Below are 72089 nucleotides of genomic sequence, written 5' to 3'. Positions count from 1 at the left end.
GATCCACTATCCTGGGTCTTCTTCACTTTATCCTCTATTTATTTAAGCCATTTCTTTGCTGACAAAATCATTTCTATCTTGAACTATATGCTCTAAAGCCACTCGAACAAAGGTCTATCTCCCTTCGGAAAGATTTTTTCTTCAATAGCTTCTTTTCCCTTCATCTGAATGATCATCTTCAGAAGGGAGACACAATCATCACACTTTGTCCTTCCTCTAGCTAGAGTATTGCTATTTGATAAGATTTTATCCTTCTCTATTTCCAACCTTAGGATAACATTTCCAATTTTTTCTATAATAGTGGTTCCTTCTGATTTGAGCTTCTCAATCCATTCCTTATCAATTTAGCCAAAATGCCTATCTTCCTAAGGTTTACTGATGAGGGTTTGAACCTCAGCAGCAGTTGGATTTTTTGGTTGCTAATACCCGAAAGATAGCTAGCAATGGAGTAACCAACTATCTAATAAAGCTATTCAATTCTTCTATCTTAGCCTTCATTCTAGTCTTTGACAATTTAAGACTTAATAATTGTCCCTCAATCACCTCATTGGTTGACTTCCACAAGCCAAATTTGGTGTCATGCATAGCCTCTCCAAGGTCCATTGAGTGTAGAGTAAAGTCATCTATAGTCATGTATTCAATCCTTCCTCCTTTATTGGGCTTGGCTATCTCCATTGTTAGGTACCCTATTTTTGGATCCTGCCCAAGTATAGACAAGGTTTTGTACTTCTTTAACTTGGTCAATGCAGATCCAAAACAAACTACAAGGGATACAATGTCTTTGGCAGAAGTGCATTCATCTTTCCTTTTCCTCTTTCTTTATAGAGTATCTTCCAACCATGAATTAGTACCTATCACTTTGGAGGCCATCCCAAGTGATTCTATACTAAACATCTTCTTCTTAGCTAGAGTTATTGTCACAGTAGTTGAAGAGAAGGGATTATTTGGCTCTCAAGAGATGAGCTTAGAAGAACTTTGGCCTTTATCTACTTCTAGAGTTTTCTTTATTGCCTCATTAGAATCAATAGACTCACTACTACTACTCTTTCCATCTCCTAAATCTACTATCTGTATTATAGAGCCACTTGGTTACAGAAGTGTGGCACTTGTTGGCAGAATGGGGCTATGATGAGGAGATGGAACAGGAGTAGCATGGGGAGAGGAAACTAGAGAAACATGAGGAGAAGGAATTGGTGTGACATGGGGTGATAGAACTAGGGCAGTAGCACTATCCTTTGGCTCCTCTGTCTTATTTTCTATGACACCAATTTGGGTTCCAATATCTTGTAGGGAGCCATAATGACAAGTCTTGGCCATGGGAATGTTCTTTTCTAGAGGTTGATCACCTCCTCATGAAGGCTGAGCTAGTCCTTGAGTGGTAGCTATTTTTTTGCTTGGTGTAGCACTCTGAGAGGAAGAAGGTGTTGTAGCTATTGGAGAGGCTTGAGTGGCTGCACCTTTATTCTGACTGCTCTTGATCATCCATTCAACCCACTTCCCAATTCTCTTGATGATCCAGGCCATCATAATATCTAAATCCTCCTCAGCATCTTCATAAGGCTATGAACTGATATAAATTCCCCTTAACTTAGTTAAATATGTAATACTATACATATTTTGTTCATCATCCTCCAATCCTTCTACATTGAAGTTGATACCATTTGTTTTAATTTTCTCCACTATGAGCTTAGCGAAAGCACAATCTCTACTTTCAAGTTCATCTTTATAGTATGCCCAATAGTCTTCGATAGTGGTAATGTGTTTGATCACACTTCTAATCTACAACACATCCCCTACATATCCATTTGGGTCGAACATAGTTCTCATGACCTCATATGCTTCCAATTTGTATTTCATCTCAAAAACCTTGAGCATATTCTTTTCATCAGAGTAGGACTTATAACTATAAGCTCCAAATCTCATAGGGAATTCATGCCCTTTCTTCTTCAAGCTTCCACCTAGCACATTCACCTTCACCACCTACCTCATGATCTCTATCAGTACAATCATGTCATTTGGGTACCTAGGTAGCTTCAAGGGGAATCCATCAAAAGCTACAAGACATAAATATGAGAAGGATGAGAACTAGTTAAAATAGTTTTCAAACTAACTAATAGTCACCATTGCCTCTAGGCTAAACCTCCTCTCTGGGCATCCTTTGAGTTCCTTGCAAATTCTCATTGTAAATTCATCATTAACCTTGACATATTCTGCATAATTATTTTGTAATTGCAAACACGGATAGAACTCATAACTTTTCACGTCATCAGGAAAATTCTCTATTCTTGGAAGGCCTAACCATAACTATAGAGAGGCTAGCATATAGATTAGAAAGGAAAACATATAAAAGTTGTTGTAAAACTTTGTGGCACTAAGAGCTCTGGATAGATGCTCACTTACCTCATGGGCCCAATCAATATACTATGTATTTGAATAGATAATTTGTGCCAGAAAGAAATAATGTTCAACAAAATTGAGAGTTTCTACCTCACCTTTCAATATATGTAGGAGAATGTTAGAATCTCAGGCTTGAGATTAATGCCAAATAGTGTTTTAGGAACCTTAATCTTGGCACCCTGTGGCTTTTGAAGCCAAGATCACATTATTTATTTTCTTCACAATATGTTCTTCAAGGAGAAATTAGAGATTTCTCCTCCTATAGTCAATTTGGAAAAATCCTCCCATTTTAGGACTCGAAGGCAATTCACCATAGTTGGCCTATCAATGGAGATTAGAACTATATGATTAAGCAGTATAATTTTTCTAGTATCTAGCTTGTAGTGATTTATGCATCCAATAATCAATTATGGAGCTTGGAATGCCACCGGGAACCTAGCTACCTCTACTAGCCCACTTCCTTGGAGCTTATAGGATGAATTGGCTCTAACCTTAGCATCCTTTGGAAATCTTGCATATCATAAAAGTGGAGTGAGGTATCTATGAAGTTCTGCAATGTGAACTTAATCCCATTAAACCCATCGAATCCTGTAAATTTGGAAGCCATTTTGTCCTTACCCATTTCTGAAGTGAATACTCCTTGATCAATATGAAAATTACTTGCTGAATGACTAGGATCATTCTTGTGAGCATGACTAGAGGATTGGTTCTTTTTCCTTTGACCTCAAGTCAATACTATGTAAGAAGTTCCATCAATAGTTGCGTAGCATTGAACTTTTGATTTAGAATATAACTCATATTCTAAAAATAAATTTCTAGAGTTGCCATTTCAGTATGAATATGATTTTGGACCAGGGGTTGCAGTGTTCAACTCATTGGTGGATAATAACTGCATCATATGGGCAATTTCCAAACAGCTCTCACGATCATGATCTGTTGTCAAATGAAAGACACATATATTTCCTTTCTTTGGTGTTGTTTCAATTTGCAGCCTGGGTTGTGAGCTTGTAAGTTGTGGATATTTTCCATCATTATTCCTTCCTAGAAAATTTTAGTAATTGTGCTGATAGGAAGTATTGAATCCAGGTAATTTCCTTTTTACTGCTATCAATTCATTTGACAATTTTTGAATCATTTCATCAAATGATGTGGTATTATTGGAACTTCCTTTAGTTTTAAGTTCTTGCTTCCATTTTCCCATAGAAATCATATCATCTTCAAATTCAATTGCCCTCTTTTGCGTGTCTACTAAATCTGTAGGATGTGCTCTTCTTAATTCATAATTGACATTTGAGGGCATCACGTTGATAAAGAAGGTTTTCAAATTACTGACTATAGATCTATCAACAGTTGGAATTTTTCTAATAATCTTATTAAACTTAGCAACAAAATCTCTCATACTCATGGTGGATTTCTTTTTAAAGGAAGTAAACTGTGTTAACAAGGCATGTTCATCTTTCACAGTTTTAAACCTTGTCTCAAATGTTGTTCTCATTGTATCGCAATCAGTAATTCAACCATCATCTAAATGATATAACTAGTCTGATGCACCTTCTATTAAGATTTCCACAAATAATCTTACATCAACATCTTCATGTCCAACTCCTAAGATGTGTGTAGCTACAAAGAAGTCTTTAATGTGTTCATCTAGAGTAACCTTCCCATCTCCTGGAAATTTTGAGAAATTCTTGCTTGAACTAGCTTGGAGTGGATGATAAGTTGTTAGTGTTAGTGATCCTATTGATGTAGCCCATCTAGCAGCCATAATTTTTCTAGCAATGTATGGCGGGAAATTAAGAACTGGGGGAGCAATAATTCCATGTAGGGCCAATACCTGATAGGTAGAATGTGAAGTACTAATGTCTAGATTCCTAATAGGGGAAGGTGGTCTACTTTGACTTTTCTTTTCATCTTTTCAATTTGGAACATCTAAGATGGGAAAACCAAGCTCTGTAAGTTTATCAAAAATAAGGTCTTGCCCGCCCTGTTCCTTGATACTTTTGAGGAATCTTGTCTGTTCTAGGGTGCTAAGTTAATTTTATCTTTGAGCTACTTGTCTTAATTGTCTTTATAATCTTTGGATGTCTGTCCTTTGAAAAATTCTTTCTAAAGCTTCAACTCCTCTTTCTTCATCTTCCAATACTTTTCTAGCATTCCTTTAATGTTCAACATTCCTCCTATGTCTCCAAACAAATGTATTAAGGGATGAAATTATGTCTTCTTGATCATCTTGAAAACCAAGGTTAGGTTGGAGCACTGGAATAATGTTTTCATGAGGTAGTACCATTTTTCCTCATGACATAGGCCTTTTTTAGTCAAGTGACTATTCATTTCCCTAGCAGAGTCACCAAAAATCTATTGGTAAAAAGATTTGTTCTTCTTTTATTATGACTCTTGAATGCCCAAATTAGGAACAATATCTAGTTACATATAGTTGAAAAGCCATTTATGAGTAGATTGGCTTTTCTCTAAATTGATAGTTACAACTACCTATGGCAGATTAGTAATGAATTGTGTTTTGTTTCTAAAACTAAGTGGGGGGTATGTTCTTAACCCAAGAATAGAAGCGGTAAACCAAGCCAGACCTAAAGAGAATCCAACTTAGGCAGAAGGAGTTCTGAAGAACTAATTATGTTTATGAACTCACAAATCTTATGAATTCATAAAGCTTAAAAGTATGTTTATTAATATTGAACTTAGTTAATTTTAATCTGAACTACAATTAGCTTAATAGGAAAAATGTTTTAAAGATCTCTCTTTGAACATATAGTGACACTATTTATCACATTTTGTTCATTGCTTTGAAATAGAGAAGCAAAAATGTATTCTTCCTTTGCTTCAATTAGACAAAAGAGAATGCATAAAACTACAACTAACAAAAATGGAACAGAAAATAATTGATATAGAGATACCATTAATTGTCTCTGCAACATCAAGTATTTCACACCAAAAACTTGTCGACCTTTTATTAATCTTTCAATCTCAGACATATACAATTTTAAGGTGATCATTACAATGGAAATTCAATCAGTTCATCTTCTCAAAAATGACAAATGCCAAGGCGCTAGTTTTTCATATTACAATAATTACTAAGAAAAAAAAAACAGAAAGGAGGCAAAATGTGAATCACTTCAACTTCTTCCCCTTTTTTTCTTTTTCTTTATAGGCCTTAGTGGCAACTATGATTGGAATGACTTTTTCATGCCTTGGCATGTGTATATTGGTGTATGTCAACAGCCATTTGGAATTATCTCTGGCCAACTCCTTCACAACATTCAATTGATTTGGTCACTCCTCCATGGCCACGTGTATGCATCCACTAAGTGTTGGAGTTTAGAAACCCTATTTTGACAACTAGAAGATACACCAGATAGACTATCCAAGAATTTGGAGAAGTTATCCTTCGTGACATTTATCTTGATGGGTGTTTTTCCTTGGCTTATAGTCTGTGAATCTGTATGTAGCCTCTTCATGAGTTTGAATCCTCTGTCTTAGGTCTTCTTTAGTTTATCCTTTGTTTCTTTAAGCCCTTTCTCTTTTGACGAGGTCATTTCTATCTTGAACTGAATGCTCTAAAGCCACTCAAATAGAGGTTCATCTCCCTTTGGCAAGATTTTTTCTTCAACAACTTCTTTCTCCTTCATCTGAATGATAATATCAAGAAGGGAGACACAATCATCGTACTTCATCCTTTTTCTAGCAAGAGTATTGCTATTTGATAAGATGTTATCCTTATCCATTTCCAACCTAAGGATAACATTGCCAATTTATCCTATAATAGTGGCTCCTTCTGATTTGAGCTTCTCAATCCATTCCTTAAGAATCTGGCCAAAATTCCTATCTTCCTTAAGTTGAGAGATGAGGGCCTGAACCTGAGTAGTAGTTGGATTTTTGGTTATTGATATCCTAGAGATAGCTAGCAATGGACTAATCAACTATCTAATCAACCTAATCAATTCTTCTATCTCAGCCTTCATTCTAGTCTTTGACAATTTAAGACTTTCTAATTGTCCCTGAATCACCTCGTTGGTTGGCTTCCACAAGCCAACTTTGGTGTCATGCCTAGCCTCTCCAAGGTCCACTGAGTGTAGAGTAAAGTCATCTGTAGTCATGTCTTCAATCCTTCCTCCTTTTTTGGGCTTGGTTATCTCCATTGTCAGGTGCCCTATTTCTGGATATCGCCCAAGTATAGACAAGGTTTTCTGCTTCTTTACCTTGGTTAATGTAGATCTAGAAGAAACTGCAAGGGATACAGTGTCTTTGGCAGAAGTTCTTTCATCTTTCCTTTTCCTCTTTCTTTCCAGAGTATCTTCAAACCAAGAATCAGTACCTATCACTTTGGAGGCCATCCCAAGTGATTTTATACTAAACATCTTGTTCTTAGCTAGAGTTATTGTCATTGTAGTTGAAGAGAAGGGATTCTTCAAATCTCAAGTGATGAGCTTAGAAGAACTCTGGACTTTATTTACTCTTAGAGTTTTCTTCATTTCCTCATCAGACTCAGTATACTCACTATTACTGCTCTTTCCATCTCCTAAATCTACTATCTATATTGTAGAGCCACTTGGTTGTTGAAGTGTATCACTTGCTAGTAGAATGATGCTATGATGAGGAGATGGAACTGGAGTAGCATGGGGAGAGGGAACTAGAGTAACATGAGGAGAAGGAATTAGTGTCACATGGGGCAATAGAACTAGGGTAGTGGCACTATCCTTTAGGTCCTTTGTCTTCTTTTCTTCGGTGCTAGTTTGGGTTCTAATGACTAGTAGGAAGCCATCATGATAAGTCTTGGCTATGGGAATGTTCTTGTCTAGAGGTTGATCACCTCCTCTCAAAGGCTGAGCTAGTCCTTGAGTGGTACTTATTGTTACGCCTTGTGTAGCACTCTGGGAGGAAGAAGGCATTGCAGCTATTGGAGAGGCTTGAAAGGCTGCACCTTTACTTAGGATCCTCTTGGTCATCCATTCAACCCACTTCCTAGTTCTCTTGATAATCTTGGCCATCATAATATCTCAATCCTCCTCAACATCTTCATAAGCCTCTGAACTAATAGGAATGCTCCTTATCTTAGATAAATATGTATTACTATACATATTTTTTCCATCATCCTCCAATCATTCTACATTGAAGTTGATACAATATCTTTTAATTTGCTCCACTATGATCTTGGCAAAATCATGATCTCTTCTTTCAAGTTCATTTTTATAGTCTGCCCAATAGTCTTTAATAGTGGTAATGTGTTTGATTACACTTCCAATTTGCAGCACATCCCTTGCATATATATTTGGGTCGAGCATAGGTCTAACAACCTTATATGCTTCGAATTTGTATTTCATCTCGAACACCTTGAGCATATTCTTTGCATCAGAGTGAGACTCACAACTGTAATCTCCAACTCTCATAGCGAATTCATACCCTTTCTTCTTAAAGCTTCCACTTAGCATATTCACCTGCACTGCCTGCCTCACAATCTCTATCAGCACGATCATTTCATTTAGGTACTTGGGTAGCTTCAAGGGGAATCCATCAAAAGCTACAATATGAAAAGATGAGAAGGATGAGAACTGGATAAAATAGTTTCCAAACTAACTAATAGTTGTAATTGCCTCCGGGTTGAAACTCCTCTCTGGGCATCCTTGGAGTTTCCTGCAAATTCTCATTGTAAATGCATCATTAACCTTGACATATTCCACATAACTTTTCTACAATTGCAAATGTGGATAGAACTCATAACTTTTCACGTCATCAAGAAAATTCTCTATTCTTGGAAGGCCTAACCACAACTGTAGGTAGGCTAGCATATAGATTAGAAAGGAGGACATATAAAAGGTGTTGTAAAACTTTGTGGCGCTAAGTGCTCTAGACATATGCTCACTTACCTCATGGACCCAATCAATATACTATGTATCTGAACAAATAATTTTTACCAAAAAGAAATTTTTTTCAAAAAAATTTAGAGCGTCTGCCTCACTTTTCAATCTATGTAGGAGAACCAGAATGTCTACAATCTTACGCTTGAGATTAGTGTCAAATAGAGTTCTAGGAACCTTACTCTTGGCACCCCATGGCTTTTGAAACTAGACTCGCATAATTTCTATTCTTCACACCATATTCTTCAAGGAGAACTTAGAGACTACTCCTCCTACTGTCAATTCAGAAAACTCCTCCTATTCTAGTACTTGGAGGCAATTCACCACAATTTTCCTATCAATGGAGATTAGAACTGTATGATCAAGTAGTAGAATTTGTCTGGTATCTAGGTTGTAGTGATTTATGCATTCAATAATCAATCCTAGAGCTTGAACTACCACTGGGAACCAAGCTGCCTCTACTAGCCCGCTTCCTTAAAGCTTCTTGGTTATAGGATGAATTGGCTCTAAAATCAGCCTCCTTTGGAAATCTTCCAAATCATAAAAGTAGAGTGAGGCATCTGTGAAGTCTTTTAATGTGGAATTAATCCCATTAAGCCCATCAAATCTTGCTAATCTAGTTGCCATTCTATTTGAGAAAGAAGTAAATTGAAACTTTGAAATTGAATGAGGCACAAAGGATTGAATTCGCAAGCACAATAAATTTGAAAATTTCGTGCAATTTAACAACATAACAGTTAAAGAAAAAGTGGTAGTTCGAAATACTATTATGTTTCCCTCTATATATAAATCTTAATTCATCTATTAATCTTCAGGATTTGTGCCACAAGAACGAATTAAAGGATAATTTGTTGAATTAGTAAATGTGGAAGCCTCTAACAAACGTTTTGGTGTTTTTCATTATTTCCATTGGCCCAATGGTAACTTTCATTCCAATCATATTTACCTTTTTATTTTCCTTTCAATTTCGAAGAATTAAGAATAGAGTACTCCGTAAGGAAATATCTGTTTAGCTGGATTCTGCCCAGTATACGTTTCCAAGAGCAGTTAGATTGTTTGCATTAACATCTTGAGATGCCTCATGTGTAATTTGTGACCCCAATCTGCTTAAAAAGTTGATTTCTTTGTGAATGTGAAAAATTTCCTTCATGGGTTGAAAACCCATCAAGGAGAAGGTGATTTTCATTTTTCCGCCAAGGCTTTATTTACACTCTACCCTTCTAGTTAATATTTACTCTAGGTCCATAAAATCTCAAAAGAGATATGAAAGTCAAAAGGGGGCCCACTTCTTTGCCTCTTTCCTTCACAATTTCTCTTTGTAGAAAATGGACTTCATGGGTCAAAAGCTCGCCGAGGAGAAGTCATTTTTTGGTTTTCTGCTAAGGATGATTCTAAGCATCATGATGAATCCCAAATGTTTCCCAAGGCAAAAAACTATAATGAAAATGTGAATTTTCCATAAAGCAACTCATTATCACCTTACCTCAATGTGTAAGCCTCATTTGTTAATCTTTGCAAGAAATCACCTTCATGGGTGAAAACCTATCGAGGAGAAGGTGATACTCAATTTTCTGCAAACTTCATTCTTTTAGAAGAAAAACATGATAAGCTATGAATAAGTTTACCTTTGTGAATAGCTTTATGAATTACAAAAATCTCCATCAAATTAGGTACTAAGCTACCCATAGACTAATGACATCAAGGAAAAACCCACCAGACCATAAAACAAAGGAAGAAGGAAAAGGTGGAAAATCCGATGAAGACGCTTTTAATCCAAGGGGGAAAGCTTGTCCCAAACACACCTAGACCAAACTAAGACATAAAAATTTCCACTTTTTGCAAGATGGAAACAAGGTGAAAAGTGTGGCAATAGCTGGCTTTGACTGGGGACTTGTGTAGAGCGTACCCAAGTGAGGAACTCAAAATCTCACCCTATATGACCATAATTAATATTACTTTAGATTATTTGGAGAAAAAACATGAAATTATTTGAAGACCATGTTATTAAGAATGATGAAAGGTCCACTTTTAACCTAGTCATAAGATAGATATAAATCAAGAATAAAATAAAAAGTAGATACATTACATATTAATAAAATGTCAATTAAAAAAAATTAAAATGCCAAAAGTGAATGCTCAAACGAACTTTTCAATTAATTTAATTACAATTACCAGCTCTCCTTTATATATATATAACATATGATCTACTTAAAAGTTCCTATCATTGTAAGAATCTTATTAATTTTATATAAAACCTATTAGCTACTTAAAACTTCCTATCATTATAAGAATCTTAGTAATTTTACACTTAGTCTGAACTAAAAGTCTTAGTTAGCTGGGTGTGGGCGTGCTAAGCTACCTGTCATGATATTGATGCTTATCTGCTAGCGCTTTATCCAATCCCCTCTGACTAAAGTTATTTAACTTTTAATTTGTTTCCCACTATAATAATTGCATCAAATCTGCTTTCTTGTTGAGTCTTGTTGGTAAACAGATTTGTCATAGAATAATTGCCCAACGGAGTGTGTGGCAAACTGTTCACAACAGTTGGATAGGCCCTTGGTATGCAACCTTCCTCTACGTTTAGAGGGGCAGCTCGCTCGTATGATGTACTTTTTAAAGGATTTTCAAATAAAGATTTGAAACCTCAAAGTTCAAGAGAAATTCATCCAAGACAAATGCACCACATGCCCTCACCACCTTCTTTGGTAAACAAGATTGATAACAAGGGTGATCAAGGACTACGCTTGCAAGCAACCAGTATTATCAAGAACATTTATTAACATTCATAAACACTCGCATAATACCATGAGAATGTCTACTACAATGCATAACAATTTTGATTTTAAAATAAGAAACCCAAAGTACATCTCATTTCATTTCCTTGCACCAAGAAAGTAATAGAGATTTTTCAATTTCAGAGATAAAAAGTATACATACTTTCCAAAATTTATCCCTCAATCAAAATTTTAGCATAGTGTTCCCTTATTTTTAAAACCAAAAAAGTACCTTTACAAAGCCAATAGGTGTCCTTATATAGACATAGAGTTTAATAACTACCTCTTCGTGGTTAATAACCACCTCCAAAATACGCAATTTTGGAAGGTTAATTAACCTCAAGAAAATTAACGTATACGAGGATCTTGCAAAAAAAAAACTTTTAGCTAGAGTTCCTATAGATGTTTGCATATACAATCATTGATTCTTCTAGCTACTAACTCTATATACCCGAACACAATTGATCTATCTCGAAAAGCCCTGTAAGCATCTAGGATCATCATCATTTATTCATAGTTCGAAATGAACACATTTTCCATCCTGAGTTTGGTTGTGAAGTATCTATCTTGAATTTCTTCTGACTCTTGTCAGTAGGCTGAAATGTTACAATCTCCCAACGTGACTGCAACCAGGCTAAGCCTCATCATAGTTTCAGCATCTGATACACGGTTCTCTATTTCTGAATGAACCTAAATACTAAAGGAATCAAGGAGAAACTGACAATCAACAAGCTAAAGATCACTTACTGGCACTCCACCTATGATAGTAGAGATTAATTCATCTGTACTTTTTGTTTTCAGTTGCTCCAAAGAAGCTATTAGCTTTTCAAACTCGATGATCCCTTTGATGATATTTACCACCTTCCAACCAACACTTTTACTCTAGATGCGTGTTTGGTTGTCACTTGGATCAGCAATAATTTTCTCAAGAAGTAGGGTGCTCGTATCTAACTTGGCCATTTCTTTTAATTCATCAACTACTTTATGCAAGTTGGATTTATGTTCCTTGCTATTTTCCAGCTCCTTAGAAATTTCCTATATTTGTGCGATGGCTTTCCCATATACCTCTTCCACTCTAGTTATAAGTTTTGAAGCATCCTCTATTATCCTATTTATCCAAGCTTCGATCATCATACTATGTGACTTGTGGTGGTCGATTCTTTCAACAACAATATGATCTAAAATACCATCAAAACCTGTTAGAACTGGCAGAGTGACCATGGCTTGGGTATTGGAAGGATTGCTGATTGAATTAATATAAGCCACTATCATCTGAACTTTTTCCTTGAGTTGCTCCTTAGCTCTTTTCTCTTCCTTTGCCATTTGCAACATCTGAGCAACAATCACTTCAAAATTTTGGAACTCTCTTTCTGCATTAGAAGGACCAAGATCAATCTTTTCTAGAATGAAATCTGATTCAGATGCTTCATCAACACTCTTTTCAATTATAGGCTTGGCTAATTCCACACACAAATTGCCTGAAGTTTTATCAATAGCTAACCTGTACATCACCTTGGTCTTTTTCACCTTAGGAGGCTTCTGAAGAATACTAGAGATCATACCAAATCGAGGTGGAACCATTTGAACAACTTTCTTCCTCTTCTAAAGACTATCCTGGAACCACGAAATTGTAATTTTTGAAGCTTTTACATCGCTTGTTATGTTTTCAGCAACCATCATTAAGTCTTCTGAATTACATAATGGGTTATCTAATTGAGTGATGTCTATTAATGGCATATTAGAAGGAGGGTGACTCAAATTTGGAATCACTGTATCATGAGGGGATGTAACAGGAACACGCGATTCAGCAATTCGAGGAGTTCTTTGATCTTTTTCATTGGATTCATCCCCTTCTTGATTCATTCTACCTTTCATTCTTGTCCTTTTTCTTTTGACTATAAACCTATCCAGTTGATTCAAATCTTCATCTCGATCTTGAGCACCTGTGTCCAATTGTTGTATGTTCTCACTAGAAGTTGCCTCTATCACCATCCAAGATGATTCCCCTATATTATTTCTCCTCTCTTTATTTTGAAGTTCACGAGTTTCTTTTTTTGCTCTGGCTTTACTGATCCAGTCTCTTATTCTTTTAAGAACATAGGAAGACCTCTCCTTCAAGATTTTCAATTTAGGAATTGACCAATCAATAGGAGGGAGCTCTAGCAATTCAATTTTCTCATAATAGTAAGGATCGACCAAAGAAACCTCATCGTCATCTACACTTGTCACATCAATGTCCAACTTGAAGTCTATTTCCTATCGTACTATAAGTCACATCCAATCTCTCTTCCTAACTTTGAAGTCATTTTCACAATCCTCCCAAAAGTCTTCTAGAGCCAGGAAATGACCAAGTCTAGGATTTAATTTTAATTCATTCACTGCATAGCCCTTACTGTCATAAGGGAAACACATCGTGTAAGGATGCAAATTTATTGTGGCAATAGATCTTTCAATGTTCCTGGCATCTGATGCAGTGTCACAACTATAATATTCGATGCCGATAGGAAAAGCTATTTCATCTATCCTCCTTTTCCTGCAAAGTTTATTGATTTGACTAATTTTCCTGCACATTTCAATTAAGACTAGTTTATCATCAACAAATCTAGGTAACATCAGTGGACATCCATCATAGGCAACTAGCCAAATATAAGTGAACTTCGGGAATTGTATGAAAACACTTCCATATTTTTGTACTTTCGTCGCTACTTCTAGTGAAATCCTGAGTCCAATATTCCCCTGAATTTCCCTTATAGTTAGCATGGTGAATGCATCATTCACTCTTCTGAAATGGTGCAGGATATTATCATACTGAATTTGAGGAAGATGATTATAAATCATGGAACTTGTGTCATCATAAATGCCCTGTCAGTTAAGTCTTGGCCAACTTTTGGTACTTGCAATAGCATAGAAAAGATATGAAGTCGTATAAAAGTAGTCATTTTCTAGAAGTCCCATGAGCTATCTATGCAGTGAGTCATTGATAATTTCAGCCCAATCAATGTATTGTTTTCCTTCACAAAACATATTAATGAATAGAAACATCCAACCTTTGAACTCGTGTGAATCCCGAAGACCAATGATCCTGCTCAACAAAGTTACCATGTTTGCCACATCTTCTTTTAGTGATGATCTGTGAATGGATTTTCCTAATTGAGACTTACCTCTTCTTGGTTGGAAGAACCATGATCTTTCCACATTATTTAAACATTGAGTTTGATTGGTAGTAAAATATTCCTTGGCAGTTCTTAGATTATTGCTAGCATATTGCATCCTAGTGGGCAATTGAAAAATGATAGCAATAGAGGCAGGGTCTAGAGGGACAATTGCTTCATTGTTCGGTGAAAGAACTTCTCTAGTGTTGGGATGATAAGCCTTCATGCACTCCAACACTAATTCTGGGCACTGTAAAGAAATGGGATGTCTACTTGCTTGAGCCAAGCCACTTTCCAATATCTTTCTAGCTAATGGAGTATTTTCTTCATTTACAAGAGATGACCAAAAGTCTTGAAGGAAAGCACTTCCTAAAATGGTATCACTGATATCTGGAAGCATACTTCTTAAAATAGGAGCATAATCTGGCATTTGATAATTGTACTTCATGGTTTGGTTTCCAATCTTAATTTCAAATATGGTGGATTTCTTCAACCCCACACTACACTCTTTATTCCCAGCTGAATTTGAGTGACGTAATCAATGAGGCTTCCATGGCTACAGGTTAGGAACGAGCATTTCATTTTGTCAAGCATTTTGTATGCTTCCCTAGCACTCTATATGTTCTGTTCATGCTGACCACTTTTTTTTTAATTTGGGCATTTTGTCAAATAAGTTAAGAGCAATCTCAAGTATTGCAAACATTCTGCCATGAAAGCTCTTAAGAAGCCTCCCTTGTCGACACCTTCAAGGTTGAGATCTGGCGATAGAATGAATGGGTGACATAAATATTTTAAGAAACCGCAGGCTCAGTTTCCTTTCCTTTGAACTATCTTCTCCCTGCTAGCTTGAAGATGATAAGGCAATCTATAGTGCATGCTACAGTAATCTGAAAAAATACATTGTAAATGTATTATATGCAGTCTTGTTATCAAGGAGTATGCAGTGATAATAAGTGTACAGCGATCAAAGGAGAATTGGAAAATGTTTAGGTTCACCCAATGCAATATGACTGTTATGTGATATTTTCTTCAATGTTAGCAAATTGACATAAAAATATCACATTTTACCCACACAAATGTTGGCGGCTTTATGTCTTCCAACTCTTGAAAATTCTTCTGCATCTTTATCGCTTCCAGCTCTTGAAAACATTTTCCATTATGGGAGAAAACCATCGGTTGAGTATCAAGTAATTGGCAAGCATGGTATGAGGTTTTAATTGCTTCTTTAAAAATGGCTTTATCCTGCACTTGGTGAAGAGGGTGGTCTGCATGTGATCAGATATGTTCCAACCTACTTCCTTCATAAATCTGGACTCCCATAGTTGACGGTAGGTATTCAAACCTCAGTATCACACCCACTATTCACCTGGGAAGACCACATGTTTGAGTTGGAAAAAAGGTGAGCAAGGTGATGTATATGTTAAATAAACAAGACTTTCCCTTGCTCACGTGGACAATAATATGCACTGATTTGTATATGCACCAATATTCTAAAAAACCAAGTTCTATGGATGCATACAGCCATAGGTTGAAACTCCAACAAATGTAAAATATCGACTGTAATAAGTGCTTCAATAACATTATCCTGCTATATTCGATCCAAAGGAATTTACACATGGTTTATACAATTTGGAAATTTTCAAATAGGTTAATAACCGTCTCAAAGAGGTTAAGAAATACATGTTTTTTATCACTATCATTAACCTATTAGAGAGGTTAGGAAAAACATATTTTTGAACGCTATCATTAACCTATTGGAGAGGGTAAGAAAAATGTATTTTTGAACGCTATCATTAACCTATTGGAGAGGTTAAGTAAAATGCATTTTTGAACGCTATCATTAACCTATTGGAGAGGTTAAGAAAGACACACTTTGGGGGGCGATCATTAACCTTTAATAACTTGAGGCTCAGACATTGGTTTTTAGTGATTTCAAGTGCTGTGTGGAGCTGCTAGTGGGCAGGAGACATGGAGGCTTAGAGACTCAGAAAATTCAAAGATAGAATGGCCAATTTAAGTTTTAAATATTAACCATGGCTCATAAAATTGAAACAAATTTTATTGCCGAGCAACAACTGGCTCTAACTGGGGACAAGGACTAACAAGGATGAAGCTCGAATCCAAAATGAATAAAGTAGTGTCTTATCCATTGGGCTGTAAAATAGAGTCATTTGAGGGACCAATTTACAAAAGAGGGAATGAACACCAAAAATAGGACAACAGAAAGAAAGCCCAAAATAACACAAACTAACAGGAGCACACCAAAAATGGGACAACCTATATACAAAATGGTGTACAAACACCTTCTACTGATGATAATGCTTCAGGTGTTGCCCATAATAAGTTAAGGGTAACTAGATACCTCTTAGGTATGAGAAAATAAAAGATTTATTTCTGCATACCTCTTTGATCTGGAAAGGGCCTCTCCATAAGGAGTCAAATTTTCCATGTAATCTCTTTGGCTCTCTGCACTTATCCCAAAGCAAGACAAAATTGCCTTCTTGAAACACCCTTTGCTTAGCCTTTTTATCAAATAACTTCTTGACACGGGATTGATGTTCCTAAATTCTATCTACAACCATCTCTCTTTCTTCTTCCAACTTTGTCAAATACAACATTCATTTTTCAAGAGCATCTTTGAATTCATGATTCTCAATAGCATTCTGTAATTTCAAGGTGGATAGTTCCAAAGGAAGAGGAAGGGCTAGCTCAGTTCCATACAAGATCTCAAAGGTGGATAATCATGTTGCTCTCTTTTTAGTAATACGATCTACCCATAGTGCATCGTACAGGTGTTTGTGCTAGGACCTTTGATTAACATCTATCAATTTTCACACAATGGTCATAATATTTTTATTGCTTGATTCTGCCTGACCATTTTCTTATGCAAAATAATCAGAGGAATGAGAGAGAATAATCTCTTATTGATAGAAAAAAGACGATATCATTGGGAAGAGAAGTTGGTAGCATTGTCAGTAACAATTTTGTTCAGGATACCAAACCTAACCAGAATGTTTTGTTTGATAAAATTGCACACCACTTCTGAAGTAGTTTGCTTGACTGGGATCGCTTCCACCCACTTGGTAAAATAGTCTGTTGCCATCAAAATGTGAGTGTGTCTAGTAGTGGATGAAGGATAAATATGATCAATGAAATCAAAACCCCATTGTTGAAAGGGTTCGTCAATTACCACTGGCTCCAAGGGCAGTGCTGCTAATTGGACTCTTCCTTTGAAGTATTGACAAGAATCACACTTCTTCACCCATACTTCTACATCCTTGAACATCCTGGGCCAATAAAAACAATTTCTCACAATTTTGTAAGCCGTTACTGATGTAGAGTAATGACCTCCACATGCTTCATTATGAAATAACTGAAGCAACTCCTTTCTTTGTTCAGAATCAACACATCTCAGAAAAGTACCATCTATCCCTTTCTTGTATAAAGCATCACCCCAGAGAATGTATTTTGCAGGTTTCAATTTTAAGGTCCTCTTCTCTTTAGGTGATAAATGAGTAGGAAATTCTCCATATGTCAGAAAATAGGCAATATTTGAAAACCATTCATCAACATTACTAATGAATAAAACTAAAGGCATTTCTTCCTCTGTCTCTTCTTCACCTTTAGAAGATCCTTCTGCAATTGCCTTACACAAACCTTTTCCCCTGAAAAGCTTTATAGGTTTGATATCAAGATCATATTCTTGTACTTTAGCTATCCAAGAGGCCCTTTTGTTCACACCAATTTCCTGTTGTGTCAGAATAGTCTTCACTGTTGAATCACAAACAAACACCTTGGAGTGAGAGTACAGGATGTAAAACCTGAATTGTTTCACTACTCTGACCAAAGCAAATGCATTCTTCTCGATCAAAGAGTATTTCACTTCATGTTTCTTAAGAGGGATACTCATGAATGCTATTGGGGCCTCGGTATGGTCTTTATCAGGTTGTGTAAGTATAGCAGATAAAGTGTTCTCAGATGCATAACAATATAAATGAAAATCTTTAGAGAAATTTGGATAAGAAAGGGTAGGAGCATTAGCAATCTCAGTCTTGATTTGTTCAAAAGAAGCCTTACCTTATTTTTTCCAATTAAAATTAGTATTCCCTTTCATCATATCCACAATCAACTTTTTTATCTTAGAGAAGTCTGGTATGAACCTCCTTATAAAGTTTATTTTCCCAAAGTAAGACCTGACTCCTGGTTTACTCATGGGAACTGACAACTGTTGGATAGCTTTCACCTATTCAGGATCTATTTGAATACCCTCTTTGGAGACAATATGCCCCAGTAGTTTACCTTCTATCACCCCAAATACAGACTTCTTCAGATTCAGTGAGATGCCTTGAGTTTGACATCGATGTAAGATGGCTTCTAGATGATGCACATTATCTCTTCTCTATTTTAAAAACACTGTAAGATCATCAAGATGCATCACAATGATCTTGTTCTTGAAATCCTTGAATGAATGATCCATGGCCCTTTGAAAGGTTGCCCCAACATTTATCAAACCAAAAGGCATACGATTGTAGGCAAACATACCCCATGGAGTGGTAAAAGTTGTTTTGTGTTGATCTTGTGGTGCAACACTGATCTGGTTATAACCGGAGAAGCCATCTAGCATTGACATGAGTTCTGAGCCTGATACCAACTATAAAATATGATCCATGATATGGAATCCATAATTATCCTTAGGTGACACTTAATTCAAATTGTGGAAGTCAACACATATTCTTATCTCACCATTCTTCTTCCTGACAGGAACAATATTAGCTACCCATGTTGAATGGCGAATTGGATAGATAATCTTTGCTTTAAGCATCTTATCAACCTCATTGAAAATAGAATCAGCTACCTTGGGATTGAATTTTCTTTGCCTTTTTGGAAAGGGAGTTGAACCAGGTTTCAAGGGAATCTGATGTTTAAATTTCACATTCATGAATTGCTTTAGATCTTCATAACCCTAAGCAAAAACATCTTAGTAGGCTTTCAACAACTTCATGAATCCTTCTTTCTCCTCTGATGTCAAATCTTTCCCTATCAAGACCATTTGGGGATTTTCCTTAGAACCAATATTTACTTTCTCATAACCTGAACAATTAGAAGGCTTAGTGTCTTTAGCTTTCTCTTTCCTTTTATCTTCTTTATCAAAAAGACTCTCTAGGATGACTAATCCTCTTGGGATGACATTACTTTCTAATTGACTAACCTCAGGATCATCTCCTAATTTTGCATCATGATTATGTGATCCTTCAAATTTCAGGTCTGAAAATGGAGGCCTTCCCACGAGAAATGCAATTATTTTCCCATCATCACTGAAAACTTGCCAGTGTCAATCATTATCAGGCACACTGGGTCTATGAATCATCCCTACTGTATAAACATCTCTGTTGAATTCAGGGTAAGGAATAAGCAGAGATGCAGAGACTGGAAGACAATCTACTTTAGAATTTTGTTCACGAGAGATAGAATTTAAAGAAAAAGCATCAAAATACTCAATGTCATCCCACACTCTATTTCTATATGAATTCAGTTTGGCATTCTTTGTTCGGTATTGTCTCCGCACCTAGTTGACAATTAATTCTGCATCTCTTGATACCTTGAGTTGCTTGATTCCCTTTTCTTTTGCATACTTGAGACCAAGTAGAAGATCTTCATATTCTACGATATTATTGGTGGTCTCAAAAGCTAACTTATACACCTTTGGAAATTTCTCTCCTTTCAGTGATATCAACACTATCCTAGCACCTGAACTAGAACAAGAAGAACTTCCATCAAACTCCATTAACCATAATTCATTGGTTATATCAGGCATGAGAGGTTTAGTTACATCTTCTTTAGTGGACATCATCATGTACGTTCCATGCCTAGTATCAACATACAATATTTCAGCTCTTGGGTCATCTGATTTCAAAACTGTACATTTAGCTTTGGGTTCAGGGTCAAGCTTAACCCTTTTATTTCCAATCGGGAGAAGGGCATGAGACATGTCCATCTTGATTTCACCACCAAGATCTTTGCAAAAAATTCTACTCAAAAGGATCCCATAACTAGTAGGAATATCAGCAACTAAGATATTCAGTTTTAACTTCTTCTCAAGATGTGTTGCAAGTGCTACTTGAGCATCTTTCAACTAGCCAACTAGTGGAACTTGTTTTGCCTCCATAGAATATACTTTTGCAAAAGGTTTATTGAGAGAAAGACTCAAAGAATGTGCTACCTTTGAAGGCATAACATTATCAGATGCACCAGAATCAATGATACAATTACTTAACTTACATCCAGCTATATAAAGAGAAACATAGAAAGGGTCAGGTTTGTCTGACAAAGATGCTGCAACAAAAGATTATTTCTCAGTAATGGGCCCTTCCAAATTATCTTCCGCTTTTAGAGAAACTCCTGTAAGTAAACTCGGCAACAAATAATATAACCGTTTCCACATAACCCATAATAGATATGAAATAAATACGGAATTAAAATCCACATGCAAGAGAATAGACAACATACCCACAAAATGTGACATAAGATATACCCTGGGAAACCCTCATTGAGGAAAAAAACCCAGCCTCCAAAAGCATCTATCACCATGTATTATTCAACAAAAATACCATTGCCATACAACCATGGAATCCTTCATAGCCATAGCCACAACCGAGCAAACTATGTGAACAAGCATGAATCCACACATCCCATGCCATGCTTCCAACCTTCACAAATGCTCCCTTGGCTAACCTGTCAAGCTTTGTCCCGCTTGACTCTTTCCTTTCTCACTCTTACTCTTTCTCTACAACAACTACCCTTATGGTTGCTTATATAGTAGCAAGTCCCACAAAACCACCAAGTGGTATTACATAAACCATGTGCTAAAACCATGTGCTACCTAACCCACTAAACCCCCATTTAATATTGGACATTTAATTCTTTTCCCCAATATTAAATAATTACATGAAATATTTTCACAATGTTACAATACAACTCATCAAGAATATTCCATGGGAATCTTTACATGTTGCATGTCCATCTAGGTACAACATTACATAATAAAATAAAATAATAAAATAACAATATTATGCAATTTGTGCAACACCAATTATCTCAACAATCTCCCACTTGTTGTATACATTGCATAGGGTCAATTCGTAGCCACATAAATGAACAAGGGAACAATCCCTCCTAGCACATCCACCATCATGGATCAAAATACACCAAGTGCTCCATCCTGGTACTCGCAACAAAATCAAAGTATCCAGCATTTCGAACATGAATGATCTCACCTCCTATTATGCCACTCCCACTGGAGATACATAGAAGCCATCCAAACAGAAAACCACCCAACCTGTCGCATTAGAAGATCATAAAATCCTGTACCAACTGAAATTCCAAGAAAAAAAACCTAATCCAAAGGTAATCACATGTATCCATAGTTGTCAAAATATCCATAGCTAAAATAGCACCCACAGCAAGTGCCAAACTCATCCAACTATCCATACCTCAAAGGTATAATAAGTGAATCTCATATCACCAACATATCCAATCTACAACCTGCAATCACAAGCCTCAAGAGCAATACCTACCACATATATACCAAGAAGCTCTCACTACAAAAGATAATGTCAAATCTATAACCAATCCACTCAACACATATCAAAGAAGTGAATCCATGTAGTATCAAGGACATCCACAATACATAAACTGATATCCTGCAAGAACAACTCTCGTAACGAGTCTCCAATAGTCTCCTGAATTCTCCACAACCAACAAAGGAAACAGATAAAGGAATAACCATGTCATCTCTCACATGACATACATGAGCACAAACCAATGATCACAATCTCTAACCAATCTCAAATCCAATGTAGGAAAAACTGAACATCCAAGAAGATAACCAAGACTAGAGAAACCATGCAGATCATAACATGTATCATGTCCTTCTACACACACCTCTAGATGTAAACTATGCAAGTATGATCTCCTCCATAAAACCCCAACAAGAAGCCTCAACAACACCCAAACCATACCATATAACTAATCATGGATGTAAGCCTCTCACAAGAAGATCAAACTCAATAAAACCATTCTTAAACTAAGGAATAACCATTCCTAATCCAAGGAAAATGTCCAATATAAAACCAACTCCCAAACTCAACCAGTATAACAACATATGCACATGGAGATAACCAATGCTAAACCATCTCTCAAATGAACCCTCCAGAACTAAGTCATGTACCATAGCTCAAGATCCATATCCATGAAAGATAAGCATAAATATAATGCAACTGAGAGAAAAATAATGGGCTATACCTCTCAAGTAGCAAACTGCCGAGTAGACCAAGAGTGGGGAATGAGAATGCTCATCAAGATACCCAAGTCTCCAACCAAGACTCATCTAAGAAAAATCTCCTCTCAAGTGCATATCAAGTGACTACCCCTCAGACTTCTTTCTGAAACCATCAACCATCCCAACAAATACTTCTCTAATCCAAGAGAAATCAGCGTCGCCACCATCTCTAAGTATAAATGAGCACCTGTAACCAATTAATCCATGCCAACTCCAAATGCAACATAGCAATATCATGAAGTATCTAGCTTATGATCAGCGTACTCAATACCAAGAAACTAAACCAAGATCAATGTCAAAGCTCCAACCATGGCCTCAGAAACATAAACATGACAACATGATCTAACCATCTCAACCAAAGAGATAACATGCTCCACATGAACATACCATAACATGTCACAACTCTAAACGCGTATCAAGAGTATACAATGACATAATAATGAAACCATCCTCATACCAAGAATAACATGCCAAATAAAAATATAAACCACACTTTTGCCAAGAACTCTGTGAGTCCTCAAGATGCAACCCTCTCCACACACCATGAAGAAAAAACCATCTCCACATACTAGGAAGAACCATCTCCACACACCATGAAGATAACCAAGAACTCCATGAGTCCTCAAGATCTAACCATCTTCACACACCATGAAGATAACAAGAGCACCATGCAAATGTCAAAGACGCTTTTGCAGCAATAGGATCTAAGACAAACCTCCAACATCTGCAAAAATTCAATAAATATATCAATTCCAACAACTCTCACTCAATCGTGGTACCAAGTCTCTGATGGCATCATAAAATCCATCTCCTACTTGAAGATCCAAACCAAACCAAGAACTAATCCTGCACTGTCACCCCATCACTATCACAAGCTCCCACTAAACCGTGTATCCAAGCTATCCATGACATCATGATGGAAATACCATCCTCCAACCATGAGAATCAACCAAGGCATCAAACCATCAAAGAACTCAAAGTGCACATCATGAGCTCCTCAAAAGAAACCAAATAACCATGATCCTCAACCAAGAAGATATACCACCATAACTGAATCAAAAAATCAAAGCTAATGAACATCAAGGATGTACCTATATAACCAATCATGTCATCCCAAAATCTATGGCACCATGATCACATCCATGAATCGAGCATCTGTCTCTCAAAGTGTCCAAGCTGTTAGCATAAAGTAGTCAACCACAATCCTCCACCATGATTGTACCTGGTAACAACATCTCATCCTGTCTACATAAAGAAAATAGTAAATCATGTGACTTAAGGCATAGACAACCCAAATCCAAGCCACCAATTTGAATATGCATCAATAATGAAAGATCAATGGGTAAAGACAACCCATAACCAAGCTATGAATGAAAAATGTAAGTATGGACCACTTACAATTTGTAGATCCAAAAAGTTATCATACATATCAAAACCAAACATTGATAACCATATCATCATGAGACCAATCTAAACTATGAACTAAGTATACAATGACATCAAATCTTAAATCTTCAATGCCATAAACTCACAATGTTACCATAGTCAAAATATACCTATAAACTATTCAGATCAATATATCAACAAATAAATCATGCCAAACCTGCACCAAATCTGAACAAATATGTAGAGCTCTCCAAGAGCTTTCTGTTGACTACTCAAAGTCCAAAATCTGACTCTGTATGCCCAAGTTATGCCCTAATCCGTGCTCAAAATAGACAACATCTGACTTTAGGGCTCTTAAAAATTGACAAAATTTCAAAATATAGAACCAAACCTACACCATCTTGTAGTGCTCTGAATTAGCTTTCCAATGCCTATAAGAACTCTGAAATCCAATATTTTGAGAGAAAGTTATGGTCGTTTTACTAAGATAGTCTTTTTACCATTTTCAGTACGATTTTTCATTTTTAATTTTTTTCTGTGACGAAAATTCTGATGGGATTAAATTTGACGCTCATCAAGGGCTGAAACTGAAAAACTCTTTCATTTCATTTGAACATGGCTAAACTAGGCCATATTATATATCAAAATTTATGGAAATGTCGACCTGGATCCAATGGTGAGGTCTTTTTTAACCTAGGAGGTCATTTATGAAAGCTATCCCCCAAAACCCTCATTTAAATGAAACATTCAAAAAAATCAATTCCTCCAACAATTTCACATGCCCAAATCTTTTAACATCCCATCATAATAGCAAATCCAAAACCCTTAGATCTACAATAAATCATTCATATATCTTGCCCTTTTCTTTTATCCTCTCATGCATTCCCATGGATTCAATCTAGGGTTACAATAATAAAACCATAGCTTTGATAAGGAAACTTGACAACAAATAATATAATCGTTTCCACATAACCCATAATAGATCTGAAATAAATATGGAATTAAAATCCACATGCAAGAGAATAAACAACATACCCACAAAATGTGAAACAAGATATACCTTGGGAAAGCCTCATTGAGAGAAAAACTCAGCCTCCAAAAGCATCCATCACCATGTATTATTTAGCAAAAATACCATTTCCATAAAACCATGGAAGCCTTCATGGCCATAGCCACAACTGAGCAAACTATGTGAACAAGCATGAATCCACAAATCCCATGCCATGCTTCCAACCTTCACAAATGCTCCCTTGGCTAACCTATCAGGCCTTGTCCCGCTCGACTCTTGACTTTATCACTCTTACTCTTTCTCTACAACAACTACCCTTATGGCTGCTTATATAGTAGCAAGTCCCACAAAGCCACCAAGTGGTATTACATAGACCATGTGCTAAAACCATGTGCTACTTAACCCACTGAACCGTCATTTAATATTGGTCATTTAATTCTTTTCCCCAATATTAAATAATTACATGAAATATTTTCACAATGTTACAATACAACTCATCAAGAATATTCCATGGGAATCTTTACATGTTGCACGTCCATCTAGGTACAACATTACATAATAAAATAAAATAATAAAATAACAATATTATGCAATGTGTGTAACACCCATTATCTCAACAACTCATGATTCATGATTGATAGTGATCTTAGGTGAACATTTTCCTTTACCAACACATTGGATCAACCTTTCTAATTGATGAGGGTTGGCATTTAGGTAATCCAACTAAGAAATTTGTACATTGGTCTTCTTACAGTGATCAATAAAATCAAAAGAGTCTTCAGTGATAGGAGGAGTTTTACCCTTATCTGTCTCCTTTGCTTGTGAAGGCTCTTCTAGAGTATGCTTACGAGACAAAATCGTCTTAGCAGTCTCATCAGAAGCTTTTTCTTTTGCTTTTTTACTCCATTTTTCTTCCAATCTCTATCTCCAACTTGGTGTAGCCACATTTCAAGAATGATTGTTGATATCTTTAGTTTGGTCCTCAACAGATTCATATTCCAAAAAGTTAATAGAAGAGGTGCCAACAGTGGGTTCTGCTACATCTTCAGGAGCCACATATTCTTCTATCTTCTCCATAGTCAAAAGCATTTGCATGAATCTAGCAATCTCAAGACAGCTCGCGCCATCATGATCTGTTGTTAAATGAAAATCACACATAGCGGCTTGTTTACAAGAGGATGAGGGATGTTCGATGGAAAATCTTGGTGTTAATTGGGGTAGCCACTTAAGTTATCCATTTTGTTGATATGGCATATAATTCCTCCTTGGAATATCTTGATACAAAGGTGGAGGATTAGAAGGCAACTGCTTTTTGAGTTGTAACAGATCATTAGCCAACTTTTGATATAAAGGATCAATGGTAGTGACAGGAGCTTGTTGACCTTTTCCCTTTTGTAGATCACGACTCCATTTTCTCGAACTAAGGAAGTCATCTTCCACCTCGATAGCCAGTGTTTGCGCGGCCGCTAGATTAATAGGTCTTGTCCTTCGTATTTGAAAGTTTACGTCAAAAGCTTGAGCACTGATGAAGAAAGTCATTTGATTTTCTTCAGTGGGTTTTTTGTTGACAGGAATTCGATTCGTCGTCTAATTAAAACGAGCAATGAATTCTCGTATTGGCTCATGAATTTCCTTCTTCATTGAAGTCAACTGGGAAAGGAGAAAATTTTCATCTTCAACATTCTTAAATCTCCTCTCCAAAGCTTGAATCAAAGTTACCCACAAAGTAATTGATCCAGCTGGCAGCTGTCCAAACCATTCAGTTGCGGCTTCGGTGAGTGTTTCAACAAAAAGACAAACAAAAACATCTTCATGTTGGATTGCAATAACACCGCTTGCTGCAAAGAATGCACTTATATGCTGATTATTAGTGACTTTTCCATCACAAGAAAACTTGGGAAGAATTTTTCGAGAACCAACGGGCATGTCATGTAATTGGTTCCTTCAATCTAGAGGACCAATAGCAGCTCCCCATGGGACTGGTGGCTGTGGTGCTTGATGTGCCATAGTCGAAAGAATGATACTCAAGGGCTACAAATTTATAGCTAAAGGTACAAGAGTACCTGGCAGAATCAAAGCTTGAAAGGCCGCAGGAGAAACAGTAGCCTTGGTTGGTGAAGAAGACCTACTAAGAGACTTGACCTTTTTCTTCTTTTTAGGAGTAACTGGATTAAAATCTAACTTTCGAAGGGCTTCAAAATCTTTTTCTACCAAACCCTTTTGTCTATCAACCCGCTTGTATAGTTTATCAGCTAGCTTAATGGTTATTATTTATTTTCCCTTGAATATGACCAAGATTCTATTTGTTTCTTCTTGGAATTACCACTATTCTTTCAATAACTACAATGTCCTAACCAATAGGGGCTCTTCACCAAATTTTTTTGAACTCTTCTTCTTCTTCAAGAACTTGATTAACTTGATGATATTCTTGTACACTTCATCAACACCTCTAGGCTAGAGTGTTCAAGTCTGAGATGATATCTTCCTAGGTGTCTTGAAAGCCGAGGTTCGGTTGGAGAATAGGAAAAATGTTCTCATGCGAAAGCACCATTATACTTCATCATAAGCAACTGTCAATCTTTCTATTCAGTCTCCCTAGTAGAGTAACCAAAAATCTATTGGTAAACAAATTTTTCATAGAAGAATTCCCCAACGGAGTGTGTGGCAAACCGTTCACAACAATTGGATAGGCCCTTAGTATGCGGCCTTCCTATGCATTTAGAGGGGCAGCTCCCTCGTATGATGTACTTTTTAAAGGATTTTCAAATAAAGATTTAAAGCTTCAAAGTTAAAGAGAAAGTCATGCAAGATGAATGCACCACACGCCCTCACGACCTTCTTTGGTAAACAGGATTGATAACAAGGGTGATCAAGGACTACGCTTGAAAGCAACCAATATTATCAAGAACATTTATTAACATTCATAAACACTCGCATAATACCATGAGAATGTCTACTACAACGCATAACAATTTTGATTTTAAAATAAGAAACCCAAAGTACATCTCATTTCGTTTCTTTGCACCAAGAAAGCAATAGAGATTTTTCAATTTCAGAGATAAAAAGTATACATACTTTCCAAAATTTATCCCTCAATCAAAATTTCAGCATAGTGTTCCCTTATTTTTAAAACCAAAAAAGTCCCTTTACAAAGCCAATAGGTGTCCTTATATAGACATAGAGGTTAATAACTACCTCTTCATGGTTAATAACCACCTCCAAAATACGCAATTTTGGAAGGTTAATTAACCTCAAAAAAATTAACCTATACGAGGAACTTGCAAAAACAAAACTTTTAGCTAGAGTTCCTCAAGATGTTTGCATATACAATCATTGATTCTTCTAGCTACTAACTCTATCTACTCGGACACAATTGATCTATCTCGGAAAACCCTGTAAGCATCTAGGATGATCATCATTGATTCATAGTTTGGAATGAACACATTTTCCATCTTGAGTTTCGCTGTGAAGTATCTATCTTGAATTTCTTCTGACTCCTGTCGGTAGGCTGAAATGTTACAATCTCCCAGTGTAACTGCAACTAGGCTAAGCTTCATCATAGTTTCAGCATTCGATACACGGTTCTCTATTTCTGAATGAACCTGAACACTGAAGGAATCAAGGAGAAACTGACAATCAACATGCTGAAGATCACTTACTGGCACTCCACCTATGATAGTAGAGATTAATTCATCTGTACTTTTTGTTTTCAATTGCTCCAAAGAAGCTATTAGCTTTTTGAACTCGGTTGATCCCTTTTCTGATGTTTACCACCTTCCATCCAACACTTTTACTCCAGATGCATGTTTGGTTGTCACTTGGATCAGCAATAATTTTCTCAAGAAGTAGGGTGCTCGTATCTAACTTGGCCATTTCTTTTAATTCATCAGCTACTTTTTGCCAGTTGGATTTATGTTCCTTGCTATTTTCTAACTCCTTAGAAATTTCCTGTATCTGTGCGATGGCTTTCCCATATACCTCTTTCACTCTAGTTACAAGTTTTGAAGCATCTTCTATTATCCTGTTTATCCAAGCTTCGATCATCATACTATGTGACTTGTGGTGGTCGATTCTTTCAACAACAGTATGATCTAAAATACCATCAAGACCTGTTAGAATTGGCAGAGTGACCAGATCTTGGGTATTAGAAGGATTGCTAATTGAATTAATATAAGCCACCATCATCTGAACTTGTTCCTTGAGTTGCTCCTTAGCTCTTTTATCTTCCTTTGCCCTTTGCAACATCTGAGCATCAATCACTTCAAAATTCTGAAAATCTCTTTTTGCATTAGAAGGACCCAGATCAACCTTTTCTAGAATGAAATTTGGTTCAGATGCTTCATCAACACTCTTTTCAATTATAGGCTTGGCTAATTCCACAAAAATTGCCTGAAGTTTTATCAATAGCTAACCTGGACATCACCTTGGTCTTTTTCACCTTAGGAGGCTTCTGAAGAATACTAGAGATCATATCAAATGGAGGTGGAACCATTTGAACAACTTTCTTCCTCTTCTGAAAACTATCCTGGAACCACGAATGTGTAATTTTTGAAGCTTGTACATCGCTTGTTATGTTTTTAGAAACCATCATTAAGTCTTCTGAATTAGATAATGGGTTATCTAATTGCGCGATGTCTATTAATGACATATTAGGAGGAGGGAGACTCAAATGAGGAATCACTGTATCATGAGGGGATGTAACAGGGACACGCGATTCAGCAATTCAAGGAGTTCTTTGATCTTTTTCATTGGATTCATCCCCTTCTTGATTCATTCTACCTTTCATTCTTGTCCTTTTTCTTTTGACTGTAAACCTATCCAGATGATTCAAATCTTCATCCTGATCTTGAGCACCTATGTCCAATTGTTGTATGTTCTCACTAGAAGTTGCCTCTATCACCATCCGAGACAATTCCCCTATATTATTTCTCCTCTCTTTATTTTGAAATTCACCAGTTGCTTTTTTGGCTCTGACTTTATTGATCCAATCTCTTATTCTTTTAAGAACATAGGAAGACCTCTCCTTCAAGTTTTCAATTCAGGAATTGACCAATCAATAGGAGGGAGCTTTAGCAATTCAATTTTCTCATAATAGTAAGGATCGACCAAAGAAACCTCATCATCATCTATGCCTGTCACATCAATGTCCAACTTGAAGTCTATTACTTGTCATACTGTAAGCTGCATCTAATCTCTCTTCCTGACTTCGAATTCATATTCACAATCCTCCCAAAAGTCTTCTAGAGCTGGGAAGTGACCAAGAATGGGATTTAACTTTAATTCATTCACTGCATAGCCCTTACTGTCATAAGGGAAACACATTGTGTAATCATGCAAATTTATTGCGGCAATAGATCTTTCAATGTTCCTGGCATCTGATGTAGTGTCACAACTATAATATCCGATGCCGATAGGAAAAGCTATTTCATCTATCCTCCTGTTCCTGCAAAGTTTATTGATTTGACTAATTTGCCTGCACATTTCAATTAAGACTAGTTTATCATCAAAAAATCTAGGTAACATCAGCGGACATCCATCATAGACAGCTAGGCGAATATAAGTGAACTTCGAGAATTGTATGAAAACACTTCCATATTTTTGTACTTTCATCGTTGCTTCTGGTGAAATCCTAAGTCCAATAATCCCCTGAATTTCCCTTACAGTTAGCATGGTGAATGCATCATTCACTCTTCTGAAATGGTGCAGGCTATTATCATACTAAATTTGAGGAAGATGATTATAAATCATGGTTGTGTCATCATAAATGCCCTACCGGTTAAGTCCTAGCCAACTTTTGGTACTTGCAATAGCATAGAAAAGATATGAAGTCATATAAAAGTAGTCATTTTCTTGAAGTCTCATGAGTTGTCTATGCAGTGAGTCGCTGATAATTTCAGCCCAATCAATGTATTGTTTTCCTTCACAGACCATATTAATGAATAGAAACATCCAACCTTCGAACTCGTGTGAATCTCAAAGACCAATGATCCTGCTCAAAAAAGTTACCATGTTTGCAACATCTTCTTTTAGTGATGATCTGTGAATGGATTTGCCTAATTGAGATTTACCTCTTCTTGGTTGGAAGAACCATGATCTTGCTACAGTATTTAAAAATTGAGTTTGATTGGCAGTAAAATATTCCTTGGTAGTTCTCAGATTAATGCTGGCATATTGCATCCTAGTGGGTAATCAAAAAATCATAGCAATAGAGGCAGGGTCCAGACGGACAATTGCTTCATTGTTCGGTGAAAGAACTTCTCTAGTGTTGGGATGATAAGCCTTGATGCACTCCAACACTAATTCTGGGCACTGTACAGAAATGGGATGTCTGCCTACTTGAGCCAAGCCACTTTCCAATATCTTTCCAGCTAATATAGTCTTTTCTTCATTTACAAGAGATGACCAGAAATCTTGAAGGCAAACACTTCCTAAACTGGTATCACCGATATCTGGAAGCATACTTCTTAAAATAGGAGCATAATCCGGCCTTTGATACTTGTACTTCATAGTTTGGTTTCCAATCTTTCTTTCAAATATGGTGGATATCTTCAACCCCGCACTGCACTCTTTATTTCTAGCTGAATTTGAGTGACGTAATGAGTGACGCTTCCATGGCAACAGGTTAGGAATGAGCATTTCATTTTGTCACGCATTTTGCATGCTTCCCTAACACTCTATATTTTTTGTTCATGCTCACCACCTTTTTTTTTTTAATTTGGGCATTTTGTCAAATAAGTTAAGAGCAATCTCAAGTATTGCAAACATTCCGCCATGAAAGCTCTTAAGAAGCCTTCCCTGTCGGCACCTTCAAGGTTGAGATCTGGCAGTAGAATGAACGGGTGACATAAATGTTTTAAGAAACCACAGGCTCAGTTTCCTTTCCTTCGAACTATCTTCTCCCTGCTAGCTTGAAGATGATAAGGCACTCTATAGTGCATGTTGCAGTAATCTGAAAATACATTGTAAATGTATTATATGCAGTCTCATTTTCAATGAGTGTGCAGCGATAATAAGTGTATAGCGATCAAAGGAGAATTGGAAAATGTTTAGGTTCACCCAATGATATTTTCTTTAATGTTAGCAAATTGATATAAAAATATCGCATTTTACCCACACAAATGTTGGCGGCTTTATGTCTTCCAACTCTTGAAAATTCTTCGACATTTTTATCACTTCCAGCTCTTGAAAACGTTTTCCATTATGGGAGAAAACCGCTAGTTGAGTATCAAGTAATTGGCAAGCATGGTATGAGGTTTTAATTGGTTCTTTAAAAATTTCTTTATCCTGCGCTTGGTGAAGAGGGCAGTCTGCACGTGATCGGATATGTTCCAACCTACTTCCTTCATAAATCTGGACTCCCATAGTTGACGGCAGGTATTCAAACCTTAGTATCACACCCACTATTCACTTGGGAAAACCATGCATTTGAGTTGGAAATAAGGTGAGCAAGGTGATGTATATGTTAAATAAACCACAAGACTTTCCCTTGCTCACGTGGAAAATAATATGCACTGATTTGTATATGCAGCAATATTCTGAAAAACCAAGTTTTGTGGATGCATACAGCCATAGGTTGAAACTCCAACAAATGTAAAATATCGACTGTAATAAGTGCTTCAATAACATTATCCCACTATATTCGAGCCAAAGGAATTTACCCATGGTTTATACAATTTGAAAATTTTCAAACAGGTTAATAACCATATCAAAGAGGTTAAGAAATACATGTTTTTGATCACTATCATTAACCTATTGGAGAGGTTAGGAAAAACGTATTTTTGAACGCTATCACTAACCTATTGGAGAGGTTAAGAAAAATGTATTTTTGAACGCTATCATTAGCCTATTGAAGAGATTAAGAAAAATGTGTTTGTGAACGCTATCATTAACCTATTGGAGAGGTTAAGAAAAACATGTTTTGGGGGGCGATCATTAACCTTTAATAACTTGAGGCTCAGAAGTTGGTTTTCAGTGATTTCAAGTGCTGTGCGGAGCTGCTAGCAGGCAGAAGACATGGAGGCTTAGAGACTCAGAAAATTCAAAGATAGAATGGCCAATTTAAGTTTTAAATATTAACCATGGCTCATAAAATTGAAACAAATTTTATAGCCGGACAACAAGTCTGTAAAATATTGCCATCAACGTAATTTGTGACGAATTTTGTCTTCCCGTGTCTCTGATTTATTCGTTCCATTGTCTACCCCAGGCAAATAGGAGAAACAATAAAAGGATGAATAAGGATCTTTTCTTTGCTATAGAGAAGGGAGATGTTCGTATTGTACAAACACTGTTTCAGCAGGACTCGAGTGTTCTGAGCGAGGTTACATTCGAAGGAGACTGCTCTGCATATTGCAGCAAGAAAAGGCGATTTGGATCTTGTTCGGTGGATTCTTACAAAAAAGCCTTCTTTGGCCGTTGCTCGAAACAAGGATGACAACACACCACTGCACGAAGCTGCTAGAACTCGTAGACCAAATGTAGTCAAGATTATTCTTGAAATCAACACGAGTTGCGCTGCTTCCTTGAATAAGTTTGGAGAGACGGCTCTTATGATAGCTTCTAAGTATGCCCATGAAGAAAGCGTCAAGCAATTATTGGAAGCAACTTACCAAGGAGGTACCCAAATTTTAACCATTATCTCTTCAAGTTGAAAAATATTTATTTTCAATTAAGGTTAAAGAGAGTTTTTTAGGCACCTGAAATTCAATAGTATCAAAATACAAAGATCAAGTCAAAAGTTACAATTATACTTGTAAACTATTGAATTTTTTTTTTTTGGAGGTCATGCACAAATAAGTTTTAGGTATCCGATACAGGCCCATGCATGCCTGAAACTTCTTTGACTGAGAGCCAAGGACTAAGGAGTATCCATGCTGCCAAATTCGTCCGGGGCACGATCCCAGCCTCATGCCTTATGATGTCTTCAGACCTTGCACTTAGCAAGACTTGATCTCTGGTGGGCTCTTGTGAAATTTGCAACATCCTAAAACTAGAAACCAGCACAAAAGCAACAAAAACCAGCACACAAACGAAACTATCAAAAGAAAAAAAATTAAAATTAAAAAACAAATAAAGAACCGGAACTAAGCCAACTCCTTCAGTAGCTTGACCGCCTGAGTCTTAGCTACCTCAGGATCGTCCTTCATATTCTTTGGCGCTGCAATGGCTTTTCTATTCAGCTTTCCCCTTGAGCCTCCGACTTCTTCTTCCTCATGTTCTTTACCCTCTCTGGTCAAGTCCACCCTAAACTCAATGCCCTCTGTATCCACTTTATCTTTACTAGTGATTAGCTTCTCGAGACCAGCTCTTGAATTTTAGAGTCACTATTGCCAATAACTTCCTCCAATTCTTGTATTTGCCTCAGGATATCTTCTTCCATCTTTCTCCGGACCTTGACATATTTCTGCAAATCTTTATCCAGTTTAACCACGTCCTCTTTCATAAGTTGAATTATTTTTTATTATTTATATTAAGCTTTTAGATTGCGAGGAATAAGTTGGGTTGAAATGAATTCAGGCACGACATACCATCTGCAAGCAGCCGTGCAGGGAGGAAGTCTTGGGATTGTAAAAGCAATACTTAACCATAGCGCTGATGACCGAGCTTGGCATAACAAGTTGATGACAGAGGAAAATAAGCTTGGAAGGTGCGCAGTTCATGTGGCAGCCATGAAAGGCAACTGGGACATCATTGCTGAGTTTAGATTCAGAATGCTAGATTCTCTGGAAATACGTAGTTTAGATCATAAATCTCTTCTACACTTCGCGGTGGAGTATAATCGGACTAAGGTAGTGGAAAATCTACTGGATGGCAAAGAGAAAGAAGAAGTAGCTGATCTGGTGAGCAGGGACCGCGACCTTTCTCAGAATACAGCACTGCATTTGGCAGCCAAAAATGGAGTGGATTCAGAGGTTTGATATTCCTACTTTTAATCATCTTTTTCTGCCTACTCTAAGCACTGGACACAAGTAGGGTTAGGTTAGCGACTTATTATTCCAAATAATTTGAAAGAATCAATTTTTAATGGCCTCTTAGATTTCCCAAACAATAGTATTGGATACAAAACTCTTACATTATTTAACTATTATAATAACACAACTGATAAACCAGAAAACAGAGTGTTGTTATATAATCACAAGCATAAACCCAGCAAAACAGTGTTAGTGAAATAGAACTGAGAACGGATTTGGATTAAGAGATTATCAATAGTTATTTAGACTAACTTCACAAATCTAAAATCTGAAACTGTAAATTATATTTGAGTAATTTTTCTATGCAGTTTTATATGTGAATTTAGAGCTTAATGTTAAGGTTTAATGGTCTTATATAGATTGTCTCAAACCAGGAAAGTCAATGTTCAAAAAACAGCATTTTTAAAGTATTGATTGATACTCTCTATATTTTCCATCAATATTAATTCACTTAATCATGCCGGTACTTGTGATCAAATATGAGAAATATTCTAATAGTTTTTATGAAATATTCTAATAATATTAAAAAACGAACAAATAGTCAACAGAATTATATATATATATATATATATATATATATATATATATATATATATATATATATATATTACCAACATGATATAAACACAGCAGTTATTAGTTTTCCTAATAGTTAGTAGGAAATTTCCCCACCACATAGAAATTCAGACTAAAAATTCATGCTACAATTTAAGTTAAAAATGACATAATATAATGTATTGATCAACATCCAATTAGCTGTCCCGTTGGATTGGAATGTGCATTAAAAAATTCCTTAATGTGGCTATCGAATAACTGCTGCCCAATGAACATGTTATATCATCGTGCTCTATCCATAAGGAAACAATTGGAATTCTTATTTACGGTTTTGTGTGAGCTCTTCGTTGAATAATACATTTTAATGAGTGGGAGGGTGATAAGGAGTTTTATTGCGTTTTTTAATCGATCTAGGAGATGGACATAGAATAGTGTTCAACGGAAATTAGGCATAGATTCTTCTAAATTTCTCATTTGTTAGACGTATTCGGTTCGACTGTTTAAGCTGTAAGTGATAATGACACATGTCTTCATTTGTCATTAAGGGCCTGTTTGGTAATGGGAATACAAGTGGAATAGGCATATGTGTATTTTTAAAATGTTGAATTTTCTGTTTGGATGCACCAAATCGGAATTGGAATAGGAATAAAATTGGAATACGTATTTCAATTTTGGCCCAAAAATGAGGATTTGTTAATTCAGCAAAATAGATAGAATAGGAACACGTATTCCTATTCTAATTTTTTAAATTTTAGAAAACATAAATTTTTGAGTGCATGTATTCTGCATCAAATTCTGGGTGAACCAAACAAGAACAGGAATATGTAACCCCATTTTCTATTCAAGAATAAGTATTCCAAAATAGGTATCCCTATTCCCATTTTTATATTCCCACAGCCAAACGGGCCCTAACCTTATATATGTTAGACTTTTCATATTTTCAAGGACATACACGCCCTTTTGATAGGGAGGTCGATATTGGAGCGAATTTGATTCTAGTAGTTTAGATTCTAAAGTTTTTAAATGTGTTCATGATTTGTCAAACGAAAAAACATAAAAAGATTATTCTAAATAGATTTATATGTAGTCTTATGATGAAAATGTTTTGTAAATTAAAAACATTTGAATAGATTAATAATTATTCCACTAAGATCTATATTTTTATATTAATAATAGGGAAAAAGCAAGGGGGCTGGGGGCTGGTTCTTAGTACATTATCATGGTAACAACAGTTTATTCTAAAATATAGTATCTCAAATTGAGCTTTGTGGCTCTATGAAAAGTGACAACTGTACCAACTATTGGAGAGATTGCAACAAATCATTATCATATTACAATCTTCCACTGCATTTGATAGGGGAAACTCTCACGTATGATATAAGTTCAAATTTTTCAATAAATATGTATTTGAATGTAAATGAGAGACAAAAAGATATTGCTGCCAAATGCACCAAATGACTTCAAATCTTTCTTAGATTAATCTAAAGTCCTATTAAGGATAATCAAGAGCTATGCTTGAAGATGATCATTAGCACAATGCTGATTCAAAATTCAAGAGCATTTGCACAATACCTTGAAAATATTCACTACAAAGAGAATCAACATTTTCACGCTTCACCAATTCAAATTATTAGAAATAAAACTCAAAATACAGTTACCTTGATTTTCTTGCAACAAGAACATAAGAGGAATTTCATATTACAAACACAAAATCTATACGCTCTTTTCCAAAATTGTCTTGTCACCAAAATTCTAACATAAGTGTTCTCTAATTCAAAAATCCAAAAAGTCTTTTACAAAGCCAAAATGATCTCTTATATAGACCCAAGGTTCAGAATGACTCCTCTATGGTTAATAACTACCTCTCAATTATGTAATCTTGGTGAGGTTAATTAACCTTTAAAAAATTAAACTATACAAGGAAAACATCTACAAATATGACTCAAGTTAATATTCACCAAAAAGAGTACGAAATATTCATCTAATCACTAAAGCTTCCAGCTACTAGAATCCATCTATTAAGTTCTGATAGATTTACTCTTGAAAGCCCAATAGGCATCAAGTATTGCCACCATCGAATCGTAATTTGAAATGAACAAATTTTCCATCTTGACCTTGGCTGTGAAGTACTTATTTGGGATCCCTTCCAACTATTTTTGGTATGTCAAAATGCTACAATCCTCCAAAATGATAGAAAATAGACTAAGGATTACCATAGTTTCAACATCTTACACTCGATTCTCTATTTCTGAATGAATCTTAAAACTAAAGGAATCTAAGAGAAATTGACAATCAACCTGTATAAGGTCTCTCATTGTTTCCCCACCTGTAATAATTAATCCCACTTCATTTAAGATTTTCAGTTTTGTTTGTTCACACACATTTATCAATTTTTCAAATCCAATGATCCCTCTACTAATGTTAATTACTCTCCAGTTGATACTCTTACTCCATATGTGTACTTGATTATCATTCAGATCAGCAATAACTTTTTCAAGAATTAAAGTGTTCAAATTCACCTTTGACACATCCTACAATTCGTTAGCTACTCCTTGCAAGCTAACCTTTTGTTCCTTGCAAGTTTAAAGTTTTTAAGACACCTCTTCCACCTATATAATGATCTTCTAGCATGTTTTCTTCACCCCATTTAAGAAATTGAAGCATCTTATATAATCCTATTTACCCATACTTCTATTATCATATTGTGAAAACTTTTCTTGTTTACTTTGTTTACTATAGTGTGATCAAGAATACCTTTAGGAACCGTAAGAGTTGGTGAAGTAATTATCACCTAGGCATTTGAAGAATTCCTAATTGAACTATAATGTACAATACCAACATTTTCTCCTACTCTGTGAGCTATTCCTTTGAGTTCTTTTCTCTTTTTTTCTCTGTAAGATTTTTTCTATAGACAACTCAAAGTTCCAAAAATATTCTTCTACACTTGATGGGTCGAGATCAACTTTTCTGATATAGTGAAATCTTACTCTAAGGCTTCTTCTTCAGTCTTCTCTATTATAGATCTTTCTATTTCTACACATAAATTACCTAAAGTTTTATTAATGACTAACCTAGACATCACTTTAATTCTCTTCACTTTGGGATGTCTTTGGAGAAAACTAGAAACCATATCAAATGGAGGCAAATCTACTTGGTCTACCTTGTTCTTCCTTTGTAAACTTTCTAGAAGTCATTAGGGTGTAAAAATTTGAGATGATTTCCATGTATTATCCATTTGATGTTCAACGATCACGATTATATGTTCATGATTAGATAACTAGTTATCCATCTATGTGATGTCTATCAATGATATCTCAAGGGGAGAAAAATTATGAGGAGAAATTACTATTGTAGGTGAAGAGGTAATTGACATAGATTGTTCAATAGCCCAAGGAGATTTTCAAACATTCTCATCGGGTCTATTTTCATACTGATTCACCTTGCCAAGTTTATCTCTTGATTTCAACCTCTTTTTGCTAACTGCAATCTCAACTTCGCAAGTTGTAGGTAAACCACTTGCTTAGTTCAAATCTTCATCATCACCATTACCACTTGCATTCAACTTCTTCATTTTCTTGCTTGAAATCACCTGAGGTGCCATATGAGATGACTCCTCTTGATTATTATTTTTCCTATTAGGATTACTTCCTCTATCTTGAAGTCTAGTGGCTACATTTTCTATCCTTGTTTTATCCCATTCTTATTTTCTCTTGATGGACTAGGTTCTTTCCTTCAAATTTTCATTTCCTGAATAACCAATCAATTGGTGGAAGTTCTAACAACTCAATCTTTTTGAAGTAGAAAGGATCAACCAATGAACACTTTTCATCTTTCATTCCTATCACACTAATATCCGCTTTGAAATCAACCACTTACCTTATAGTAAACCCCATTTAATCTTGTTTCCTAACATTGAAATCACTTTCACAAACTTCTCAAAAGTCTTCTAGAGCCAAAAAGTGACCAAGGTCGGGAATTAACTTTAATTCATTTATTGAAAAACATTTACTATCATAAGGAAACTACATAGTTTAAGGCTATAAATTTATCTTGGAAATGGATCTATCTATATTCCACAAATTGGTTATAGTATTAGACCTGTGATGTGCAATGCTAATAGGAAAAGATATCTCATCTTCCCTCATGTTCCTGCAAATCTTATTAATTTGATTGATTTTCCTACACATATTGATCAAGAATAGTTTATCATTAACAAACCTAGGTAGAATAAGGGGTATCCATCATAAGTGACCAACCAGATATTAGTGAACTTTGGGAACTATATGAAATAAATTTCATAATTTTGGACTGTCACTACTGCTTCTAATGAAATTTTGAGTCCTATGCTTCTTTGAAGTCTCCTTATTGTAAACATAATGAATGCATCATTCACTCTCTTCAAATGGTGTAGGCTACTTTATTATTGTAGCTAAGGATCATAAATCCTAGCTACATCATCATATATACCTTCTTTGTTAAGCCCAAGCCAACTTTTGTTCTTGCAATAACGTACAAGAGGTAAGAAGTCATATAGAAGTAATCATTATCCTAGAGATCTATGAGTTTTTCATGCAAGGTATAACTAATAAGATCTTCCCAATCAATGTGTTTGTTCCCCTCATAAATTGTGTTGATTAACAGAAACATCCAACCTCTAAACTCATGCAAGTTTCTGAGTCCCATTATTCTACTCAAAAGAATTACCATAAATTCACCACATCTTCCTTAAGTACCAATCTCTAGATGGACTTTGCTAACTAAGATTTACCTTTTATTGGCTATGAGAACCACAACCTAACAACAATGTTCAAAGATAGAGTTTGATTTACAACATAACACTCCCTTACCATCCTTATATCTATTTTTTCATATTTCTCTCTGAAAGGCAACTGAAAAGCAATGATGATAGAAATAGGATCCAAATGGATGATCTCTTTATTATCTTATGCAAAGACATATCTTTTATTTGAGTGGTAAGATTTTACACATTCGAATACTAGATCTAGATATTCTATTGACATGTAATGACCTCTAACTTGAGCTATACCACTTTCCAATATCTTCCTAGCCAAAGGAGTCCTGCCACCACTTTCAAGAGATGATAAAACAATATGGCAGGCTGATGGTTCCTAAGATGGTATCACTAATGTCAAGAAGTGTACTTTTCAAAATAGGAGCATAATCAGTCCTTTGACGTATATATCACATCTTTCAAACCTTTGACTTTGATTTCTTTTCTCAACAAAACTAACCAAACACTTTCCCACACATCTTCACTCGCTATACCTACCACACCTTTCACTCTATGCCAATATCTATAGCAGAATTTTCCGTTACACTGCATTGCCGTTGTTTTTCAATAATTCACTTAGAAAAGACTATGCTATCATCAAATGTCTTCTGATTATTTGGAAATGTGGTCTTACTTATAGATAAATATTATTAATCCCTTATAAGGATAAGTTCCATTTTCATATGCCCTCAAATTGAAGCTGGACTTGAGGTATGTATAACAAAGATTCAAAATTTCACAGATTTCTTGCAGATCCTATCTACAAATAGGCACCGAGACAAATACATAATACATTATCATTGCTTTGGTCTTATTGAGTCAGCAAACATGAACCCCTTTCTCATTTAGCGGTTGAAGGAGATGACATGCCATGGGCTGGAAATTGTTATTGTGGGAAAATGTTATTTCCATCACCATTAATCATATAAACATTCTTCACCTCTAATACGAATCCCTTGTTTCCAAGTGGCAACGGAACACTTTGGAATCATCATAATCCTTGTATAAAGAAGATGCCATGCCTTTTTTATAGTGGCGAGATTGAGAATTTTGCCAAACAAATCATGAACTTTCCATTTTGGCCCACAATTTATAAAGGAAAAAATATATATTCACCCTTCAATTTTGTCAAGGTTCCCAAATCTAGCAACATATGTTTTCTTCTATCAATTCTTTACAAGTTACGAGTTGGGAGATGAGTTTGGAACATCATGCATGCTCCTATAAGACTTCATACTACTTCACAATGCTCTCTGCTCCTTACCAGCCACAAGTTGGAGATGGCTAGAGTCATTTATCATACTTTTATTTTTCTACCTTAGACACTTTGATAAGCATGGGTTACTATGGTCTATCTTTCATATACCCAAATCTTACTTAGAGCACTTTGACGTAAAAATTTGATGGACCTTAATTAGACTCATTGGGTTAAACACTTTTTTATACCTTCTTCCAACTTTATCTTGTTGATCTTTTGCCATGTCTATAACTTCACTCATGTGAGAAATAGGCATCAATATTTGAAATTTTCTATATTAAATACTTATCTGTGTGTGAGTATTGAGATAATGTGTAAGAACCATGTCCTAATAAAGAAATGTCACATCAAACAAATATGAAAAGATGTGCAAAAGAACCAATTAGAAGAGAGTTGAAAAGTCAAAAAAAAATTGTTATCATGTTAATCTCAGTTAATAATTTATTTAGATAAAATGATAATGAAAAAGGATTAAGATACTGATATGCACATCCAATCATCTTATGCATGCCAAATAACAATGATCACAAGATGAGGGTACAAAACCAAAGATGTAGGTTACTCAATCTTGCTATATGTTCTTCTGTGTGGTCCTGTCTCCAAAGCCATTAGATGATGTCCATCTGCTATCTAAGATGAGAGTGTGGCCGAAGTGCTTTTACCTTGCCAACCATGGAGTATTTACTCTCCCGGAAGCTTCTTGACACAAAGAATGTCCTAACTCTTGCATGAGAAGCGTATCTTCCTAGAAAGTGCATTCGTGAAACATACTACATACAAATATATGCCCAATAGCCTAATCATGAATGTGGCATGGAAAGGTAAAGAACATGACATATCTACTCATATGGAGTGAAAAAAATAATTGTAACATATCTACCCACTTGTATGTTTCTTTTAATTAAAGCATGGCTACTCATATGCCAAATAAAAATAAGCATAGGTACAAATATATGCTTAAGGTCAAAAACAACATACTTAAATACAATAAATAAATGGCTTCGTCAAGCACTTAATTTTTCAGAGGAGAGACAAAAATATAATGAGTCCTTCCTATCAAATTCCAACAGGTTGGGAGAAGTAAAATATAATGCATCCATCCCCACCCTTCCATGACCCACATTACACCCATCCATAAAGGAGGAAATTGTTACAACTACAATGTAAGAAAGATACCATCACAAGAACATAAGGAAAAAACTTTAATGGTATACAAGACTATATCTATAAAAGTCTGGTGTAAGATTTTATCACAGCAAGATGTTAAGTAGAAGAAATGGAGACTTGACTTAACCTTTATAACATTACGTAGTGGAATTTCCTCCATATCTCTATATCGCTAAATGAACTAAGGGAACAATCAGATGATTATAACACCTAACTTGAAATTAAAAATATAGTAACATAATCAAAAATCTCATTGAGCACATAATCAATATGATAACTCCTTTGTAGGAGTTTAATCTTACAACATAAGAATGGAATGAAATTGAAGTGACTACATCTGAAATGAAAACTCATCTAGGCATGTTGCTGGTATTGAACTAATTAAGTTTTAAGGATGTCCATTTATTTCCAATTCTATTGTAATTAAAGTCAAAACTCCCTTCAAGCGTACCTTATTCAGATTTCATCAATTAACAACCACAGTTTCCAAAATTTTTAAACAATTACAGTTTAATGAGCATTTGTTTAAGGAAATAAAGTGACATGTTTCTCTAGCCCAATGGTTTAATGCTTTGTCAAGGACTATTTCAAAGTAGAAGTTTCCAAGGTTACTGTTGTATTTTAACTTTCCTGCCAAAATTCATAATTCATATTGCCCTTCCCACCTTTGAAATATCCATAGTCAAATACCTGTAAAATATTGAAAAATACCAAAAGTTTAAACCTTATGATATATTTTGCGGCCCTCAAGTTCTCTGTCGTCAGATCTGAGGAAGATCTATAGAGGGCGTTGTCTCACTATGGTGAAGTTGTGCGAGATTTATGTTAGCGACATCGCGCCCTGTTGACGCGTGTTTGGTGGGTTCAGTTTGCAGATCGTCCAAGACTCTTTGGCGGGTCGAAAAAGTTTCACGAAATCATGGGTGCTATGTCGCTATCATGTGTTGGCCGAAAAATCTTCATAGCAACATAGCGCCCGACGGAGAAAGTTTCACGGCGGGCAGGTTACGTCATCGAAAAATGTTTGCGACGGGCTGGGCGAATATGTGTTTCACAGGCCAATAGGGAGGTTCCAAGTGTATGAGTCAGAGCATATGTGGTTCATGGGCCCAACAATTTTCAGAGGGAAGGATGTGCAGAGTACGAGGTGGTTCTGATCGTCAGATTGAAATTGATCTATGATGGGCACCATCACACTATGGAAAAATTGTGCGAGATTTACCATAGCGACATGGTGTCCTTTCACCACGTGTCAGTGGGGCTAGGCCTCACCAGGGTGCGGTCGCTGGGGTGATGCCAGGTGTGCTGACAGTGAAGGATCAAAGTGCAAGGTATGACGAGTCTTCATGATCATCGGATTAAGTTAGATCGACGGAAGACGCCATGTCATTATGTTGAAGTTGCGTGATCTTTACCATTGTGACATAGCGCCCTTTTTCCATGTGGATCAGCGAGGCTAGGTCTCACTAGGGTACGTTAGATAGGTACTGCTAGGTGTCATTCGAGTGTGGTGTGATTGCTGAGGTGGCGCTAGATATGATGGGCCTGGGGTAAGAACAGTATAGCGGTATGACGAGTCTCCACAATCGTCAGATTTAAGGTAGATCGACAGTCGGCGCTATCTTGCCTTCCAAAGTTGCATGGCAGATACCATGGCAACACAACGCCTTGTTGACATGTGCCTTGCTGGCTTTGCTAAAGTTGGCAGTTGACGACTAGCAGTTAGTGTGATCGCTATAGTTAACTATAATAGTTTGAAGGGTGGCACGGTTAGTTCAATAAAAGGAGGTCAACCACAAAGGACTTCCCAGGTGGCAGAACAAAAAGAAGTGATTGGCTCGTGTGGCCCAGTTGTCTTGTGAAACTAGGTTGACTCTCTGACCCCCCGTACATTCATGAAACAAAAAATGAAGGTGATCTGTTTTGTTGTGCGATCTGATCTTCATGATCGATCTAAAACCACCATAAATGAATGTAAAATATAGAGACACTCCACTGTCTCAGTCGATCCATCTACCGGGTCAGAGTGTAGTTATGGCACCATTTTTAGTCCTCTCAGAACACCTATTGCAACAAAAATCAAAATTTCCTCAGATTCCCATGATTGTCCTCCGTAGGACTTAATGGCAGGTAGCTGCAGGGTCACTTCAACAAAAAAAGATCTTAGTTATGCCTTAACTATAAAGGCAAATTTTGTAGTTATTGGAAGAGAGACTCCCCATTTCTGATTTCTCTGCTACTGCTTGCAGGTCTACAGTGTAAAATTCCCTCTGTCTCTGAGCTGTATAAAATTTTGTATCATCTCCTTTAGCCATCAATGTGTATGTGCATCCATCTTGCCTCTCATTGGTGTATTGTTGAGATCTGTGACTGGCATACTGTATCTATTTTTGTCCTATTGGGTAATATATAAGTGAAATCCTTTTCCTTGTGTTATTCAGTTTGGTTTCTTGATCTGTATGTGGTTATTGATTGACATAAGTTTGGGTGTGTATGTCTTTTGAATGTTATCTTGGTTTTGTAGTGCATATATGGGCAGAAACGAGTCCGAACACTCTATTTTGGTGCATCACCTCCTTAGATTATAACTAGGTAGATTTGCTTTCATGTTCTCCTTCTCTCTTTTCCTCTCCAAGAGTAGATAGGTATGCCCTGAAAGTAAGAGGAAGTTGGCCTTCTCCGGAGACTCAACCTCGTAGTTCAAGTCCCACAGCTTGGAGGTTGTTTCCATTTTTCACTAGCTTGTCCTCACGCATAGGCCTTGGACAAGGGTGCAAACCTTAGTGACAACAGTTTTTGGCACGCCTGGTGGGACCCTTTTTTGAACAAATTTAAAGCCTACTGGTGTCAAGAAGAAAGAGTTTCAGAGATTAATGCTAAAGAGGTAGTGTTGGCTTCAGTATTTAAGCCTTTAAGAGGCTGATCCTTCAAAGTACTTGGTGACTCTGAACATCAACAAATCTGGTTCCAAGCCAAAGTTGCAGTGATTCATGCCCAGAGCTGAAACAAGGGCGTCTTCTAGAGGTAAATTTCAATATCAAGAGCTTTCTCTTTCAAATCTTAGAAGGAGGACTAGAACTTCATTATCACCAGTTAGGGGTGTAATAACAGTTAATATACCTGTAAGGTCTGTCTCTACTCCTCTTGTATCTCGAACTCAACCTAGATTGCCATCAACACTCATCAATAAAACACTTGTTTACATGGCATAGCCAAGAGTCCACGCTTTTTCCACCTTTAATGGTGGAAGTCCTCTATTGTTAGCCCAAAGACATGATATACTAGTATCTACACTCAAGAGTATACTTAATTTTACTGGTGAAACTTCCATCTCCCCTTTAGAGCATATCCAAGAAGTAGCAAATGTCTGTAATATTCATGGTATCATAGAGGATGATGTTGCTGTCAAACTTCTAGCCTCATCTTTAAAAGGGAAAGCATTATAGTGGTATAGAGGCTTAGCTCATGGTTCTATAACTAATTGGGATGGACTAGGAGCAGGGTTATGCAAACATTTTGAGGATAGGAGTGACCATCTGTCACTTTTAGAGTAGTTGATTACTATTAAAAGGGCCCCCCATGATTGTATGACTGATTTTAACTATAGATTTCAAAAGACATGGGATAGAATACCTACTACAGTGAAACCTACCCCTGGTAATGCCTTCTTGCATTACCTTAGAGCCTTCAACAGTGATATTGCCACTACAATCCAAACTATGGGAGGAGATACCTTGCCTAATGCCTATGAGATAGCCATAAAAGCTGAGAACATCCTGATACAAGGAGGAAAGTTGGCTCCAAGGCCCCCTATGCATTTCTTTCCTGATGTTCCCAACCACCAACCTGCAATGGCCCCTCTTCCTACAACTTCTACAACACAAGCCCTTACTCCAGTCCCTCAAGCTTCCACATCCTCAAATGGGATAGATGAACTCAAAGAGATGCTCCAAGGTCTAGTGCTGAACACAGATAAGAGAGAGAAGACCTTGGATAAAAAATTGCAAGAGCAGGGGAGGGAGTTGAAGGACCAAGGAAAGAGATTAGAGGATAGTTTCTCTATGATACAAAAAATGAGTAACAAGGTGGTGGCCTTAGAAAGGCAGCAAGCTCAAGGTGGCAAGCCTCCCCAATTGCATTATCAAGCTCTAAATTGTGGTAGGCTTTCTAATCAGTAGAATAGCTCTTTTGATTAGGGTAGGCAAAATAGTCATGCTTCTGCTTCAAGCTCAAATCAAAATAGAGCTATAGTCCCTCAAAATAACTTGGCCTAAGATCAAGATTTGTGTCCTTCCTACAACTATTCTTATGCCTATTGCATGTGCCAGAAGGTAGAATCTTATTTGGCCCTAACTGACCAAGAACCTGCAGCAAAGCAATCGTACAAGGAGGATCATCCCAAGGGGGCCTCATATATTCAAGGACATGATGATTGCTCTTTCATGAATCATCAGATTGGGGAGCATTGTAATGTAAACCATATTTCCATTGCTCATAACACTAGAAGTAAGAAGAGAGCTATGGAACATGTTGCCCCTCCTTCTCCTAGGTAGGCCTCAACTTCAACTACTACACCTCATATACATGCAGCAAATGAACAAACAAGTACTTCACAACAGCAAAAGCAAGATCCTAGAAAGAAAGGTGCAAGTGATCCTTATGTTGCCCCATCTCAACCTCTTATAAGTGCAGCTCTCAAAGTTTCTACAAAAGTTCCCAATACACCATTCAGTGTGGTAGATCAAATGAAGAAGACCAATGTGAATATTTCTATGTGGGATGCCATTGCTACCATACCAATGTAGAAGAGGATGTTGCAACAAGAATTAGAGAAGATTGAACCCAAGGATCAGCCATCTATCATGGAAAGTGCCACAAGTCTAGTACAACCAGTAGGGTATGTGGAGACAAATAAAAAGGTTAGACCTCCTCCATTCTATGTTTCTCTGATTATAGGAGGCAAATTAGTCCACAATTGCATGATAGATTCAGGGGCTAGTAGCTCAGTAATGCCTAGGTGTGTTGCTGATGCTTTTGAAATGAAATATGAGCCCATTGTTAGGGATGTGTTACAATTAGATGGTAGTACTGTCAAAACTGTGGGTATCCTTAGGAATGTGGAGATGGCCTTACATGCATGCCCTAGTTGCACTATGATTCAAGACATATCTGTTGCTGAAGTCAAGCCCTATTTTGCTATATGTCTTTCAAGAGACTTTACTACTCAAATTGGTGTATTCGTATCTACTGATTGGTCATATATGTCATTTAAGACTAGATATGGAGCCAATGCCTCAATTAGAGCAGATCCTCAAGCCCTCCATCACACTGAATCTTACACCCCCAACTTCATCAATATAAATTGTCCTATTCTAGAGATGGATGAAAATGACATAGTAAATGAGCCTACCACTTCCATAGTAGAGATTCCTTATTTCTTCTTGGATGAATGAGCAAATGCATATCAGTTTGAGCCTATGTTAGAGACTCTTGAGACAGGTCTTAGTACATATTGCACAATAGAGAAAGATGCTCAAGTTCATGATCTAATTGGGACTAATGATGATATAAGTGGGATATGGAGTATGTACTTTGATGTCTCAAGGAATAGAAATGGTTCAGGGGTTGGTGTTATGTTGATCTCTCCTGCACAAATAAGATATTACTTCTCCTTTAGGCTCCAATTCAGTTGCACCAATAATGTGGCCGAGTATGAATCTTTGATTCAAGGTCTCTTACTTGGCCAAAAGAGAGGAATTCAAGCCTTGAGAGTATACAGGGATAGCGAGTTTGTAAGAAATGATAAGATTGAGCAAGGAACGAGAAACAATCCAAGTAAGTTAAGTCTGAAACAATGTTACCATAAGATAAGAAAAATCCAAGAGCATACACCAAGATGGTTCAACAATGGAGACAAGGATTTATAAGGGGAAAGCAAAGAAAACCCCTTGTGAATATTATGAATGAAGGAAAATGCCTAGAGAAGAGAGAGAGAGAGTGTTGGAGAAAAATAGCTCAATACAATAACATCAAAGTGATAAGAGTGAAGAAGAAAGAAGGAGGAGCATCTCTTATATAGAGATGAGAAAGGAGTTGCATTTGTAACTCCCAATTCTATGAATGCCACATTCATAATAGGTGTGTGAAAAGTGTCACAATAATCTTAAGGAGGATAAACTAAATATAGAAATAAACAAGAGCTGTCCTTACATGTGGAATAAAGGACAAACAATGACATGTCCTCCACATGTGTACAAGAGGACACACTACATTTAGGGACCCTTGGAATATCCCAATCAATATATCCAAGGAAAGATTAACCTTTCTAACAGCCCCCCTTAATCTTTACTTGGGGAGTTTACATCAACGAGTTGTAAGCCCAAGTTTTTACAATGGAACTGAAATCTCTCTTTAGAAAGTGGTTTGGTTAAATTATCAGCCACTTGATTTTTGCCCTTACAATAAAGAAGAGTAATTTTCTTGTCTTCAACTTGTTCTCAAATGAAGTGATGTTGAAGTGAAATATGTTTGGTTTGTGCATGATAAATTGGATTCTTTGCCAAGGCAATAGCACTTTGATTTTCACAATGTATAGGTGTAGGTGATTGTTGAGGTAGACCCAAATCATCAAGAAGTCTTCTAAACCATAAAGCTTCCTTAGCTGCATTGGTACAACCTTTGTATTCAGCTTAGTTGAGCTGGGAAATAGAGTGTTCTTTTTTGCTTTTCCAAGAAATTGCACCTGAACCAACAAAGAAACAATAACCACAAGTGGATTTCCCATCATTGGGATCTCCACCTAGATCGGAATCAGTATAGCCATGTAAAATAAATTCAAAATTTGCATCATAAAATAATCTCATGTTAATAGTTCCTTTAATGTACCTTAAGATGCGTTTAGCAATTTTAAAATGAGTTTGTTGAGGTTTAGACATAAATTGAGAAACTAAACCAACACTATAAGCAATATCAGGTCTAGTAAGAGTTAAATAATTTAAACTTCCTACCAACTGTCTATACAAAGTTTCATCAACAAAAGGAGTATTCATATCATTCATTAATTTAGTACCTAATTCACATGGAATTGAAACATGGTTAGAGTCATTCATCTTAAATTTTTCTAAAAGATCATAAGCATACTTGCTTTGAGAAAGAAAGATACCCTTAGGAGTTTGGCAAATTTGCATACCTAAGAAGTAATGTAAGATACCTAAATCAGTCATCTAAAATTTTTGTTTAAGTTGAAACTTGATATCAGAAATCAAAGCATCTGAACTAGAAGTGAGCATTAGATCATCTACATAAACAATAACAATAATAATGTCATCGTTAGTATGTTTAATATACAAATTAGGATCATTCTGACTTCTAGCAAAACCTTGAGAAATAAAGAAAGAATTAATTTTAGAATAACATTCTCTAGGTGATTGTTTAAGACCATAAATAGATTTGTTCAATTTGCAAACCATATTTTCACTCCCTTTCTTAACAAATCCAGGAGGTTGAGCCATATAAATTTCTTCATGTAAATCACCATTTAAGAAGGCACTTTTAACATCCATTTGATGAATGGGCCAATTCATTTTAGATGCTAAAGCGAGAGCTAATTTGATAGTAGGCATTTTAGCAACAGGAGCAAAAGTTTCATTATAGTCTAATCCTTCAATTTGTGAAAAACCTCTAGCAACTAGTCTAGCCTTAAATTTACTAATTTCATTATTAGTATTCAATTTTGTTTTGTATAACCATATACATGAAACTATATTCTTGCCATGAGGTAACTTGACTAAGTCCCAAGTTTGATTAGCTATTAAAGAATCATATTCCTCTTGCATGGCTTTCTGCCAATGAGGTTGAGAGTGAGCTTGATCAAAGGACTTAGGATCGTTAGAATTCATAATAGTAGTCATCAAAGCATAAGTACAATAATTAATCCTTCTATGTTTAATTCCACCAACTCTAGAAATGTAATCATCACCTTCATTGATTAAGTTTTGAGCCCATTTAGGTTTATGTTTAGTTGTAATGGAATTATCACTAGAGGAAGAATCATTAGCAATAAAAGTATCATTAGTAGCTACTTGAATATCATGAGTTGTAGGAGCAGAAATAATAGGTGGTACTTGAGTTGAAGGGTTAAGAGGAGGAGTAGGGTTAAGAGAGGGAGGTTGGTCCTCCACCAGCACAATTTTAGTGCCATTGAATTCTCCATCATGTGTAGTAGAACAGTCATGGACTCCATTTTCTGCAATACAAACATCTCTAGCAACTTGAACTTTATTAGTAGTGGAATCATAAACATGATAACCCTTAGTGTTTTCAACATAACCAACAAACATATAAGGAGATGACTTAGCATCTAATTTATGCCTTTTTTAGTTTATGAGTATGAACATAAGCAATAGATCCAAAAATCCGCAAATGTTGTAAATTAGGTTTCCTACCAGACCAAGCCTCTTCTGGAGTAATAAGCTTGAGGGCTTTGGTAGGAGTCCTATTATGAATATAAGTTGCACAAAACATGGCTTCAGCCCAAAATTTATAATGCAGGTTCTTAGAATGTAACATGCTTCTAGCCATTTCAACAATGGTCTGATGCTTTCTTTCCGCGAAACCATTTTGTTATGGTGTATAAGGGATAGTAAGCTCGTGTTTAATTCCACATGATTTCAAATAAGAGTGAAAAGCATTATTCACATATTCCTTTCCATTATCAGTTCTAAGAATTTTAAGTTTAAAACCAGATTGCCTTTCAACATATAACTGAAATTCAATGAATATATCAAGAACTTGATCCTTGCTATGCAAAAAATAGATCCAAGTTCGTCTAGAAAAATCATCAACAAAGGTAAGTGCATACCGAGAACCTTGGATGGAGTTATTGTCCATGGGGCCCAAGAGGTCACTATGGACAAGATGCAACTTATGAGTTGCCCACTGTTGAGATAATGGGTGTTGCACACATTGCATAATATTGTTATTTTATTATTTTATTTTATTATGTAATGTTCCACTTGTTAGGATAAACCACGGACAGAAATAAAAACTACATGCAAATATAACCAATAACAGAAAATAATAGAACACACAGAAATGAACACAAGGCACCAAGATTTAACGTGGTTCACCCAATCCCTGGGTTACGTCCACCAAACAGCAAGTCCGATCTTATTACAATCCAGTGATTACAACCTGATTACAATCCGTAATCCCTTACAGCTCAATACCGCCGCAAGAACCAATTTCGTATCACAACATATGAAAAAATACCCAACCCTAAGCCCTTTTATACAAGTATTAAACCGCTTTAGGGTTATAACATGTCAGCCATATGTCAGCCATAATATGTCGGCTACCATGTCGGCTAATGCCCAAATAAAAAAAAATTTGGCCCGATGCCCCGAACCCCACTATTTATGAAGTATGTACAGTACTTTCCTGATCAGTCACCACAATCTAACACCCACCATGATTTTCCACTTGGAAAGGGCTCCCGATGCATCTTACCACTCATACAACCTGTACAGGCAATCTTGGAAGGAATAATGTAAGGCAAGCCATAAACCATATTGTGCTTTTGCATAAAAGTAATATAATTTGAATTTAAATGGCCAAGTCTTTCATGCCATATATTGAAATCAATAGAAGTATGTAATGAATATCGTGAACTAGAAAATTCATGGAATTTAAACAAATTGTCATTATCCATTTTAGCATGAGCAATCAGTTTTTGAGTTTGAGGATCTATGAAATAACATGTATCTTTGTAGAATTCAATTTTATAGTCCTGACATAACTGTGAAACAGAAAGTAGATTAGTTTTCAAGTCAAGTACATATAATACATCATGCAATTTACCATTAGGAATAGTAACATCACCTAATCCTTCAACTTTACAAGTCTGATTGTTAGATAACTGAATAGGAATGTTAGCAATATTAGGTTGTAAAGAATCAAAAATTTCTTTATGAGAAGTTACATGTTGTGATGCACCATTGTCAACAATCCATTCTAAAGGTCTACAAAGATTAAAGCTACAAGTAAAAACATGATGATAATTAGAACCAGTAGAGTTACCTTTTTTATGATTTGAGTTTTGATTATTGTTACTATTATTCATAGGTTTTTTATCATTTTGCTTTTTAAAACAGTTATTGACAATATGACCATCTTTTCCACAATAAGAACAATGAGGTTTGGAATTGGAATGATTCTTTTGATTATTAGTATTATGATTGTTATTATGATTATTGTTATTATTGTTATATTTCGCATGAAATTTATTGTTGGAATTATTTGAATTAGTATTATATTGTTTGTTGTTATTATTATTATTGTAACGAAAATTATTATTTGAATTTCTAGACACAAATGCATGTTCAGTTGATTTAAGGGTACCAAACTGAATTAGCTTAGCTTCTTCCTATCTTAATAAAGTTTAAAAAATAACATAAGTTAACAGAGAAGTTAAAGTAGGAATAGCGAGCTATGCATGAATATTAGTTATAAACTGTTGAAACTATCTAGGAAGACACTTTTTAAGAATAAGATGAATTAAACGAATGTAGTCTAATTGAACACCTAAGGCAATAATTTGACTTTTAGGAGAGTCAAATTTTAACAGGAATTCATCCATACTTTTAAAATCTGCATACCCGAGATCTTCAAGTTGATCCTGCAATTGTATTTTGCGGTATTCATCTCCACTATCATACTTGGTTTGCAAGATGGACCATGCATCATGAGCTTTAGAACAGTGAGCAATTAACACATATAAATCTAGAATAATGAAAATACCAATTAAACCTAAAGCTTCTTCATTTTTAGATTTCCAAGTATCTTTTTCGTCTTGGGTAGCCGTTGAACCAAGTTTAAGAGCGGAATCAGTGGCTATTTCAAATAGGTGTTTAAAACAAAAAATGAATGAGATATGAGTTTTTCAAGAATGATAATTAGAATAACTAAGTTTTATTTCTAGAATTAAGGTTGACATGATTACAAGAATGATGAAAAATTAAAAAAATTAAAAAAAAAAAAAAAAATTACTTGATTAGAAAATCAAATGAATTGAAAAAAAAACTCGACTTTTATATATAAAATTAATAATGTATTGTTTTATTTATTTATTTAAAAAAAATTAATGAACTAAAAGTTTTTTTATTTTATAAAAAATTTGAATGTAACAACTCTTTTTTTTAAATAAACTTTGTAAGGTTTCTTTAATAAATTAAACAAGATTTTAAAAAGGGTCGGTGAAAGGGCAGGCAAACAGAGCGGAGTTTTTTTTTAAAAAAATGCACGGTAAAAGAAGATAAGGGGGGAGCGGAGCACAGGTGGCAGGTGATGCGTGGCCTGAACGTAGGCCGCGACGGAGGTAGTTGGTCTGCACGTAGGCAGAGGTGGTTGCGCATGGCCAAAGCGGCAGAGGTGGTTGGTCTGCATGCAGGCAGAGGCGGGTGTGCGTGGGCACAGGCGGCGGATGATGGGTGAAGATTTTATTCACAGGCAACGGCGAGAGACATCGGCTGAGCACAATTATTGCGCAAGCTGGGCTCAGATAGTGCGCAGGTTGCACAGGTTGTGCGCTAGTTTGGGCGAAGGTGGCGCACGGCGGTGCAGGTGGCGTGCGGGTGGCACGTCCACCCAAAAACAATTTGAATTAAAAGACTTTCACGCTATGCGCAATTAAAACATATAAATGATATGCTTACGGATAAGAAGGATTTAAAAACATTAAAAAACACCAAATAGATATAGATAATAGTATATAAAAACAATATATTAGAATTTTTTTAAGAGTTGAAAAATTATATACTTATTGAAAACTTAACTCATGTAAGTTCTAAGAGTATTAATAAATATATACAATATTTATTAAAAAATTGCACAATTTAATATAAATAAGTGGACTGAAGTAATACTTCTTTTTTTGGTGGCACGCCTTCCAAAACAAGAAAAAAAATTGAAATTTTATAAGAAAACCCTTTGGCGGCAAGCCTTCCAAAGAGGGTTAGTAAACAATGACAAAAAAAATGATACTCTAAAAAACTGCACACAAAAGATGTTAGAATGAGCAGAAAATTGCAACACAAACTTCTTCTCTCAATGACGTCTCCAAATAAGGTGTGCTCCAAGGAATGGCAACCTTTAACACAAATCTTAAAACAAGGATTAGATAGCCAAGCTCTGATACCATGTAAGAAAATGATAAGATTGAGCAAGGAACGAGAAACAATTCAAGTAAGTTAAGTGTGAAACAATGTTACCATAAGATAAGCAAAATCCAAGAGCATACACCAAGATGGTTCAACAATGGAGACAAGGATTTATAAGGGGTAAGAAAAGAAAACCCCTTGTGAATATTATGAATGAAGGAAAATGCCTAGAGAAGAGAGAGAGAGAGTGTTGGAGAAAAATAGTTAAATTAAATAACATCAAAGTGATAAGAGTGAAGAAGAAAGAAGGAGGAGCATCTCTTATATAGAGATGAGAAAGGAGTTGCATTTGTAACTCCCAATTCTATGAATGCCACATTCATAATAGGTGTGTGCAAAGTGTCACAATCCTCTTAAGGAGGATAAACTAAATAAAGAAATAAACAAGAGTTGTCCTTACATCTGGAATAAAGGACAAACAATGACATGTCCTCCACATGTGTACAAGAGGACAAACTACATTTAGGGACCCTTGGAATATCCCAATTAATATATCCAAGGAAGGATTAACCTTTCTAACAGAGTTGGTAGTTAACCAAGTGAGAAACTAGAATATCACCAAAAATGGCCTGCTCAAGTCTTACAAACACAAAGTTTGGTATTTTCTTATGGCTTCAATGCATTTAATATTCAGAACATTCCTAGGAAAGAAAATAGACATGCTGATAGACTTGCAGCAGTGGGTGCATCTTATGATGTACCAAGGAATCTTGAGGAAGAAAAGAAGCAAAAAATAAAGGTGGTAGTGAGGCCTTCCATCCCTGACAATAACACTCATTGGCAGGTGTTTGATTCTGATGAGCAAATTGTGAGTTTTTTGTAGAATGAGGCAGAATTCTCAAATAGAAACCAGTCGAGATTGCAAGATCAGTATGGTGATCAGATCATTCATCTCAGTTCTAACAAGTTGCCCAAGGGTCTCGTTACCTTGGAGAGTATCTTTAATCCTAATGATCAAACAAGAGGCAAAAGAATGAATCTAGCTGCAGAAAAGGATGATCATGCCCCAGTTACAATTGCTGATGGAAAATCTCTGAATATGCGAAAGGTATGTTCTGAAACAGAGCAAGAAAATTTCATTCAGTTATGTCAAGAATTTAATGATTTATTTGCTTGGACATATGATGATTTAAAAGGGTTTGACCCTAGTTTTTTTCAGCATACCATAGCTTTAATTGATAGGGCCAAACCAGTAAGACAAAAACAGAGGCCAGTGAATCCTAAGATTGAACCTCTAATGAGAAAAGAACTATCCAAGTTGATAGAGGCTAACATAATATTTCCTATCAAACACTCATCATGGGTAGCTAACCTTGTCCCTGTAAGGAAGAAAACTGGAGAAATCAGATTGTGTGTGGACTTTAGGGATCTCAATCAGGCTTCTCTTAAAGATCACCATCCTCTCCCTTCTATAGAGCAAATCCTATCTAGAGTTAGTGGGTCAAGGAGATTCTCTTTTCTTGATGGGTTCTTTGGTTATAACCAAGTGTTGGTTAAAGAATCTGATAGACATAAGACAACATTTACTACTAAATGGGGCACCTATGCTTATTGCAAGATGCCATTTGGACTAACAAATGTAGGTGCTACATTTTAGAAGGCAATGGAGATGGCCTTCAAAAAATTAATTGACAAATTTGTCTTGGTATACCTTGATGATATAACTGTATATTCAAAAAATGTAGAAGATCATTTTGATCATCCAAGATAGGTATTTCTAAGATGTAGAGAGTTTGGGGTTTCCCTTAACCCAACCAAGTGTGTCTTTGCTACAAACCAAGGAAAATTATTAGGACACATTGTATCTAAGGATGGATTTACCATTGATCTAGAAAGAACAAAGGTAATACTTGCCCTTCCTCTTCCTAAACACAAGAAAGGGCTACAAAGTTTCCTTGGTAGAATAAATTTTGTAAGAAGGTTTATTCCTAATCTTGCTACCATGGTGAAACCTCTTACAACTATGCTTAAGAAAGGTAGGGTCTTCTCATGGACCAAGGAAGGGAAGGAGAGTTTTGAAGAAATCAAGGTAGCCATAGCCTCAACCCCTACTCTCATGAATCCAAATTTTAAGAAAGATTTCATCCTCTACACTCTAGGTGGTGAGTCAAGTATCACTGATGTCTTGAATCAAACAAATGACAAGGATGAGAAGCAGCCCATAGCCTTCTTCAGTGAAGGGCTCAAGGAATATGAAGATAAGTACAACTTTGTTGAGAAGCAAGCCCTTGCAGTCATCAGAGCCTTGAAGAAATTCAAGCACCTCTTATCCCACAATAGGATCCGTTTATTGGTGCCCCATGCTAGTGTAAAAGACTTCCTGTTAAGCAAGGATATCAGTGAAAAGAGAGCTAGATGGATCACTAGGGTAATGGAATATGATGTTGATATTCAGATTACCAAGTTGGTAAGAGGGAGAGGATTGTGAAAAGAAATGTTATCAGGCCAGGATTCAGATGAAGAGGCTCCTATGGTATTAACGGAGCAGCAGCAGGAAGGAAATGATGATGGTCCAAGGAGCTGGATAAATGACATGAAAAACTTCTTATCAGGGAATGGATACCCTCAGGGATTGGACATAACTAAAAGAAGACAATATAGACAGCAGTCCATTCCCTATGTTGTAATTGATAGCATCCTATTCAGGAAGGATTTTAATGGGACCCTATTGATATGCATTGAAGAGGATCAGGCTGAGAGGATGATTAAGGAACTTCATGATGGTCCTAATGGTGGCCATTTCTCTGCAAGAATAACTGCCATGAAGATCATGAGGGTTGGTTATTATTGGCCATCTCTATTCCATGATTGTTATGGATATGTAAGAAAATGTGAGAAGTGTGCTTTCTTTTCAGGAAAACAGAGGCTTGCAACTCCCCCCCTTCATCCTATTCAGGTGGATCAGCCCTTTACCTAGTGGGGCTTGGATTTTATAGGCCCCATTAATCCTCCATCTAGTGCAGGTTATAAATGGATTTTGGCTGCTACTAATTATTTCACTAGATGGACAAAGGCAGTTTCCTTGAAGGATGCCATAGAACCATTAGTTGTTGAATTCCTTGATGGGATTGTATCTAGGTTTGGTGCTCCTTCTACTATCATCTCTGACAATGCCAAGTCTTTTGTTAGAACCCAAATTTGTGCGTGGGCAATGAATCACAATATCTACTTGAGCACATCATCAAATTACTATTCCCAGGGTAATGGTTTGGCTGAGTCTTCCAACAAGAATCTAATCAAAATCATGAAGAGGACAATAGAAGACAATCAGAGGGTCTGGCATAAGAAATTAAGGACTACTTTGTGGGCTAATAGAATAACACTCAAGAGATCTATTGGGAATTCACCTTTTGTATTGGTATATGGTAGGGAGGCCAGACTCCCAATTTCATTGGAATTCCCATCCTTGGAGTTGGCTCATTAGCTAGAATTGATTGAAGATAAAGCCATGTTAGTAAGAATGGCAGAGCTGATTGAACTAGAAGAAAAGAGAAATAAAGCTATGCAAACCCTAGGGATACATCAGCAGTAAATGAAAAGGAGTTTTGAAAAGAAGGCTAGGGTCAGAACTTTCAGAAAGGGAGATTTAGTTCTAAAGTGGGATTCAGACAGAGCAAAACCAGGAAGACATTCCAAGTTTAACCCACTATGGAGTGGCCCCTATCTGATTGCCAGTTGCAAACAGGCTAATGCATTTCAGTTGAGCAAGCCAAATGGAGAAATTTTGCCCATTCCAGTCAATGGGATCTATTTGAAGCCCTGTTTCTAAAAATTTGTGAATCCATGTACATAAGTAGTTTAGTTTCTTTTCTGTTGCTTCCTACTTTTCGAGAAGTGTGTGGGCACAGCCGCCTCCTTGTGAGGTAGCAGATTTTTAGGTGTCTCAGGTTGCAGAGGAAGTTTTTATTTTTGTTTCTAGTTGCAGAAGTAGAGCTCGGGTTTTCAATGTTTTAATCTCCTCGCAGATGGGTTAGGGTTTTGTAGTTCTCAGGTTCATACTTTTTAGACCCTGTGGCCCAATGGATTGTTACAGGCACTGGTCATGCATCAAGTAGGCTCATGCCCCCTGTGAGTTGCCAGAAATGTTGTATTTTAACTTTTCAGCCAAAATTCATAATTCATATTGCCCTTCCCGCCTTTGAAATATCCATAGTCAAATACCTGTGAAATATTAAAAAATACCAAAGTTTTAAACCTTATGATATATTTTGCGGCCCGCAAGTTCTCTGCCGCCAGATCTGAGGAAGATCTACGGAGGGCGCTGTCTCACTATGGTGAAGTTGTGCAAGATTTATGTTAGCGACATCACGCCCTGTTGACCCGTGTCCAGTGGTTCTAGTTTGCAAGTTGTCCAAGACTCTTTGGCAGGTCAAAAAAGTTTCACGGTGGGTCGAAAAGGTTCCACGACACCGTGGGCGCTATGTCGCTATCGTGTGTTGGCCGAAAAATCTTCATAGCGACATAGCGCCCGATGGAGAAAGTTTCACAGTAGGCAGGTTACATCATTGGAAAATGTTTGCGGCGAGCTGGATGAATATGTGTTTCACAGGCCAACAGGGAGGTGCCAAGTGTATGAGTCAGAGCATATGTGGTTCATGGGCCCAGCAATTTTCAAAGGGAAGGATGTGCAGAGTACGAGCTGGTCCTAATCATCAGATTGAAATTGATCTACAATGGTCACCGTCACGCTATGGAAAAGCTGCGTGAGATTTACCATAGTGACATGGCGCCCTTTCGCCACATGTCAGTGGGGCCAGGTCTCACTAGGGTGCGGTTGCTGAGGTGATGCCAGGTGTACTGATAGCGAAGGATCAAAGTGCAAGGTACGACGAGTCTTCACGATCGTCAAATTAAGTTAGATTGACAGAAGATGCCATGTCGCTATGTTGAAGTTGCATGATATTTACCATGGCGAGATAGTGCCCTTTCGCCACGTGGATCAGCGGGGCCAGGTCTCACTACAGTACGCTAGTCAAGTATTGCCAGGTGTCATTCGAGTGTGGTGTGGTTGCTGAGGTGGTGCCAGATATGATGGGCCCGGGGTAAGAACAGTATAGTGGTACAACGAGTCTCCACGATCGTCAGATTTAAGGCAGATCAACGGTCGGTGCTATCTCATCTTTCGAAGTTGCATGGCGGATACCATGGCGACACAGCGCCTTGTTGACATGTGCCTCACTAGCTCCACTAAAGTTGGTAGTTGACGGCTGGCAGTTAGTCTGATTGCTACAGTTAACGATAATAGTTTGAAGGGTGGCGCAGTTAGTTCAATAAAAGGAGGTCAACCACAGAGGACTTCCTAGGTGGCAGAACGAAAAGAAGCGATTGGCCGACGTGGCCCAGTTGGCTTGTGAAATTAGGTTGACTCTTTGACCCCCCATAGATTCATGAAACAAAAAATGAAGGTGATCTATTTTTTGTGCGATCTAATCTTCATGATCGATCCAAAACCACCAAAAATGAATGAATAATATAGAGAGACACTCCACTGTCTCAATCGATCCATCTACGAGGTTAGAGTGCAGTTATGGCACCATTTTCATTCCTCTTAGAACACCTATTGCAACAAAAATCAGATTTTCCTCAGATTCCCATGATTGTCCTCTGCAGGACTTAATGGCAAGTAGTTGTAGGGTCACTTCAACAACAAAAGATCTCAGTTATGCCTGAACTATAAAGGCAAATTTTGTAGTTTTTGTAAGAGAGACTCCCCTTTTCTGATTTCTCTACTACTGCTCGCAGGTCTGCAGTGTAAAATTCCCTTTGTCTTTGAGCTATATAACATTCTGTATCATCTCTTTCAGCCATCAATGTGTATGTGCATCCATCTTGCCTCTCATTGGTGTATTGTTGAGATCTGTGACTGGCATAGTGTATCTATTTTCATCCTATTGGATAATATATAGGTGAAATCCTTTTCCTTGTGTTATTCAGTTTGCTTTCCTGATCTGTATGTGGTTATTGATTGACATAAGTCTGGGTGTGTATGTCTTTTGAATGTTATCTTGGTTTTGTAGTGCATATATGGGCAGAAATGAGTCTGAACACTCTATTTTGGTGCATCACCTCCTTAGATTAGTACTAGGTAGACTTGCTTTCATGTTCTCCTTCTCCCTTTTCCTCTCCAAGAGTAGATAGGTGCGCCCTAATAGTAAGAGGAATCCGGCCTTCTCTGAAGACTCAACCTCACAATTCAAGTCCCATAGCTTGGAGGTTGTTTCCATGTTTCACTAGGTTGTCCTCACGCATAGGCCTTGGACAAGGGTGCAAACCTAAGTGACAACAGTTACCAAAATAGACGTTTACATAAATGCGATACAATTAGACAAAAGAACGTGATGGAGTCTCTACCTATCCAAATTCTAAGTCTATAAAGGGCCTGTCAGAAACTCGACAGTTTCAGTTGTAGATCAGGACACAAAATTGGGTTCTAAGTATAGCAATGTAGCTAATCTTTCAAATCTGGTTTGTATAAATCTTCTACAAGTTTGGATGATGACACCATAAGCATTTCCTACCTATTTGCAACCATTCTGCACCCCAACTAGAAGAAGTACAAGGGATAAAAAAATAGAGCACTCCTATTGAAGTCGTAAGCTATACAGTTTCTTTCAATAATATCAACAACTTCAAGTCTTAAAATGTCTAATATCTGTTAATCCCAACATCTATAGTTCTTTAAACTGTGAACTGAATTCCATATATTTTCACAAGCTTAGACATTCTAATATAGAGGTTGTCTATGGCCAACATAATATGTGCAAGGGATCTTTTCAAGGTTTTTCCTCCATTCTTGTATTTCTAAATTAATGTATACAGATAAGACCAAATAAGCAACAAAGAGCTTTAATGGACTATAATAAAAATTTAATGGCTAGGAAACAAAGAAAAACAACTTGCTGTACAAATAGAGAATTTTCGTACTATAAATTGGAGTTTCAACCTCATCACACTCATTTCCAAAGAACAACGTAACAATGCAATTAATGGGGAGCACACCTGAATTAAACTTTAAATGCTGAAATAATTATGGAGTCTTGTCTCTTTGCTCGCAAGATTTTCCCTCTCTCCAAGTTGTCATGCTTTGTTTAAATCCAAAAAAACCTATTTTGTAATCCTTCTTCTGGTGTCACTAACCCAATTCATTCTTGGGCTTTATTTAAAATTATTATTCTTTAATTACTTTTCTCAACATTAGAACATGAGATTTTATCAATCCTTTTTAGAAAAATGAGATAGAATATGAGTATTAATCATGTATGTGTAAGCATCTAATTTGAGTATTAAACATATGTTATTAAGTGTACATTTCAGTTTCATATTTCTCTCTAATTCTGGTGATACAATGACACAGGATATAGATCTAAATCACATCAAATAAGAATTAAGTTGTGTTTGGGCTATGTTGGATATCTGTCCATCCTCTTTAGGAAGGCTAACCCTCTCTTCCTCAACCACACTCTTGTCTCATCGCATCGTGTAATCACTTAAACACTAGGAAAAATAGAGGAGTCAGTAACCATCATTATACAATTAGATACAAGTTATTAAATATACTGATGAGTGACATAACATGAATCCATATAACATAATCACATAAAAATTAAATGTGACATCTCATAACATATATACATGCATCAATTATTCATTGATTCATCTCCATAAATGAAACTAAGTTACAAAACTTAGAAATTAGCTTAAATATTTCTTAATTATTGACCAAAAAAAAGTGTTGACTAGTTAAAAATTGACTCAATCACCACATAACAAACCATCTATGCATGTCGAAATGTGAGACATGACATCCCTCCCCTCTAGGAAGAGGCATCATCTCTATGTCAAATCATAAAAGAAAAGAACACACACATCCAAAATTAATGTCGAACTAAAATAAAACATCCTCCCAAGTGGCACTATTCACATCAAATTGGTCCCATTGGACCTTGTATTGGAGGATGTCCCTATCTCATACCCTAACATATGATGCTCCACTAGTTGGGTTGGTTGAATTGCCATCACTCATTGATCTTCTACCCACAATGCATACCAATGAAGAAAATGAGATATAATTGAATGATATGGTGTAAGAAGAGAAACTTTGAACACATTATGAATGTGGGCTAGTGCAGGTAGTAGAGAAAGCCAATAAGAAACTAGTTTGATAACCTCTAAAATCTTGAAAAGGCCAAAAAAATCTTGGTGTAAGCTTTCATCTCTTGGTAAATGAGATTGAACACTTCTTTGATCTAACCCTCAAAATAACCTTATCCTTAGTCTAGAACTATCAAAAAGTGCATTTCTTGTTAGCGTAGCTTCTCTAAAGGTTTTAGCATGAATCAAGGGATCTCCCTTACCATCATAAGTCTCAAGAAAAAGTACTTCAATATGTTGTGGAAAAACAACATAAAGAATATCTATGGAAAGAGGATTCACCACATCACATGTAGGAGTATTGTATTTAGATTGGGTTAAATGAGCAAGCTTTTCTTGTAAAGTAGAGAAGATTTGAACCAATGTACTAATGGTAGGAGTAGAAGACGTGCTAGTAACCATAGGTATACTAGATAAATTAGAAAAGGCATAAGAAGTGAAAGGAATATGTAAGGATGGGTAATGGTTTCAAATAAGTAAAAGGAACTACATTATATGAAGGCAATGAAGAAGGAATAGAAGTAGGAGAAAAAATCACAAGAAGTGGAAGACTAGGAAGATTAATACTTGAAGGAGTGGAAACTTGTGTAGGATGAGTAATAAGAAGCAAATAATATTTAGGTATGTTGGAAAGAGTGGTAGAAATCAAGATAGAAGGTTCAATAGTACCATAAGAAAGAGGAGCGTATCCTAACTCTTGAGCATATTCCATCAAAGACTTAGCAACATAGAAATTTTAAATTTATTGTTATTAACAAGATTCTTAAGATCTTTGACAACAACATCACTATTGAGGTTTTAATTTTCTTTAGGAATCCAAGCTTCCATTTTATCAAAATTATTAGAAAGCTTTTCAACTTGCAAAGGTTGAACTTGTTAAAGCATCATCCTTGTCATAAGTTAAGTGAGAAGAGTTATTCTCCATGATAGGATTAAAATCATGAGAAAAAATGTAAGTATCATCAAATGAACCCATGAGTTTATGACTTTTCCTAATGGGAATGCTATAGCCTGGACTTTGTGTAATTAAGCTATTCAAAAGAGACTATCACAAAAGTAAACCCTAATGAGATCTAACAAAAGCAAAGAACACCAATATAAAAGGAAATTATATGTAAAATACTATAACACCAAAAAGATAGTGGGTTCACATCAGATTCACCAAAATATTTGATGGTAAAATGAAAGAACTTTAATAGGATGTAGGCCTTCACTTTAAATGATACCAAGAAATTTAAACTTGTGTGTGTGAGGGAAAGAGGGGAATTTCTAGTTATGATTCTATTTATGATAAAAATATATTAGCTAGGACCAAACGGAAGAAGGGTGCCAATATTAAATCTAAGTGGTAAAAAGGAATGCAATACCAAGATATATACTCTCTTAGGCCTTTAATAGGATAATGTCAATGTCTAATTGAACTAGTTTCTTAGGAAATTTAAATAGAGATTTTATTTAAATATAATCAGCCCAATTAATATGTAAATCTAGGGTAAAGATATGAAATTCAAAATGAGATGTAAAAGAACCACTTTGAAATGCATAGAGGAAGATGTATTTATGTTTCATCTCCTAATCTTTTTTGAACTTCAATCCATAGATTTTGAAATGAAACTAAGAAAGAAATAAAATCCACAAATCTCCCTAAAATATGAGAGTGAAGTACTAGGTAAACATGGAATGACATCCTACAATTAGGTTGACATAGTCTGTGGTTTTAAAAATGATGAATTGGGAAAGCTAGTGAACTATAAGTTCCATAACTGTAATTATTTTGATTTCCACCTTACAAATCAACATAGAAAAGAAAGAAATTTGGGGTTTGGGGTTTGATTTGATGGCCTCCCTTGTTCAAGCCCTAGGTTAAGAAATTAACCATAAATGAAAAATGTAAATTTAAAACACTATAAAGAACAAGATAAATGTTAGAACTCACCTTCTCCATTTTTGTGTAATGCATATGTAATGTAGATCCTAAATTAATATGTAGTATATCTCCACACTTTGTAATTGGTCTATCATAGCTCTATCATAGTGCCATGGATATAGATTTGCATTAATAAAGAGGATGAATGTTTCAATATGGATCTCCTCCCTTGATGGTCAAAAATACGCTAGATCTTGAAGTGGAAATTCTCACAAATCATTCCATAATGCTAGAGAAAATCTCCTTTCTTGAATGCTTGAAAAATTCTTGAACACTTGAACTCCTTGAATGTAAAAGACTGAAAATCTTCTCTAGAGAGTAGAGCTTGAGAATGAAATGCTTAAGATATGAATTTCTTGATGAGATTATGAAATGAAGCCGCCAAGTCTTCTTATATATGATTTTTCAGAGGATACAATAACAAGCTAGGATATGCTACAAGAAAAATATAAAGATCAAGAAAATAATTAAATTCCAAAAGCATTAGATGAGAAATGTCAATGACTCTTTCCTAATTGCTCATGATACAACCACCCTTTTCTGTCGACCCTTTAAAGAACAGAGAAAATGAAGATTTCATAATCCCTGCCCCCACAACCCCTGAAAAAGCACACTTCCTTCCTCTTTAACTCCTCTATTATATCTATCACTATTTTCTTCTGCCAACCATTTAATGATTCTTAGCTCCTTCAATTATAGTGAAATATGCCAAAGTTGTAGAGGAGAGAGCCATTCACAACTTCAATCCAAATAACAAAGATTTTATTAAATTTCAATGACGCTTGAGGATAGAGCACTTAGATAGCTACAACCAAATAAAATAGATTGAACAAAATATCTAACAGGTTTAATTTTTTCTGTTGCTTTCCTTGCTAAAGACATCACAACACTTGTACATGCACTGCAACGAATAATTATGCTTCATACAGGAAATTCTTTTTTTCTTAATAGCTAAGTAAATATCTTTAAGTCATTCAAAATCTTTAGAAATTCTTATAAAGAACTTATTGATTGATGAGTTTAAGAGGGGGCACAATGATAGTTCATATGAAAAAATAGTTAATGTATGTTTTTTAAATAAAATAATAATAAGTGAAGTAGATTGAACCTTGGACTAAGTCATGTAGAGATAAGGTTTTAATTTGTGAGTTCTTAAATGTAACGAGTGGTGGGTTTTTCATTCTTTTCCATTAATGTGGCATGAGAACTATATTATTAAACTCTGATAAAATTATTGTAAAAAATACCATCTACATATTGTAAAAACTCTCAAAATTTTCTTTAACCACCTAGTTGTAGTAGGGAGTATCATGTTTCTTGCAGTAGGGAGTATTGAGTTGCTTGGCACCTAAGTGAGCTGAGTGACAAGCAATCCCGAGTTACAGGCAATGCAAAGATACAGTCAGTGTCGAGTTGGTTGACACCTATAGGGACCAAGTAGATTGGTCACCAATGGAAGCTCAATAGACAAAGGCTCAGTAGAGGAGACAGAGTCTTTTGGTCAGTGCAAGCAGAGCGATGCGTGTTTGTGAAAATGAGTTAATGAATTTTCCTTTCTTCTTCCCAAACTTACTAATCATGCAAAATGACATGTATTAATGGAGAGAAGACCTAAAAGCACAATAGATTGGACATCTCCAAGTATGCCTACTTGCTTTCTATTAAGTGAATCAAACTGATACAAAATATAAACTCTAGAAGAGCAAAAATGTCAAAATACATGTTGCTATTGAAGGCTCGAGCTTGGGTTAGGAGGTGCCTCCACTACCATGCACTAATTTTGGTTGGGGTCATTCAGTACAAACTAGTTTGACATCCACTTCTATAGAAGGTGCCGAGGACATGGAAGAAAAATAGTTTATCGGCATTTTTCTATTTTTTAGACTTTTCTTGGAAACTTTAGGCATGTTTTGTAAATTTTTTTTGAAAATTTTGGTTGTATTGAGTACCTTACGCCTACTGTTTTGATATGTTCAAAAATGCAAAAATTTGATAAAATTTGAATTTTGGTGAAATTATGTTTACTCCATTAATAAACTATGATTTTCAATAATGATGCTTGTAATTTGTACATACTATGATGATGTTGAGTTTTCTTTACTGGTTCTTTCCCAATTGAACTCTTGAACCAGTTTTAAATTATATATATATCCAGTGGCTCATCCACTTTGCCAACAAAAAATAAAAATCTAAATACTTAAATCAAACTTACAAAAACAAATGGCTGCATACAATAAACCTATAACTACTTAGACAAAATGTTACTTTCACAAAATTCCCAAAAAGTCATCCACACGTGCTGCTACTAGATCTGATAGAACATTCCACCTCTTCTTTTTGTTGAACTCGACTGACTCTCAAAATGGATTAGACTTACTTGCTAGGTTGGCACAAAAGGCTCATTGGACAACCTGAGCATTTAATATTTCAACACATATCACTCTTAGTTCTATAATTCATTATAGAATCAATGAAAACTAAAAAATAAATTATTATTTAAAGATTCAAATATACTAATTATTATAATATTTATGGTTTTTATTCGGAAGATGGACCTATAGATGACATAACACAACTTTTATTGTTATTTTGACAAAATGTTGTTAATCCCCTAGGCTTTTAGATTTTCTCATTAATTTTTCGATAAAGCATTCAAAATAAATAAAATTAGAATTTCTAAAAATAAAATTTTATTCTTCTAAATTAGAGTTTTATTGTTCATTTTCTAACAAAAAATTATGATTCATTTGTTACTTCTATAGATGGTTAAAAAATATCTAGTGGTAAATATTAAATATTACTATAATATTTTTTTTCAATATGAATCATATTTAATAAATTTTATTAAAATTTAAAATTTAAAAATTAAAAATATAAATAAATAATTTTTAATTTATTTAAAACTATCATTTGTGTTTCTATGTTTTAACACTTTAAATTTTCTTTGTGTTTTGTAAACTTATATTAATTACTTTAATATGATATCCATCAAGACTTCATAAAATATCGAATGAAAACAAATTCTATCTTTAAAATGGGAAATATTAACAATAGACATTAGATAGAGTAGTGAAACAATGGTAACTAGGATACTTAAAAATTTAACTCATTTTTTTTTTTTTAAATAAGTGGGCTGTAGAAATCCTCTGGGACTTAATAACATATAAATTTTAGTATTGGTAGTATTATTTGTGATAATTATTTTTTATTTATTTTTGTAGGATAAATGAATAATATCTTAAAATATTAAATCTTATAAATAAATATAATTAATTATAATTTCAATATTATAAAAAAGAAAATTTCTATGAAGAAACAGAAACGATTGAAAAAAATTATACATATTCACAAAAAATATGTTGGCAGTTTGAAAATGATTGTATGTGTTCTCCGAACTTCATTTATGCATAGATTGTTATTCTCAAGGTATGATATTCAATATTTATGTTTTTACACTTATATAAAAATAAATTATTTGATCAAGTAAGTTTTTACACTTTTGTTAAAATAAATGATTAGATAGCTTGTACTGTATTTTCTTTCAAGTCATATATTTTTTATTTATAAAATTTGTAAAAACATAGTTAAAAAAATACTGACATTGGACGTACATAAACACAGAATTGCTAGTGTTACAAGTTTTAACAATATTGGTAGAAGTTTAATGTACCAAGTTTTTGATTTTGCTGCGAGTGCAGCTATTCGATCTTCTCCCTTCATCTTCAAGTTTAAATGTGAATGCACTAAACAATGAAGGCATGACAGCACTTGACATAGCATTAACAACGCCTCAAGACAACTCCAATTGTTCCTACATAGTAAGAAAATTAAAAGGCGCTCGAGGAGCACAGTTCAAACGCACACTACAATCTGATACAATTCCTGATGAAATTTTTATAATACACAAATGGTAGTTGCCTCACTCATCACCACCATCACATGTGCAGCGGTTTTCACAATCCCAGGAGGAACGGAAGATGACATAAACAGTATAAACTATGGAGCTGCCAAACTAGCATTTCATAAACTGTTTAGATTGTTCATATTCTCTAACACTGCAGCCTTCATAACTTCCCTTGCTGTTGTGGTCGCATGGTTAGTTAAACCAAGACTGCAGGAAACCTATTTGGGATTTTTGGTTCCATATACGCTTTCTGATATGTCTGAAGTGAACCTGCTTATCTCAATCATTTGGACGGCAGTAGCATTTGTGAGTGCCACTATTATCGCCATAATACCTTATGATTATGACATGTTGAAAAGTATAGACAATGAAGCTTTCTACACATACCAGGCTTATTGGGTATACGAGATTGTTCTTGTACTTATTACACAGTATTCTGCTATATACTTTGTTATTGTTTCACTGCTCACTTTTGCTGCTATTCAAAGGATTTCAAAGAGGACGAATCTTGGAACGTTGGCTTTGCAATGGGTTCGAAGACAAAATATTATACAAATCTTCGTTCTTCAATTTCTTACAACCACATTTTTTGTTCTCTTATTTACATTCTCACTTCATCCTTTGATGAAAGCGATTGTTGGAATATTAAATGAAATGTCCGTTTGCCTCTTGAGCCAAATGCCCACCTACCACCTGGCAAGTAGCAGAACAGATAGAAACATAAATGCGGTGGGTGAGTTTTTCAAACTCAGAAATCAGAGGGAAAATAATTTTTGCTGAAGACAAAAGGAATGTTTTATCATTCATTCGATCAGTGAGAAGAGTTAGAAGAAGGAGAAGAAGTTGAAGAGCTCAGAAGTTGCAGAGCAGAGAAGGTAGAGAGAAAAGTGATCAGCAGATCAGTCGTTGCAGAGATAGAGGGAATCATTGTCGTGCCTGCAGTTGCACATGGTTCTCCTATCATTCTATAAGTTCATAGTTTATTGTTTTCATTCATCCTGTTGAAGCAGTGATTGCTCCAGGCATTATTGTTTTCATTCATCCTGTTTAAAGTTTTAGGGTTATTTTAAGATTTTCTAGTTGAAGCCAAATGCTCCTAGATTTGTAATAGTTTGAATCAGAGTTGAATAGAAAGCAAGCAGGAATACTTGAATCCATTGTAGTCCTTCTTCTATTCATTGCATTTTGGAAATTTTATTTGTAAGCTTGAAGTTTTGAGTCTCTAGTTTTAATGGTGGAAATATTCACGTTATAAGTTTACACTTGGTATTGTCTTTGGTAGAAGTCATTCTTTGCAGTGGCTACCGAGTACACTCGGTGCCTTCCTCTACCAAGCTCCATTCTCCTATGGCTATTGAGTACACTCGGTGCCTTCTTCTACCGAGTTCACTCGGTAATCACTTTGTCTACCGAGCTCACTCGGTATCCTTTGGTTACCGAGTTGTGTGTTCTTCATTTACCGAGCTCACTCGATAAACACTCCTGCCAGTTGGTTTCTTTGGTTATCGAGCAATTTTTTGGCACTTGGTAATAGTTGTTCCCGAGTAGATTTTTAGGGTTAGGTTGTGAGTTTTGAAGTTGTATTAATATTTCTCACATGGTATTAGAGCTTTGAGGCCCCACATCCAAAGTGAGTTAGGGCATTTATTTTTTGGGATATTTATCATGGCAGGAGATGCAGGAAAGGTATGGCAGTAGCAACCATCATTTAATGGACAAAATTATGATACATTTGCAAAGAAAATGAAACCCATAATGGTTGCATAGGATTTGTGGGAGTTTGTAGTTAATGGGTTCAATGATATAATAGACCCAACTTAGTATGTTGCCCTCACAAATGCACAAAAGACTCATTTGAAAGAGTCAATGAGGAAGGATGCTAGGGCATTAAGTCTTATTTAAGCAGTAATGACAAAAACTATTTTTCCCAAGATTGTAGCAGCAAATTATACAAAAGAAGCTTGGGATATCCTTGAAACAAACTTCAAGGGGATTGATAAAGTCTGCATAGTAAAGCTACATAATATAAGGAGGGAATTTGAGAACTTTCAGATGAAGGAAAATGAATTAGTTGCAGACTTCAGTTCAAGGACCTCCAATGTGATTAATCAATTGAAGTCAAATGGAGAAGACTATCAAGAGCAGAGGATAGTGGAGAAGATATTGAGGAGTTTACCTCATAAATATGACAATTTGGTCATGACCATAGAAGAGGCAAAACACCTCACTGTTTTGACTATGGATGAATTGATGGGTACACTTCAAACCCATGAGCATAGGATCAACAGATCTTCTTCTTCATCTTTCCAAGAGCAAGCATTCAAGGCTCAGTCAAATTCAAGAGGAAGGGGGAGAGGAAGAAATGGCTCAATCAGAAACTCTAGAGGCAGAGGCCGAGGTAATGGAGGAAAAAGGAATGCTAAAGCAGAAAGCTCAAGAAGAGCAGAGGAGCAAGTAGCTCACAAAATACTTCAAGAGGAGGTAAGAAAAACTACAACTCTAAGAAGAGTAATGTAGAATGCTACTACTATCATAAATATAGGCATTATGCAAATGAATGCTGGAAGAAGCAGAATGATCAGTCAGGGTAAGCAAATGTGGCTGATGTGAATATGGGAAGTGGACCCAATGCTCCTGCCTTCATCATGTGTAATGTTGGTGAAGAAGGAATCCCTGAGGTTTGGTACCTCGACAATGGATGTAGCAACCACATGAGTGGTAATGAAACTTTTTTTTCATTCATTGACAAGAGTTTCAAATCCAAAATTTAGATGCGTAATAATGGAACTTTACCAGTTGTGGGCAAAGGATCTATTATGGTCTGCACCAAGAAAGGTGAGAAAAGGGAAATACAAAATGTGTATTTCACCCCTGGTATGAAGCACAATTTGATGAGCATTAGTCAACTCATTCAAAATGGATACAAAGTGCTAATGGAGAATAACACGTGTCATTCATGAAAAGGATGGGAGCAAAAATTTACATGCAACAGTTCAAATGACTAGAACAGAATGTTTCCCTTCAGGATTGAGACATGTTTCTCATCTCAAGTTTGTGTTGCACCTCCCACACAATCAGCTCTAAGGAGTGTGATTGAAGACCCCTCACGGCTATGGCACCTCAAGTATCGTCATCTTGGTTATGCTAGTTTAAATTTGTTATCAAATAAAAGAATGCTAGAAGGCTTGCCACGCATAGAAAATTCATGTGACAAGTGTGA

General features: G+C 35.9%; 1 pseudogene; it reads left to right on the top strand.

Moving 5' to 3' along the window:
* The first annotated feature begins 33159 nt into the window (after positions 1-33159).
* LOC149558467 (uncharacterized) lies at positions 33160-69649 on the top strand (annotated as a pseudogene).
* Positions 69650-72089: the final 2440 nt, after the last annotated feature.

This window comes from Cupressus sempervirens, chromosome 5 (genome assembly GCF_028749045.1).
Source record: "Cupressus sempervirens isolate cs-2001-9-10 chromosome 5, ASM2874904v1, whole genome shotgun sequence".
NCBI classification, from domain to species: domain Eukaryota; kingdom Viridiplantae; phylum Streptophyta; class Pinopsida; order Cupressales; family Cupressaceae; genus Cupressus; species Cupressus sempervirens.
This window is presented reverse-complemented; position numbering and strand designations above follow the sequence as displayed.